This window comes from Protobothrops mucrosquamatus, unplaced genomic scaffold (genome assembly GCF_001527695.2).
Source record: "Protobothrops mucrosquamatus isolate PMUCROS unplaced genomic scaffold, P.Mucros_1.0 scaffold3665, whole genome shotgun sequence".
Lineage (NCBI taxonomy): Eukaryota > Metazoa > Chordata > Lepidosauria > Squamata > Viperidae > Protobothrops > Protobothrops mucrosquamatus.
The window spans coordinates 22,956-79,778 of record NW_015389624.1 but is presented as its reverse complement, the minus strand read 5'-3'; the positions used below and the strand labels follow the sequence as shown (position 1 = coordinate 79,778).

Here is a 56,823-nt window from a genome sequence, read left to right as displayed (position 1 = left end):
TCTCTCCCCTCCCCTCCTCTCCTCTCCCCTCCCCTCTCTCCCTCTCCTCTCCTCCCCTCCCCTCCCCTCCCTCTCCTCCCTTCTTGATTGGGGGAGGAAAAAGAAATCTGGGATCGCACAGTTATGTTTTGTAACATGACATCTTCTTCCAGTCTATGTAGAACAGTTTTTCTCAACCTTGTGAACTTTAATTCTGGGATTTCAACTCCCAGAATCCCCCAGCTCAGAAGAAGAAATAGCAGAGGGGATGTCCCAGTTGCCACTGAAGGCAAAGTGCCAAGCTGCCAAATACAAGTAGTCCTCAACTTACAACAGTTCATTTAAAGTTACAGTGGCATTGAAAAAAGTGATTTATAACAGTTTTTCACACTTAAACTGCTGCAGCATCCTCAGGGTCACAGGATCAAAATTCAGACCCTTGGCAACTGACTCATATTTATGGCGCTTGCAGAATCCCAAGGTCGTGTGATCCCCTTTTGCGACTTTCTGACAAGCAAAGTCCATGGGGAAGCCAGATTCACTTAACAACTGCAGTGATTCACTTAACAACTGTGGCAAGAGAGCTCATAAAACGGGGCAAAATTCACTTAACCAATGAGAAATTCTGGGCTGAATTGTGGTTGTAAGTCGAGAATTACTGTATCTATCGTAGAACTGGCCCAAGGTAGGCCGAAACCTCTACTTGCCTTCCATCTTTTTCTATGCATATCAGAGGAGAAACTTCAGCAAGAATCGGAAGCCCCGCCCCCAAATCTAAAACACCGCTAGTGAAGATGAGTCAAGAGCTGCCTTCCCCAACAGTTGCCCTTCCCGTGTATAGATTTCAATATAGAGAATTCTCCCCAGCTGGGGAATCCTGGGAGTGTTGAAGTTCATTCATCTGGAGGGCAATCAAGTTGAGAAGCCCTGATCAAGAGCCGGATGTGAGCAAAATCAACCCAATCAGCTCTGCCCTGATAGTCTGGGAAGGCAAAGGTAACATAAGGATTACAGATAGTGCTCGGCTAACAACTGTTCATTTAGCGGCCGTTCAAAGTCACAAATATCACTGAAAAAAAGGGAGATAACTGGTCTTCACACTTCATGACTGTCACAGCATCCCCACCGTCAGGTGATCAAAATTTGGGCGCTTAGCAACCAACATGTATTTTACAATGGTTGAAGCATCCTGGCCAGTGGTGGGATTCCAGTAGCTAATTTTTGGTTGCCCAGGCCCAGAATGGACTTCCGGAAGTGGCATCCATATGGAGAACTGGTTATTCACATATTTGAATCCCACCACTGGGTCCTGCCCAGCTGGCTTCTGACCAGGCTATGGATAAATCCGGATTCGCTTAATGACCTTGCGATTCGCTTAGCAGCCTCAGTGATTCACTTAACAACCGTAAGCACAGAATGGTAATAAAATCGGGCCTGTCTCGCTTACAAACTGCCTTGCTTAGCAACGGAAATTCTGGTCCCAACTGTGGCTGTAAGTCAAGGACTACCTATATTGAGAAGAGGATTGTAGGAAGAGAGGGGGGGATTTGGGAAAGGGGTTCAAGGCGTAAGAGGGGGGGGGAAACAATAAGACACTCATTGCAAGAGCAGGGGATGCCAAAGAAGGGAGCAGATTTGGAAGATCAAAACTCCGTTGCTTATAACAGAAACCGGGAAGGCCAGAAAACAGAACTAAGGAGCCAAACACCAGAACGGTTTGAGGAGCTCTTGTTCCAAAGAGAAAATGCTATGCTGCTGAATTGCATGCTCTTCAGCCTACTTATGAATTCAGAACATACTATAGGCAGAACAAACAAGATAGCAGCTGCCAGATGGCTGGGGGAAACGCAAGAATTTGACAAGGGAGGGGAGAAGACCTACCTTAGGTGGGGCTTGTCGGTGGTGCCATCAAATGTTCCTAGAACGATATCAGATTACACTGCAGGGTGTAGCCACAATTCTCATCACTTCTGTTTCTTGGCTGATCAGGGGCAGTTTTACCTGATGGGGAAGTCTGTAGCTGCAACATTTTTTTTTCAGAGGTGTAATTTCACACACACACACACACACACACACACAATCTCAACCTTGAGCTTGGGGTCTTGCCGTGCCTGATGTCCTCCAGACAGCAACTCCCATCACCCAGAAACCACAGCGATTGAGGAAAACGACTCTGTAACATCTCATTCATGACTTCCAAGTGAAAAAAGGGAAGTTTTATCCTGCCAGTTTCCTTTCCCCCCCTAATTGTTTCTGTTTTCCCTGCTAAAAGGGCCGGTGAGATAACGTTCAACAGAAGAATTCTTTCGAAAATAGTTCTTACAACAAATGAAAATGATGGCAAATCTAGAAATGTTGGGAATTGTCGTTCCCGACACATCCGAAAGGCGACACGTAGGGCCAGGAGCTTTGGACACACATTCTTTAATGCTTCAGAACGTATCTCGGGAGCACGGGGTTTGCCGTAGAGTGGATGTTGAGCGTTTCTTGGCAGAGCAATTGAGATCGGTGGAGGAGACCGGAGCAGACCTGCAAAGCTCTGGGACGCAGAAGGAGGATCGGCTGACCCTCGCAGAGGTCAGAAAACAAAACAAAATGAACCCGAGGCTCCGCACACCCCACCCTGCCCACAGCCATAGCTTGTCACACGACGTGATATTTTCTAACAGCAAAACAGACTTGTCTTCTACCCCAGCGGCAGTTCCTGCCTGCCACGTTTTGGCACAAGTCCCTGGAGTGGAAGAACTGGCTGGTTATGCAAGGCTGTTTACCTGTAGCCGGACAGATGCTCCTCCCCAACCTGCCTCTGGTCTCCTCCCTGCCTTATATAGTTCGAGGTGTTGAGCTGGCATCAGAACACAGAAGCCAAAGGATGACACAGTCGTGCACCATGGAAGGCAAAGGGCTGGTGGCTGAGCTGCAGAGAGCGGCTATCTGCCCGGCCTGCAGGGGTCACTTTAAGGACCCAGTGATCCTCGACTGTGACCACAGCTATTGCCGGGCTTGTATCACTCGCTACTGGGACGAGGAGACCGCAAAAGGAAATCGGGTGTTATCTTGCCCTCTGTGCAAGAAAGTCTTTGAGAGGAGGAACCTCCGCACCAATGTCAAGCTGGCTGTAGAAGTCAAGATCACTCAACACCTCAATGCCAAGACAGCCCAGGTACCCCTTGTCCCAAAGTCCAAGCGCCGCCGTGGAGGGTGGAGACCCACAACCAGCATCCAGAAAGAAAAGGTAGGTCATGGGTGAAAGGCACAGCTGCCCAGGGGAATGATAGCAAAAGGATCTCTGATCATGCACAGTGTGTACTGCATATGCACCTCTCCCCACTAGATTTGGGTTTGGTGTTTGGAAGTTGAATATACAATGTGGGGTGTTCAGGTAAGTGTGTACACCAGAATAATTTTATCTGAAAATTGTACTGAGAAACGGGCTTTTGAGATATATTTGTTAGAATGATATTTCTTTCCCATCGTCTTGCTATGATGCCCTGTTGTTATCAAAGTCATACACAATTTCTGCTTCAAGCCTTCTCCTTCATGTGGTATGAAGCCAGCCACAGAAATTTAGAGGTTTATATCCCTTTAAACAATGGGAAATTAGACACTAATTTAGTTTATGAAGCTTTTCTCAGCACCAGGACTCAACGTAGAAAGGAAAATGGGCAAAAAACCCCAAACAAACTTTTACCTGTTGTCCCGGAACTTGGAGACACCTTCCCAGCCAGATGTTCTCCAGGTATATGTGATCTCATATGCCTGGAAATGATGGAAACTGCAAATCCTATGAAGCTGGTAAGGGAGGAAAACCTCCAAAAGACATGGATGTGTTCTGCTTGTTGGATTATGTGTGAATGAGATCATAAAATTAGATTCTTGCTAGTATCATGAAGATGTCTGTTATTTCCTCTCGTGGATGCTGATGCAAAAACTGAATTTGTGCTTATGGACCTACTAAAGAAAACATACATCAAGACAATTATGCATCACCTGATGCTCTCCAGATGTGTTAGACCACAGTCCCATCGTCTGCTGAGTCAGTGTTGCCCTTTGTAATCCACACATCTGGAAAGTTTCAAGGGAAAGCCAAGGTGGGATTACCATGATAATGATGATGATGACACTTGCTTGAATATAACAAGGCAAAACATTAGTGGATGTACTCATTTGATTGATCTTACTTTTCCACCAAATTTCAAAATGGCTAACGACCAACCCAGATACAAAATAAAAAGTTGAAAAAACATAAATTAAGGCCCAAGAGAAAATCAGTTCACAAAGTAATTGACTATTTGTGGGCCTCACGTGAGGCTGGATTTGATGATACGATGGGTGGAAATCTGGGCTTGGATTTCTTTCAATTTCGGTGAATAGGAGACACGGGAAAGGCATGCAATTAGGAACAGGGGCTGGCCTTTCTCTTCTACACTGTATTTTTGCTGAAAATACTCTCCAAGCTGCTCATGAGACTGCACAGACCAGATTTTCTCCAAAGGTTGGGAAAACTGTAGCTTAACACTAGAGCTCCTGCTTTACATGCAGAAGATGTCAGGATCCCTAAGCAAAAGCCAGATTTAGAAGGAATGGAGGAAAATTATTTGGTTTCTTGGGGTTAGGATGAACTAATGGCAAAGACTATAGGTGCTATCCTGGGCTCCTCGGAAGAAAAGTAGAATAGAAACGAACTAAGCAAGTCTCTTTCTTTTAGTGAAGGGATAGGCCAGGGGTAGGCAAACCAATGTCCTCCAGAGGTAATCAACTACTTCAAAATGACTCAAATACCTCAAGTTTCCTGACCTTGTTTCAGGAAGCATGTTTCTCTGTCCACATTGTGCCTCCTGCATGTTTCATTTTTAGCATGGCTCACATTGTTTCTGCAATGTCTTCAGTAAAGTCATGAAGTGATGTGAGCTTTTCAACTGGCTAGTAATTATTCTACCACATTATTCTGCAAAATTTTTCACAAATCAGCGTTGCCATCTTACCCTGCTGGTACAGGCACAGGAACACAGTCAAAGCAAGAGGTTAGCAATGCTAGGACAACTTTAGATAGATCACCTAGAAAGAAAATATCCCAAACAAGCGGCAAAAGAAATGAGTAGAATAGGCATTTATGGAGCAGTAGTACTGAATATTGTTTAAGACAGATCTTGAACTAGAACTGCAGGCATCTGAGAAATGAGGTCTGGCTTATATTTATTCATATGATTGCAATCTGAGATGCATGCCTCAGTGGGAAAAACTTTTACAATTGTAAAAATAAGAATGAACAGAGATCAACAAGGATCGTTGTGGTTAGTGAAGATGGAAGAAACTGATTAATACACCAAAGAAGGTAAATAGAAGAGGAATGATTGCCAGAGTAAAAGGAAGAAAATATATTTAAACAATGCTAAATGGACATCTGTGTATAGATCCTCCCAGAGTCATGTTCAAGTGTTCTTTCTTCTCTTAATAATATAATATATACACAACATAATGAAGTCAATGCTGCAACCACACAGAATTAAAAGAATGATTTACTTTCTTGCACAAGGATATGTATGTGCCCCAGCAAGGATTTATGGATGTGCAAAGTCTGCTCTTAATTCATGTTCCCTGATGTAACCAGTCTATTTGCATTGGTGATGAGCTTTGTTTGCTTGCCAATCTAGGTTTCATTTACAACATCCTTTCATCTTGATTTCTACTTTGAATTTACTTTTTCCTGAAAGGGAAGCTCTGGCAACCTTCAACTTGCATCGACTGGTTTAAAAAGAAGAGGCCACCTGACAAGATAATGGCCTTCTTGATCATAAGCTGAATAAAATCAGAGCATGGCAAAGAAGACCCACTGGAAAGAGCAAGCCAACTGGCCGTCACCTTGAGTTATAATGGAAGGACCCTTGTGCTGCACGAATTGCCTTCATCTGATTCATCTTCTCCTGACTAAACCAGCCATATCTTATCTGCTCTATCCACACATCCTTCCTACCATCTTGCTTCACCTTCTCCCACATGGCTGAGGTGGAGGCTGGAGAAAGAGCTGCTTTGCAGTTCAAGGCAGACTAAGTATCAGGGAAACCTGAAGGGGAGGTAGGAGTTGCAAGCTAGGGATGGTGACCTAGCTGAAACTGAGCTGTTTTCCGAAGAGAGCGACTGGATGCTGTCATTGTCTTTCTCACTTCTTAGCCATCCCAGCTCTAGGACTGCCTTTCTGAAGGACCTCTAGGGACAAGAGTCAAGCCAGCTGTCTGGCCCCAGTTTAGCCAATGTTTTGGTCATTATTTTATTGATGCAGGTAAAGATTATTTATCGGTATTTTTTTGTATTTTTGTGATCTACTTTGTAAGAGTTTCAGTGCCGTGGGACAAGCAGCTCCAAGGCCAGTCTGTTTATTGAGCATCGGAGTCAGTTGTCCCAAGAACCAGCAGGAGCTTGCATTTTCTAGAGGAATAATGTCACCCATTGTTCTTTTGCTGAGAACAAAGTATTAAATTAGCCTTGCTTTTGAATATTCATCTTTAAAACTTGAGAACGCAGTACCTTCACATTATTAACAGCTATCCCATGCTTCAGAAACTTAGGGTGTCATAAAAAACCCATTTTATTCTACGTTGCCTAGCTAGCTATTCCGTTGGGTAAGAGGATTGCCTCATGCCTGGAAGGAGATTTGAAACCTAGCCTTTAAGTGCTACCCTCTACATCACACTTTATTCTCCGTTTCTTGATTAAATTCTTTGTTCTTTCAATCCCCAAATGGGGATCTTGAACAGGTTAACTAAGGCACATAATTTGGAGATATTTAGGGACAAGAAATCTGTTGAAGGTGTTGAGAGTTTTGAGCCTCTTATAGGATTTTATCTTGTGTGTCTGGTTATACATTGGGGTTTTCCCCTTGTTTTCCTTGTTTTTTACTATTTTAATGCTGCACACCACCCAGTGTTTTGGAGTTGTATGGCCTTCTAAATTGCTTCCTTAATTAATTCACGATATTTGAGGGAAAAAGAGAGGGAATACTTGATGTATTGATTGTACTATGTTTATATGTTTTGTTTTAGGATGTTTGATTACCCCCAGCACCACGGTGTGTCCTTAGTACTTTGTTTTAAGAATTAAAAAACCAATAAAATGTGTTTCCAAAAAATAATAATACCAGTTTTATAGTGAGGTTCTACCATGTGTGGCTAATTTCTTTAAAGGGTATATCCCCTTATCTGTAAACACTGTCCATTACCTGAGCTTGATTCAAAGGAAACTTTCTTTTTATTCCTTCCTAGATCAAGGGTGGACAACAAGTTGCCTTCCAGACACTTAACTCCAAATCTCTCCATTCTAGCAAAAATGGAAATTGTCCATTGCCTAATCCCTGTCCTTTATAAACCCTGGTTTATAAAGAGGTTCCACAACTTCCTATTGCAATTATTTTGCTACAAAATAAGTACAAACACCCCAACTGCTAATATTCATAGATGGGGGGGGGCATTTGCATATAGAAGGTTCTAGGTGACATCCCTGGAATCTCACATTGAATGAGGTCAGGTAGAAGGCCCAAATGATTAGATCAAAACCAACCAAAAAGAATGCTGTCAGTTATATAAGAGTCAATAATCTCTTCCCCTGTCGTGATCTTTTAAATTGGGTAGAGAGAGACTTATTTATAGGTTTTGTGTGGTTTGTTTGAATCTTAGCGTGTTGTTTGGATGCTATTACTGTGGTTTATAAGCCATGATTTGTGGTTTACCATGGGAAAATTGTGCTTTTAGCAAATTGCTATTCAGGAAACTATGGTGCAGCACAATATGTGAATCCTATCAAGGTGTTCCTGAGGTTAATAACATGATGGGTTTCTCTGTAGCTTCTAGAGGTGGGAAAGACAAAAAGCCGACAACGGAAAGAAATAATGTGGAAAGATAGATGTAAAAACAGGTCTGATAAAATAGCATGTGCAGAAAATTCATCTAAGATTAGCATTCCTCCTGATAATGACTAATTTCTCAATCAGGCTGTCTGTCCTAGAGATGTTCCACATATCTAATACTCATCTGCCAATGGTGTGGGGGGGGGCGCAGATGCAGTGGTTTGGGGCCATCTCTTGTCAAAGAAGGCCAAATATATTAGCTGCTTTTTTTTTTTAAAGGAATGGAATATAATTTGTACAGATGGGCTGGATTCAAGTTCAGCAGAGATTTACGGTCGGATAGGAGATTTCAGGAATGAAGGAAGACAGATGTATCAAACTCAATGGCAGAAACACAGAAATTGGAAAATGGGAATTTGGGCACACACACACACACACACACAAATATGGAAATAATAAATATAGGAAATTAGGAAAATGGCAGACTAGGCGTCCCCAACTGTAAGGTCCTGCCTCAACTAATCCTCCCAAGAAAGCAGAACTCTTGAAACAGGCATTATTGTCAAAAAGGAACTTTTATTGAGAGGCAGTGATAGCAAGAAAGTAAAGCAAGATCTTATGTTTTCCTACGCGAAACGTTACATTTGGGATTCAGTGAGCGTATTTCGAGACTATGTTATAGAAGCCTTTACCTATAAATGCCTGTTATTAGGAATGAAATCATTTGCAAAACAATGATTTATCAGAATTATAGTTGCCACCCTAGTAGCCTGTAGCCAGCCACAGGACAATCCCCATCAACCTTTTTTATTTTTATTCTTTTCCGGACAGGAAACACATTCCCAAATAAAACAACAGAGTATAGCTATCCAGCATTATTATGGGCTAAGCTTATAGGGCCCATTTGGGGATTGAAACTTTTGGGAAATATGGCTTTCCTGGAGGCTAGTATTTTACATTATATCAACATCCTTTATTATTATTATTATTATTATTATTATTATTATTATTATTATTATTATTATTATTATTACTAGGCACGCTGATGCTCCTGGCCATTACACTGAACATCCTAGTAGAGGTTCAGTACCTCAACAGTGCACCAGGTTGGACCAGTGGTGGGATTCAGCCAGTTCGCACCAGTTCAGCAGAACCCATAGCTAATTTTTTTCTTGCCTTGGCCCAGAATGGACTTCTGGAAGCGGCATCCACACAGAGAATTGGTTGTTCACATATTTGAATCCCACCACTGGGTTGGACTTATCTGTTCCAGGAGAACCAACAGGTAAAGCTGTTTGGTGCTTACATTTTCAGCAGTCCCAGCACATTCCTGCTCAAGATGGTGTCTAATTTCAATAAATCAAACTGTACAAATGCAAAGTTATCTTCCTGCCCGGGATTTTGAATAATCTGACACGATAAGCCTTAAGCACAGCATGATATAATATGTCTAATTAGAGTCTCAAAAGAGGCCAAAGATATTCTTTCCTATTTATGAAAATGTTCCTCCCTTGAAAGGAATATCAGGAAGAGATCTTTGCATGTAGTGAAGGCACTGTTGGATGTATACGTGTAGAACACCTCTATTGCCAAAGAGACAAGAGTTGATGGAACTCATGGATAGGAGTTTTTTCTTTGGATCGCCAGTGTTTATACTAACCACCTTTCAATATTAACCGCCTTGTAGTTTGTCTTTCCTCCCTTGGGATAATACCTATCACCGCATCTTATCTGTTTCCTCTGAACAGTCCAAGAGACAACATATCATATGGATTTCATTATAATTTCCTAAGCAGAGATAACAGCCAGCAGGATAAACAAGAAAACTTTTGCAATAGATGAGCTGCTATATCAAAACATGGCCCCTTGGTAACACACGCAAGATGTCCAAGTTAAACACAAGCAAGATATGAGTTTGACTTTACAGCAGGAACGGAAACAATAGTTCAGAAAGTTTATTTATTTCATATTACGCTGATACAGGGTGATCAGAAACAAATCTCATTGGCTAGGTTTGTACCATAGAGGAAGCTAGATTATCTCTAGATCTCTTCTATTTCCACCCTTAATTATGAAATAAACCTGAACTGGGAAAAAAAAAAGTCAACATCAGTGAAATTCAACCCATTTTCCCACACAATTTGGATGGTTTCATCTTGGGTTGCTATGGGACTGTGTTAAGCCTCCCATCTCTCACTGCAATGTGTAAAAGCAGCCATTCTGTGTTGTACTGAGAGGTGTGGGCAGGAGGGGGGGAGTGAAAGGATGTCACCTTGCAATACCACTTTACAATGCCTTAGTAAGGCCACACTTGGAATACTGCATCTAGTTTTGGTCACCACGATGTAAAAAAGATGCTGAGACTCTAAAAAGAGTACAGAGAAGAGCAACAAAGATGATTAGAGGTCTAGAGGCTAAAACATATAAGGAATGGTTGCTGGAATTTGGTATGTCTAGTTTAATGAAGAGAAGGATGAGGGGGGACATGATAGCAGTGTTCCAATATCTCAGGGGCTGCCACAGAAAAGAGGGCAACCCAAAGCACCTGAAGGCATGATAAGAGACAATGGATGGAAACCAATCAAGGAGAGAAGCAACCTAGAACTAAGAAGAAATTTTCTGACAGTTAGAACAATTAATCAGTGGAACAACCTGCCTCTAGAAGTTGTGAACACTCCAAGACTGGAAGTTTTTAAGAAGAGACTGACAACCATTTATCTGAAATGGTATAGGGTTTCCTGCCTAAGCAGGGGGTTGGACTAGATGACTTCCAAGGTTCCTTCCAACTCTTCTCTTCTCTTCTCTTCTCTTCTCTTCTCTTCTTTCCTCTCCTCGTCACCTAGAAAGGTGTAGTGGGAGATAGAGTAACAGCAGTTCTTGTATGTTCCTCTTATCTTCTGGTCCTGTAATCTGTCTCTCTGTCACCTGTGCCCAGGAGATGAAGAATAGAGAGTGGATTAAAGCACTCTGTCTTTCTCCCATTAGATATATGATTTCTTTATCCATCTTAACAAGAGATTGTCTTACCAAAATTGATCAAATAAATGTAAATGCTACTAAGCCCCAACCCTCCTTTTTTCTGTAAGGGCCTAAAGACTTGGCTCTGACAGTTGGCTTGGGGCCCCAGTGGGGGATCAGAGCAATGGAGGTGATTGACTGAGTAATAACAATTGGTGTGGTGTGTAGTCAGAACAATTATCCTGCCAACTGTATCCTTCTGATAGCTGTATGTTTATGTTCACCAGCTGGTGAACAGAGTTACTGCATGATGATAGGCAGGGATTCCCACCTGCCACATTGGCCAAACCTTTATGTAGAGACTCAGTTACTGGGATCACCTCTACACCTGAACACCACTGTGGGTGAAATCATGAAAGAGTCACAGTTAGATTTCTCTAATGGGATTCTTACAAACCACATCTACTATCAGCTGGGACAAATGTCCTGGAGACCTGTTCCTTCGTGCTCAGCCTAAGAGATATCTCCGAGAATTCAGGGGTGTCAAACTGGTGGCCCACGGATGTGTCACACACAGGCCACGCCCATCAGAGCTCCGCAAAGGCAGAAAACTTTGCAATACGTCACAATACGTCACATGACATGGTTGAGTTTGACACCTGTGTAGATGTTTGGGGTTCCTCAAAGGAAGAGATATTGCATGTGGACTGCAGAAGTCATTATGGCTTGTTGTTGTTGTTAGTTGCAAAGTCGTGTCTGACCCATCGCAACCCGATGGACAATGTTCCTCCAGACCTTTCTGTCCTCATTATGGCTACTAGAAGTCAATGATGAGGTGTTTGCTGCCATCTGCTTAGGCCACCTGTATTTTACAACTCAGATATAGTAGCGTTGTCTAAAGTATGCTTGGCAAGGCAGATGTTGAAATAATCAGAAGTGTTTTCAGTTGGGAAGGCAGACCTATAACTGAGGTTACGTCCATCCACCTGTCCAGCTGCCCTAGTCCAGGTAATGCTCTTTAATTCGGCCACTCTGTTTTCAGCCTAGTACCCAGAATCCATGAAGTTACTACGATGAGCAAGAACATCTTAGATAGGCACATTTAGAAAAAAAATATGGTGTAATAAGGAATGGCACATGCAGTGAGAAAAACAATTATTATGTTAGCTTACTTCCTAAGTATAGGGAGTGCTATGGCCTTAGCCACAAAGTACGCACACCCTGGTGTTTTGCACTAATTAGGCGTGCAGAATTATCACCACCTCTATAGTCTGTATTCCCTCTCATTCCCCAATCATTTTTTTTCAGCTTCCTTAACCAATGCATCATTTTTGCTAGTATAAGGAACCCAGAACTTCTTAGGTGCCTGACATACAGAATTCTTAGCAGCTGAGCTGGATGGAAATGACTTCATAGGGATGGTTGGAAGATACTGCAGAAAGAGCAAAGTGGTGAGGATGGTATGACACTATGGAGGAGGCTGAAGCTGGGCACGTGCATTGCTGAATGGAAGGATCTCAAAGGTGCCACTCGCTTGGTGACTGATCACTCAGAGGCCAAACATTAAGTAAGGTGGATCAAGGCCATGGATGACATTACTCCCTGTGTCAGCTGGACTGCAGCCAGACCCTCCCAGTTCTCAGGAACGCACAACACTTAGGATGCCAGATCAGCAGGTTGAGTCATGTAGGTCTGGGCCAAAGCTTCATGCAAGGTATGTTCCGAGACAGGTAGAAATTCAACAGGTTGAACCCTTTGCCTCCACAAACAGGCAGGGATGGTAAATGCTGCATCTCTTGAATTTCTGGATGCTGTGTAAATGTTGAAGGGAAGGATTTTCTGTTGGAGAAGAATGGAGTTATTTCTTGCAGGTGAAAGGTGTTTTCATAGGGTAGATACAAGCTTTGGAAGAAGGAGAAGAGATATTTTTGGGAACCCAAGAAGAGGGTGGAAAGGTGCTTTTTCAAAAGGCAACTGGATTTTGTTTTTCCTTGAAGACATTTAGCTTCTTATCCAAGAAGCTTCTTCAGTTCTTCAGACCTGGATGACTCAGAATCTCCATAGACAAGGAAAGTGTTAATTCCAACCTCCCCACATGCTGTGGTGCTCATCACCCACACATCCAAAACTCCAAAAAAAGCTAAAATTAACTTTTTGTTTTTAATTAACAACATACATTAAATGCCTACAAACCTCCAGCCTGGGCTTTGACAGCACAAAACCATGTTTTCTTTAGCTATGACTAATTTCACTACTAGGCTATAATTCATGGTTTACAAATCTCAGTGCCTAAGATAGCATGTTGTAATCATCCCAAACCAACCAAACAAACCACATTATGCATTTCAACAATCGGCAGGTCCGGCTTTCTTGTTTACCTTGGATTGAAAGCTACATTCAGTCTAGGGCAGGGGTCCCCAACCCCCGGTCCGTGGACCAGTAGCGGGCCACAGCATGCCAGCAATTGGGCCGCACAAACAAGCAAAGCCCCATCCGCGAGATGCAGGCAGCACACAAAACCACGCACCCTCCAGGCCGTGGATAAACCTCTCTCCACCAAACCGATCCCTGGTGCCCAAAAGGTTGGGGACCTCTGATCTAGGGCACACACTGCAGCAGGCCAACTCAAACATAAGCGCTTTGTGGTGATATGGTCCCTTTACCCAATACAGTTGGGGGCTGCATTCGCTACCAAGCCTATGAGATGCCTCCACCCTCCAGACATGCTTTAAACCCCCTTGTAAGAAAATTGAATTGATCATGGGTGGTAATAGGGGAGGAAGAATCAGGAACCTATGACCCAGTAAACCAAATTGTTTATTATAGCTACTATGCTGATCTGTAAGGAAGGGTAAATAGCAAGGTCATCCAGATGAGTTTATCCAAAGCATTCCAACATCATGCTGTAATTTACACAGAGTCTGCCTTTTAGTTTATCTTGCCTTTGCAATGTAGAGGCAGTTCTCAACTTACAGCCATTCATTTAATGACCAAAGTTACCACGGCACTGAAAAAAATAACTTATGATTGTTTTTCACACTTATGACCAATGCAGTACCATCATGGTCATGTGAACAACATGTTTGGCAAGTGGCATGTATTTATGATAGTTGCTTGTCCTGTGTGTGTGTGTGTGTGTGTGTCATGTGATCACTTTTTGCAACCTTCCGACAAGCAAAGTCAATGGGGGAGCCAGAGTCACTTAACCGTATTACTAACTTAATAGCTGCAGTGATTCACTTAACAACTGTGGCAGGAAAGGTCCTAAAATGGGGCAAAACTCACTTAACAACTGTCTCACTTAGCCACAGAAATTTTGGGCTCAGTGGTGGTTGTAAGGTCAAGCACTACCTGTAGTAAGTTAAGGGTATATGAGCTCTGGTTCTGCCTTTGCTAAGGGCTGTTCAAGAAAGGGCCAATGCTTTGGTGGAAGCCCATTATGTACCATTTCATTTTTTGCAGGCTAATAAGATTATGTTGTATCTTCAAAGTAATTTTGGTTGCATTAGGTGAGCCAGGATTGACACAACAAATTGAATTTAGGACTGCAGCCTAAAGCATTGGCCTACTTACGAACTAATTTCATCAGGAATGGCACTTTTTAAGATGGACAGAGAATCAAATTTGGCCATCTCCCTTTCCTTTCCTCTGTCTCCCCCACTTGGTGCCATGGACAACGTATTGTAGGCAACCGAGGTTTTCTTTAGAGGTTGAAAACGCAATCATGGCTAGCATAAACACGTGAACTGAGAAGCTTTCCTCCATTTCACAGTGTTACAACTTGAGATGCTTTTGTTTATATATATATATATATGAAATTATTCCTGATATTTATTTAGGAGCCATCATCTGCTTCTATGCCATTAGGGTATTCTTTACAGCTTTCTCGTCCACTTGATAACTTTTGTAAAGTATTGTTTCATATAATGGTTTCATGCTTGTGTGCCGCCCAGAGCGGTGATGGAGTCATGGCTAATAAATAAGTAATAAACTATATTGATGCATTGTTATATTAGTGCTCAGACTGGAAAGTCTGCTCTGAATGCATATGTTAACTTGACTACTTATTATTCAGTCTTGTACGCGGAGTTGTTCCTCCTCATTCGAGAACAACTGTAGATCTCTAAACACAAAAATATTGCTTTTGAAAGGTTTTTTTTTAAATTAAATAAATGAAAACTAACTATCCCCTTCTACCTCCATTACAAAAATAAATGAAAAACAGGAGGAGGAGATGAAATCTCCACCTTGGGATACAAAATTGTTACTACTTGTACTTATATAACTGAGAAGAATAAAACAATGAATAATTAATATTTGATATATTTCTCTAAAATAACATTTGCGCTAATTTGTGTGTGTGTGTGTGTGGAATTGGCTGTGTAAAACTGGGAACGGGGATCTTTTTTTATTAAAACTAAAAGTAGAACAAATCAGGACCAATAAAAGGCACTCAACAGACCTATCTGAGCTATCCAAGGTGCCTCTAAAGCAGGGGTGTCAAACTGCCGGCCGTGGGCTGGATGTATCATGGTGAAACCACGCCCACCCCATTGCCGACAATGGAAAATAAGTCACGATATGTCACGACACGTCACGTGACTTTGCGAATTTGACACCCCTGCTCTAAAGGGTGGTGAGGTTTTATGTTGTAATTTTTAATGTTGTAAGCTGCCAGGAGTCACCTAATTTTGAGTTGGGTGGCCATATAAATTTGTTTAATATATTTTATCTGCAAAACACCAGTTAAGTTTAGATTGACCTGGATTTGGGGAAAACTGTAGCTGATTCTAGGTAGGTCACTCAGCTTCCTTCATTTGTAAATCATTTCTCTGCTCTTGTTAATTTGGAAGCTATGATGACATGTCTAGAGAATTCTCCTCACAAAGGGAAGCAAACACTCCATGAATTCCCCACTACAGTGCCTTCAGAGAATCAAAAACGTGATAATAGATGAAGTCATGGTTTCATTTGATGTCGCAGCTCTTTTCACATCCATAGACCCAGAATTAGCCAAAGTATCTATTACAACATTGCTCCATGGCACACCTGACTTAACCAAATACATGAAAATTGAACACCCAGGATCAATGCAACAGAAAAACTTATCAACAAATAAAAAGTACACCTATGGGATCACCACTTTCAGGACTCATAATTGAGGTCATAATGCAATGTCTGGAATCAATAGCCCTCCCACAAATGAAACCCAAAATATGGATCAGATACGTAGATGACACTTTCATCATAATAAAAAAGACCAATTAGAGAACACCCACAAAACCATCAACAACATCTTCAAAGGAATCCAATTCACCAGGAAAGAACAATTCACTACCCTTCCTGGATATCCTGATCAGCAGAGACTATGAAGGCAAACTAGAAATACAAGTGTACCAAAAAAAAACACCCACATCAATCAAGTGCTCCACTACCAAGATAACAACGCACCCTCCCACAAGAGAAGCTGTTAAGAACTCTACTTAGATGAGCACAAACACATTGCAGCAACTCTGAACAGCAGAAAAAGGAAATAGATCATCTTTACAACATCTTTCAACAAAATGGATATCCCTGCAACTTCATCATCAATCCAATATAGCATAACCCACACAGCCGGTAAAAAGGATAACACTGCTATACATCAAAAGCATCTCAGAAACCAGCATCAGACTATTACAACTACATGGAATCAGCATAAGCACACAAACTAACTAAAGCCTTCTAAAACATACAAAGTAAACCAAAAGACCCAGCAGCTGCAGGAGAAAAAAACAGGCGTCATCTACGTATACAGTGTAAAGACTGCAACAGTCACTGTGTAGGACAAACAAGCAGAAGACTAAACAGTCAAAAGATAGGATGAAAACTTTTTAATTTCACAACATATGGACAGACTTAACCACAGTTTCAACTGGGAAACTGTAACCATCCTAGACCAAACCAAGTCCCCAAACACTAGACAATTCCTGGCAGCCTAGCACTCTGACAAATTGGCCATCGACAGTCACATAGATAAACAAATCTACCTACTGTGCAAAAGAGACAATCAACAAGCAAAAAAAGCAACAAAAAGACCAAACACCTCCCCACCAGCAATCAGCAGTCAGATGAGTATAGATTAACTCCAAGATTAACATCAGACCAACAATCAAGTAAATACCCCAATCAAGAAACTGCCAAAGAAGCCAACAGCAAACAGCCCAACCAAAGAATCGCTAAGGCCACCCCCACCAACACCGACAGACCAGGCCTCTTAGAATATAAACTGAGAGCAAACTCGATTCCTTATTAGCACTGATGATGTTACCTAGTTTGGGTAATGAAAAGTCTATAAGAAAACAATCAAGCTGAGAGAACACCAAGGACTCCTAGAGAATTATCTTGCTTAGATTGGAGAATGGATCTTTCCAGGAAGAGCTGAAGAAACGGACTCTTTCCGGCTTCCACCAGTCCCTTCCAGCTGGGATTCTCTCCAGCTTTTCCACACTAGAAAGCCTCCCAGACAGGACTAGGACACTTCTGACCTTACCCTAAACCTGAAAATTGCTTCTTAAAATTATGCACTCTCCTATGCTAAGTCCAGTGTACTCCAATTGCTGCTCTGCAAATAGTTTGGGAATTGAGTCCCCAGCCTAGCTGAGATGTTCAAAAAGGCTTTGGGTAAGAATGCCAACGATCATCTTTTATGTCAAACACGCATCTTATCTGGTAACCTAATTCCATTCAGTAGCCAACTTGCCTACTAGTGAGATGTGCTGAGTGTCAAAGCAAGAACCTTTGCTTGAGGTATTTCTGCAGTTCTTGTCATCTGTTGGTTCTCTCTGTCCTCCTTTACCAGTTTGTCTATTTACTATTAATAAGGCTACCAACTTAGTAAGCATCTGTTTGTTACATTCCTGCCTGTCCTCCTGAAGTACTTATTATTTATTTATTTATTTATTTAATAAGCAAATTTATACAGCACCCATCTCACCAAGCAACTCTGGGCAGTTTACAAATGAAAAGTGTACAGTTCCCACAATAGCCCGGTGAAAGGAGATGGGTTGAGCTTGAGTGATTGGCCTATTCATCTGGGGAGCTTCCATGGCTGAGGAGAGAGAGGTTTGATCTCTCCATCCAATACCTTCACTATTATGTCCCTCTTGGCTTTTGGGTGAGAGAGGAGACACAGCCCGGAGCGCCTCAGCTAGCTTCTGCAGTTGAGGAGGGATTAAACCTGAGTCTCCCAATCCTAGTCCAACACTTTCAATCACTCTACTATGCATGAACTTCACATTATTCTAACCTGTGCTGATGGTTTTCACCTTCCAATATGTTTGAACAGCAGTTGTTCTACATCATTTTTTTTCATCTTTGGCAAAGACAATGCAACTGGCTTGGTGGAAGGGAACTCTGGTTCAATATAGCCAGATAAGGGAAAGTTGCTGTCGAGCTGTCGGTTTGATCTCCAAGTTTGTGATCTGGTTGCAAATGTTTCATCTTCATTCGGGGGGGGGGGGGGGACATCTCCAGTGCATTGCAACCAAATTGCCAATGTCAAGGTAATAATTTAAAAGCTAACCAGCTGATGTAATGTAAAATGTATGATGTAATGTTGGGAATGACTCAGCTGGGTCTGTATCCCTTTAAGAGCCGTTGTATAAAAGGGAAAGCTTTGCTGCTGTGTTCTCTCTCTTGTTTCCTGAAGTAACTGCTGTGTGTTGGAGACTGCTGTATTAACACGTGTATGTACAGTGCTTTTTTGTAAAATAAAAAAAAAAAAGGTGCCGGAATTCACACACATCATACAATCCGCCTTGCCTACCCTACAAGGTTCCATCCAAAAAAGGTGCCGGAACTCCGTTCTGGGTGTTCTATGAGAAAAAAAGCCCTGTGTATGTATATTGTTCCTACTGTATGATATTGTAGATCAGTGGTTCTCAACCTGTGGGTCGGGACCCCATTTGGGGTCGATTGACCATTTCATGGGGGTCGCCAAGCAAGGCTGTCCGCCATTTTTTTTGTCCGCCATTTTTTTTGTCCGCCATTTTTTCCCCCTTTTCCAGCAGGTGCCTTACCTCCCTTGGGCTGGGCCAGCTGGTGGTCGGCCTGCTCCGTCTCTGCCGCTTGCCAGCTACGCCTCAGCCGGTGCAGGGGGCGGAACCACGCATGCGCGGCGCTCCCAGGCAAAGTCCTCGACTTACGACCGGTTGGGGAGTCCTCGACTTACGACCGGTTTAGTCCTCGACTTACGACCGGTTTAGTCCTCGACTTACGACCGGTTGGGGTCGCGGCATTAAAAAGGTTGAGAACCACTGTTGTAGATAGTGTAAGATAAACCATCATTTAATACAGACCGCTGTTTACTGTGTTTACTCCTGGGTTACTCAACGCAATAAGACTGTGCATGCTCTGACAGCCAAGTTTGGAGATCAAACCAACATCCCAACTACCAACCCGAGCTACGAATATTCAAACACATTTCAAAGTTGTTGTCAACCCCAAAAAAAATCTTCCTGTGAGCTCTGTATTTGGCTTTGCCTCACTTCATCAACAGGTGTGCAAAAATAATCCTCTATATGTACCTGTCTAATGCTACCTTCTTTCCCTGTCTCTTCCTAGGAAAGCTTCAGAGAATTCTGCAGCTGGTGAGTCACTCTCTCTTTTTCTTCTTTTGGGGAAAAAAAAACTTATAAAAGCAACAATCAGGCTCACTCACTCCCCCCCCCCCTCAAATTTATATAGTTGGTCCGTGATGTATGAAGGGAAAACTTAGATCTCACCAGATGGATTCATTTATTTTATTGATTTTTCACATTTGTACGGCCACTCATCTCACAAGAACATGACTCTGAGTGGTGTTCTAGAGGTAATTAAAAAAGAAAACCAGTAAATACATCAAAACAGCCGTTATTAAAAACTGTGAAAAGCACAAGACCAAGAAATAAAATTAGCCACAGACAGGAAATCATGGCAAGATCTCCTCTGTCTTCTGGGACCTCCTCTGACAAGTCTGATGGTATAGCCAGGTCTTCAGGAACTTGCAGATTCATACAATGTTAGCCTAAATTGTGGCTGTAATCATGTCGTCTACGCATGATTGTGTAGGGTTGTCTATGGTTTAAGATTTTATGGCAGTCACAGCCACAATGGAATTGTGGAACAGAACTAAAATGAAGCATCATATGTGGTTAAAAGACTGTTGTGAAATCCTTATCTTCTTGTTTAGGAATAAGAGTAGATGTGCTTCTTAAATAAAGAAATGGCCAAGAACATAGCAGAGATAAGCAAGATTTTTATATTCTAATACTTGTATACCTAGACAACACACTGTTCAATACAGAAATGGAATTTTTGAGATAATAGTAATAGTAATAGTAGTAGTAGTAATAATAATAATAATAATGTAATGAAGTTTTTTTTTAATCTTGCCATAAGGATGGCTGGATGACCCTGTGGCATTTACAAATTAATGGTGAAGAAGTAGCCACAAGGAGTTTCCACCAATATTCTTTTCTAGGCTCAAAGTGTTAAAACTAGGCTCTTGTTTCCCTCAGTTTCTGTGAATTTAAGTTTAAAATTATTTTGTATTATGCATGCTACACTTATTCATACTTCCCAAACAGTGAGCATTTTAAGCTAGTATTTCATGAATCTCTAGGACACTTTCAAAAAAAAATATCCACATTTATGCTCATAAAAAGAGTTACCCCTAGAACAAGATTTACACACCCTCCCAGAGATTTTGTGTGAGTTTTCTGAAGATACCTTTCAGTGGAGAATGCCAAACCCAGTACAGCCATTCATCCAGAGGTACAGCAGGCACCCCCATTTTGAATGCAAGTAACGTTGCTGTTTCTGAATTAGTCCATGATTTCTTATATAGTTATGGTGACTTGGCAAAATCCTCCTGCCCGAAGACTGATGGCTGGAAAGAAGCAAGGCCAGAATAGTGAAAGCAACGCAGAAAGGACAAACAAAGCTGCTTTATACCAGGTCAGACTTTTTTCTAGCTCAAGGTGCAGGACTGGGGACTGATGCATGCATTCCATAGGGTCCTGCAAAGTTGTCTGTCTGTCTGTCTGTCTGTCTATCTATCTATCTATCTATCTGTATCTACCTGCCTGCCTGCTTGCCTATCTATCTATCTATCTATCTATCTATCTATCTATCTATCTATCTATCTATCTATCTATCTATCTATCTATCTATCTATCTATCTATCTATCTATCTATCTATCTATCTATCTATCTATCTGTCTGTATCTACCTGCCTGCCTGCCTGCCTGCCTGCCTGCCTGCCTATCTGTCTGTCTGTCTGTCTGTCTATCTATCTATCTATCTATCTATCTATCTATCTATCTATCTATCTATCTATCTATCTGTCTGTCTGTCTGTCTGTCTGTCTGTCTGTCTGCCTGCCTGCCTGCCTGCCTGCCTGCCTGTCTGTCTAATCTATCTAATCTATCTAATTTATTTTCTGTCCATCTCATGGTTCAGGCGACTCTGAAAATATCATTTCCCCATCACATGGGATTTTTCTAAAAAAGAGTTTCCAGAGGCGGAATCTGGAATTGTCTGCATCCAAAGTCAATGGCCTATTACTGTCACTGGGCAGGATTCACACATTGCGCCAAGATATCATGTGGTTTGTTGGTGCTGGCTAAGCGTGAGGTGTGAGCTCAGCTATTGTGCTTTGCAAACAGTGATTTATGGTTTAACACATTGTACGTACAGCTTATTTTATAAATTATATTTAGAGCAAAACATAGTGTAAATGCAATGTGTAACCTTCTCTACAGTTGGGTGATTCTTATGCTAGGTTAGATCTGATTCATGCATCACATATATATATAAGCTATAATTTGCTTAATAATAATAATAAAGTTGGAAGGGACCTTGGAGGTCATCTAGTCCAACCCCCTGCTCAGGCACGAAACCCTATACCATTTCGGACAAATGGCTGTCCAGTCTCTTCTTAAAAACTTCCAGTGTTGGAGCGTTCACCGCTTCTGGAGGCAGGTTGTTCCACTGGTTAATATGGTTTAATGAATATTTGACACAACAAGCAAGGCATGCATTGTAGCTTACAAGTTGTAATGGCTGCATTCATACATCGTACTAAACGTAATGCGAAAATGACTGTGGGAGACAGGAGGAAGAATTGCAGCCTAGACAATGGTCTGATAAATCAAATCTGAGACCTATAAAGAAGAATATTTGTAGCTCAGGGTTGAAATGAGGGGTCTTTGGTGCTCTCTGAGCATCACAGACCCCTTAAATAAACTCTGAATCCAAAGGAAGAGTGGGGGTGGACCTTCCCTAGGTTTTAGAGAAAATAAAAGGAAGGGAAGGAAGAGGTATTTGAGATTTGCAAAAGTGATGCCCGTCCTTTGGGGTAGTTCAGACAGGAAATACCAACCATGAGTATTAACACTGCCTTTATTGTAAGGTTATAGTCACAGAAGGTTGTAACTCTCTCCTCTCTTACTTTTCTCCTGAAAAGGAGGGAAGGTCCCTTGTGAGATGCCTTCTCCATCCCCACCTTTCCTTCAAACTCAGACATTGTTTGTTGTCTAGATAGTGGTACTTTCTCCTGTCTTCCAAGGTCATTCTCACATGCCATTGTATCCAGTGATTTAAAAAAAAAATCCACATAATTGCTTAGCGATTTGTGAACCCATTCTGGAAGGGTTTTATTTTACAGTTTTGGACAACATAGTATATAAGAAGTGCTTGGTCTCCTGCCAAGCTCTTCATCTGTGTAACTCAATATTATCAACAATAATTTTGAGTCCTTAGATCATAACTCCACCAGTTCCAGGTAGCACAGCTATTTGTAAAAAATGATGTGGTTAGGAATCTCTCAACTGGGAAAAAGTGTTCTCCAGGTCTCCAGGAGAAAGATTTCACATCATCGCCCACCTAATCTGTTTTATTTAACAAGCAAAGCTAAAATCTGTAGTATCCTGCTTTAAAAAAAAAGTGCAGTTAGGAATCCTGTCTTTTGTGGAAACTGGAAACATTGATAAACAAGATTTATTTAATGCTTGCAAAGACTGCATCCTTACAAGTCATTTACTGAATTAATTGCTTAGTGAATTAAACAATGTACTGAGTTTGGACACATGGGAGCAGAACTGAATCCATAGGTTGAAATGTTGGAGGACCCATCTCTCATCTTCTAGAGATCTTCTGGGTCTATAAACTCTACCTCCACCTGCTTTGATGGTCAAATCAGACATTCTTGTCACTATCACCTATCTTCTACAGAAGGCAGGATCTTGTACCCCTCTGTCAATCTTATACAGAATAACAGAGTTGGAAGGGACCTTGGAGATGTTCTAGCCCAACCCTGGCCTATACCATTTGAGACAAATGATTGTCCAATACAGGTAGTCCTTGTTTAATGACCAAATGTAACTAGTCTAAAGAAAAGAAGAAACAGGGGAGACATGATAGCAGTGTTTCAGTATCTGAGGGGCTGCCACAAGGCAGAAGGGGTCAGGTTGTTCACCATAGCACCAGAGGAAAACAATGGTTGGAAACTGATCAAGGAGAGAAGCAACCTGGATCTAAGGAGAAACTTCCTGATAGTGAGGACAATCAACCAGTGGAACAGCTTACCCCCAGAAATCGTGGGTGCTCTATCACTGGAGATCTTTAAAAAGAGACTGGACAATCACTTGTCTGAGATGGTGTAGGTTCTCCTGCTTGAGTGGGGGGCTGGACTGGAAGACCTCCAAGGTTCTATTCTATTCTATTCTATTCTATTCTATTCTATTCTATTCTATTCTATTCTATTCTATTCTATTCTTTGCAGCTAAAATGGCGATGACAATAACTTTACAACCAATCCTTTACAGGTCTGTAAAAGATAGGAAAGCTAGCACATCACATAACATCACTAGCACAATTGTGGTTTCACTTAACTGTAGTTGCTAAATGAGGACTACCAATATGTGATAGAAATAGGGCCTCACAGTTGACAAAAAGTGGGAAAAAATGGGAAAAGTGTAACAATGAGTTTGGAACTAGAAACACCAAGCTTCTTTTTTTTTGTTTGAGGAGGTAAGACTAATCTCAAAATGAATCAAACTTTATTTTAAAAAGGAAAAGAGAGAAAGTACGCATTGCTTTTTAACCTTCAGTACTTACTCACAAAGCATTCAGTGATGAAGAAAATCAAAATATAGGACGATTGTATTTGTTCATACATAAAAGCTATTAAATCTTGGCTATTTCAACAGGACTTTGAGGAAAAATGATCTAAGAGGAATACATAGGGCATGACTCTTTGACATAAGAATATTTTATTACTTATATTATTTATTCTTATCATTTGTTATTTTAACCTTGTTTACACATGATTGGAATGTAGCCTGTCACAATCAGTGAATGATTGGAGCAGCATGTAAGCCAAGTGGCACGAATAAATAAAACTGATGAAAAAAGATTCCAAGTTGAATAAAAACACATAGTGATTGAGCTTGTATAGAGACAGTAGATACCAGAAACAATAGATTAAATAAATTTAAATAAACAGAAAAACAAAGTAAGCACAATTTTAGGTGGTTTTTTAAAACTTCTCTACAGAAATGATGATTTTGAAGAGGTATTACCTCTATGTCAATTTGTTATAGCACCTGGAAAATCTTTCTTCCTACAAATTCCAGTTTTAATGAGAGAGTGGTTTTGAATTGTCTTTCTCCCATGTCTCCATTTCAGCTCACAGCTCCTGGTTTGTCTTTTTCCTGTTAGAACATTGTTTACAATTTCCAAAAGAACAAAAACCTTCCCACATGGATAGGGAGAAATTATGGGGGAATTATTTGGCTATGTGATAAATTGGCCAGCTCTTCTGAGAAGGGTTCTGCTTGAGACATACTGTATGTAATGTGTATTTCTTTGGCTGGGGAGTGGCTGTCAATCCTGTGAACGCCAAGTGATATCACAACAGCATAATATATTGAACCATAACACTCAGCTACTAAAAAACAAAAGGAGGTTAACACTAACCGAGCTTCACCTAGATACAAATGCAGGTTAGCATGGTATGAATGTGTCATATCATCAGCTTACATGCCAAAGGGCAACCTCTCCTATGAACAGCCTCCGATTCTCCACTGAGACATTGGCACAAAACAATAAAGTGAATGTTGCTGTCTCCATTCTTTCCGATTTATACTTTATTTTTTCCCTCTCCATAGCTAATGTTTGGAACCTTCACCACCCATTTTCACCTGAATATTCAACCAGAGCTCTTCCAAGTGACTCCCTGTGGTTTCCAAAACCCACTGCATGGAAGGGATGGAGAAGTTAATGTTTCTGCCAGTCCTGAATTCTGGACACATTGAGAAAAAAAATGTCCTTTGCAGATGCCTGGAAACCTCTGGACTTCATTTCTTCATATCCTCTTCAACAGAACCTGAACAGTAGAACCAAATTTCAGGATTGAAGTTGCCTCTACTTCAGAAGAAGTTCCACCCATAACTGAACAGACCAGATTTTTGAATGGGTTCACTTAAGAGAAAAAGCCTTTACTTTAAGGCCAAGACTTGGGAGCCCTAACCAGCACTCTGGAAAAATCCCCCTCTGCCTCCTCCAAACCTCACTAGATATGGGTGACATGACAGAAAGAAGCTTGTGGGCTTTTGTTTTTAGGTTGCTGCTGAATCTAGACTGAAAATTAAGCCAGAGAGGGGAAACTGATGTCAGGCAAGGATGGGCAACCAGGGCACTGGAGCTGCAATCCTGCAAAACAGAGAAAGGTGTATAATGCAATTTCAACAAACCTGCCTGGCATCCCTGTCACAGCTACCAGGAGCAGTCCCAGTCAGCAAAAGGCTGTAAAGTATGAAATTTTCCTGTAAACTGGCAGAATACTGTGGGCAATATTTCTTTCATCTTCTCTAGCACAAGGCAGGAAGAAGCTCTTTTATAAAGTCTCCTGGGTCAAAGCTGGAGCTTCTTGAGTTAGTTGTCTACCATTTCACTCCCAGAATTCATTTCACTGGTCACTTTCCTCCATCTTCTTTTCTGATGGAACTCAGTTTCCACCTTCTGCATTCATGGAATGAAAGTGTTGGAAGGGACCTTGGAGGTTTTCTAACCCTACTCAAGGCAGGAGACCTTGTACTATCCCGGCCAAATGGCTGTCCAATCTTTTCTTGAAAACCTCCAGCCATTGTGAGCACCCACACCTCCAGGAGGCAAGCTGTTCTTTACTTTAGTACACCAAGGACACCACAGTGTGGATAAGGGGTAACCTGGTTTGTTTGTTGCTTAGCAGAACGTGCAAATCCGGCTTCAATGGCCTCGTTCCACAAACAAGAACAAATACTGAGTACTATTCACAAACCCATTCTATGCCGATCATTGAGGAGCAGCAAAAATGATAGCATTTTTGGCATGAAATCAAATGTTGCTGAAAATCACTGTACAATCATTCCTTAAACCACCAACAGGTGAAAACGTTAGGACTTGAGGGGAAAGAAATGTCACTAATGTCAACCAGTTCTTATAAAGTTGAACCGGAGCCTGCTTATGGGGAAACCTCTGGAGTGTTCTACCTTTGTTTGCCTTTTTTTAAAAAAATTAAAAATGAATTAACAAGATTTCTTGTTCCCTTACTGAATGGTACGCATGTGCACGAATAAGGAGGAGACTGCAGTACCATCACATAGTTAACACTGGATTGTTTTTATTTTATCTGTAATAAGAGTGATTTTTAATTTGTGCTTGACTGTAAATGTATCCGGGTCCTTCATTGTACTGGACTGAATGTAAAACCAAGAGCAAATCAAAAGGCTGACCGCCAAGGCAACTGGGGCATCTTTCTGCAGGAGGTGTTGGATTGGAATTTTCAATAATAATAACTTCAAGTGTAAGCTGTGGAATCAATCCTTGTGCAACATTTAAATGATTTGCCTCTTCCCCCCCCCCCCCAATATCAACTGTGAAGGACATACAATACTTGATGCAAGCCATCAAGAGCCTCTAGACCAGGGGTAGGCAACCTTGGCTCTTTTATGACTCGTGGACTTCAACTCCCAGAATTCCTGAGCCAGCCATGCTGAGGGGACAGGGAGAGGTTTCCAAGCTGAGCCATGCTGGCTCAGGAATTCTGGGAGTTGAAGTCCACGAGTCATAAAAGAGCCAAGGTTGCCTACCCCTGATCTAGACTGTGCACAATAGAAATGGGGAGAATAAATCAATCTGCAGAATAATACAAGAGGTCAGAAATCCAAAACACTGATTAGAAATGTTGCCATCTTTGTAGTGCTCCTGCTTTTCTAATAGCAACACAATTTAAGTAGTCCTTGAACGTACAACCATTTAGTGATCATCTGAAGTTAAAAACCGTGCTGAAAAAAGTGACTGACAAACAGTCTTTGCACTTAGGTTGTAGCGTCCCCACAGTCACAGGATCAAAATGTTGGTACTTGGCCACCGGTTATGATGGTTGCAGTGTCCTGGGATCCTATGAGGTGCCCTTTGTGGTTTTTCTAATTGGCTTCCAATGAGCAACGTCAACGGGGGAAGTCTGGTTTGCTTAACAACTGGGTGATCCACTTAAGGATCGCAGCAAAAAAGATAGAAAAATTTGCTTAGTGACAGAAGTTCCAGTCCCATTGTGGTTGTATGTTGAGGACTATCAATAGTAAAAATGGGAATTGGGACTAGGTTACAAAAATGGGGCTGGAAAAGGAGAAGAGTGCGTTCTCTGATTGTGCAGACACTGTTTTTTCCTTCATCGCCACCCCTGATATTTGTAGTAGCAGCTACCAAACGTTTTTCACAATTCCTTTAGGAAAGGATGCTGTAGTTCAGGGGTCTTCAAACTTGGCCCTTTTATGACTTGTGGACTTCAACTCCCAGAATTCCTCAGCCAGGCACGCTGACTGAGGAATTCTGGGAGCTGAAGTCCACAAGTCATAAAAGGGCCACGTTTGAATATCTCTGCTGTAGTTCAACACACAGGAGTTCTTCTAGAAAGCTTGATAAATCATTTTTTAACAGCTACAGAAATGAAGAAAGAAACAACGCAGGTGTTCATTTTACAGAACTACCCGTGTTTCCACGAAAATAAGACCGGGTCTTATTATTATTATTTTTTTGCTTCCAAAAAAGGCACAAGGTCTTATTTTCGGGGGGTGGGTGTCTTTTTTACTCACCTCCTGCACTGACAGCCCTGCCCAGCCAGTCCACTTCTGTAGCCAAAGGAGTAGCTTCATCCTGCAGCTGCATTCTGGCCTGCATTTCACAGTCAGGCCTTTCTGGAAGGCCTCTGCAGCCGAGTACTGAGCTATGGATTCAATCCATGGATCGGTTCTAGGCTATAGTGGCCTTTCCAGAAATGCAGGCCTGACTGAGAAATGCAGGCCTGGTTGCAGAAGACACCTCAGAAGAAGTGTGCCGGGGAGGAGAGGCCTGGCTGCAAGGTAAGTGGGGCGCGTGGGGAAGCTCCATATCCCCACCCTAGCTTGATTTTTAAGTGTGTGCCTCACCCCAAAACTAGGGCTTATTTTGGGGGTTGGGCTTATATTAGGCCCACCCCCCGAAAATCAAGCTAGGGCTTATTTTCGGGGTACGCCTTACTTTCAGGGAAACGGTATGTAAATATGGAATTGTTTCAATTCACTTGTAATTCTGCAGTTGAGCCAAGCCAGAATGCGGTTGGTGTGTCTGTGGCTTAATGCCACGAACCTAGTCATTTGTATCATATTTAAGAAATCTTCATTAAAAGAGAATATGGTTTAACAGAATGTGTGAAGCCAGTCAATATGTTTTATCTGATTTGTCATTGCCATCTTGACATGTAAACATGCAGGGGAGAGGGGGTTAAGTTAGACCTTTACAGACCAACTGTTTAACCAGCTGGATTTATGCACGTTGTGGAGTGGAGGGGTTGGTCCGCAGAAGCAAATGCTTGATATTTATGGGAGTTGTGACCTGCTAAATATGGGAAAGCACAGCAGATCGTGGCAACACTTAATCAACCTTGGCTAACCCAAGAAAGATCAGCAGGGTCAGGCCAGGTTAATACTTGGATGAGAGACCACTAGAAACCTCAGGGCTAGAGGCTAAACAGAGAAGTAAAACCACATTCAGGAAGAAAGCAATAACAAAAAACAAAAAAAAGTCCTTCCAAGCACATGCCAAGATAAAGGACATGAATACACCCATGAAGTCAACAGGAGATGAGCTCAACTTCAGGGAGCTTGACCTTAAATCACTTTCAAGTGCGGGGAAAACAAGTAGAAAATCTCCTGTAACAAATGCACCTTCTCCTCCAATTATAATGCATTGCTAAAAGCCCCTTCAGGCAAAGCCTAGATTCAAATACATCCCAGAAGTTGGGGCCTGTTCAAATACCTATTTAATTGTTCCTACATGAGCCTGGTCTCTTTGCCTCAGCATGCTGGAATGATATATTATAAGGCAGATGACAACCTGATTACATCCAGTTTCCATCCAATGTTGGCATGGAGGCTGCTTGGAGAATGCAAAGGCGTCACTTGCGCAAAACACGGACGATTTCTCTTGAAACCACAGCTTCTTCTTTTCCTCCCATTTCAAGGGGGAGGGGCTCTTGTCACTTTAAACCAGGGGTAGTCAGCCTTGGCTCTTTTATGACTCGTGGACTTCAACTCCCAGAATTCCTGAGCCAGCCATGCTGAGGGGAAAGGGAGAGGTTTCCAAGCTGAGCCATGCTGGCTCAGGAATTCTGGGTGTTGAAGTCCACGAGTCATAAAAGAGCCAAGGTTGACTAACAACAGCTCTGTTTCTAAAATATTACAGGCTGTCCTCGAGTTATGACTGTAATGGAGCGTGCCTATCACAGTTGTAAAGTCGTGACAGTCAAAAATCAGGGTCAACCCTTTGACAGATCCGATTTTACAAATTTTTGCAGCGGTCATTAAGCAAACAACATGGTTAAGCGAACCAGTGGTTCACCATGGGCTAGTTTTTGCCAAAGAATGGAAGTAAATTTCAACAAAACCATCACAAAACACGCTCACATCACCTCGGCACATTGCAAACAACTGCAAATGCAACCAGGTTGCTGAGCGCTCAGAATGCGATCCTGTGACCATGCAGGGGGGTATGTGCTGCAGTTTCGAATCTAGGGCGTAAGAACTTCTAGCGAAGTCTGTCACTAAATGACAGGTCATAAGTCGAGGACTATCTGTACTAGCGTATTTGGGAGGCAGGAATCCGGATAACCATCAAATGGCAGCAGTGAAACAGAAAGACTAGAGTTTTGTTGGTCAGAAACAAATTAGCCTAATCTAGAAAACCAATGGGTGAAAATGGTATATTCTTATATTATCTAGACAGGTAAAACCTCAGAAGTAGTTTTGTAGCTGTTAAAGCACCATTTTATTAAGAAAAGATAGGAAAATAAAAGGAATTCACCTGGAGTCGAGCAGAGCACCCTATTAAGGACATGGAAGGAAAAAAGAAGTGGCAGAAGGGCTGCTAAACCTTTTGAAGTCTAACAGGAAAGTGTTCCTCCCAGTTTTTAATTATTTCTTTTTAACCTTTGTTCCTGTATCCGACAGCCATAAATAACAGGCATACTAGTGTTCTGTGCCTGCACCTGCTCAAAGAGAACAGATTCAAACAGATTCAAAAAAAGTTTTGAATGATTCCACCCCACACACACACACCACCAATTATCTTGCGCTGCTCTATCATTCATCTTGGTTCTGCAATTTGAGCAAATGCAGGAGCCTCATCATTTATCATTTTAACTTGAGCCAAGGATTTGTGAGATACAGCAATGGGAGGGATCAGCTGGTAAATGTCTGCAAGTTCAGCTTAAAGTCATAGGAACAAGCCCGGTTTAAATAGAAAGGTGCCTAAGCAGTGAACAGAAACATAGGGACAGTCTGTTCTACCTAGCTGGATGTCCAGGTCTCATCGGCAGCCAGATTTTTTTCCATGTGTGCCTCAAAATTTGTATTTTTAATTTAGTAGGATTTACCCCTTAGAATATAGTTTTAAGCTTGTGTATCACCTATGTGAGTTGCTAATATGAGAAAAGAAATGACAAGCAAGCCTTTGTGATTTTGGTCTTGAATATGATGAGGTTGATATCCATTACACTTGGCTCCCTCGCCTCCACCTGATGGATAGCAGTGATCTGGCAGAAGAGAGGCTGGGTAGCATTGAGCTATGAATTCTCTACAGCATTTTGCGTTAAATGCCCTTGTCCTGCCATTCTGGAATGCCATATGTAAAGACATCTGCTGTTATGATGATGCTTCCCTGTGAAACACCAGAAAAAAGGAAAAGAGAAAAGAGCAACCTAAAACTGAGTGGTTTCATGGCAACATATATTGGATCGCTGCTGAAACTATATTTCGTTCAAAACAGAGTCATGGGTGATTGCATAGCTTTTGCTTTTCTACTAATGACTAATCCCAGAGTTAGATAAATCAGCCACTGTAGAATCAATTATGCAAAACAGACCTTTATACTTGAGGCAGAATTTATATTGCCTTTCAGATTCTTAAAGCGCAAAATGCACAGAGCTGTTTATAAGCAGCACCAGAGCCAAAACCAAGGTTGTCCCCAGAAACTGAAATACCTGCCAGGTTATAAAAAACACAACAGCGCAATAAAATTTTCCTTTCTTTCTTAGAAAACACATGTTTTAAGAAGGGTACAAGCAGGACATGTGGTCTCCAGTAATTAATTTTCAGGACTGTGCTCCGTCTGAGCCTAACTATATCAGTGATGGTGAACCTTTTAGAGACCGAATGCCCAAAAACTGGCCCCACCCCTGCTCTACCCCCTGCCCCGCCCCCACTCCACCCCCACCCCGCCTGCCCGCAGGGCCACTCACCGCCTCCAGGGCCCGCCGCAGATCGCCCAGGCAGCCCAGCAGCACCATGGTGGCCACGCCCTCTCCCCGCACCCCGCACCCTCAACTGTGTGCAATGAGGCATGAGGGCAGAGTCTTGTCTACACTGCCTGGCTGCCATGTCCTTGGCTGCGCTGCTCCGCGTGGGCCACACTCAGGGGCGACTCTCCTCCAGGGGGGCTGCTGGTGAGGAGGGGATCATGGGGGGAGGCAAGGCTGGGGCAATGGCACATGTGCCCACAGAGAGGGGTCTGAGTGCCAGAGGTTCGCCACCACTGAACTATATTAACTAATAGTCTCTAGAGAGGCCAACACAAGGTGTTAAGCCATACTGTGACTTTTCGGCTATAAAGGCACCAAAATACTATGAATTACTTAACAAACTCATGTTTAATACAGTTATTCCAGTAATTTATAACTTTACTCTCCACCTGCTTGTAAAATTCTCCTTTAGAACTATGCTTGCTTGGTGACCTTGCTCCCCCTTTTGGTCTATAAAAATAACAAGGTGTATCTTTTTCACTGTTGCTGCTAGAGGTGTTTGCTTTTAGGGTTTTGCACATAAAAAAATTGTGGCATGCAGTAAACTACACATTTTTTTCCTAACGCCTTGTGGGATGGGAAAAATAAACTAACTTTTTCCTGGCTGAAATGCACATATACTTAAAATAGGAACCTCTGCAGTACTGCTAGAACAGGGTAAGAGAAGAATCTTCCGCTAGATTGCTGGTGACTTCTCAGAAAAACAGGGAACTTGTAATCCTTCATACTGTGGGACCAGGTGCTGTTGAGAATCAGATTCCCCACCTTTAGAAAAAAAGTTTAAAACCTTAGTTACCAGATCAAGATACAGCACATCAGTCATTTTCCTATATTCTGAGGGACATCCATTTAAGAACTTCATACCTTATTCATTGAACGGACATTTTATTCGTCAGTATGTTTATATTCTGCTTCTCCAAGAAGCTCAAGGCAGCTTTCCCACAGTTCCAAACATTCCAAATGAACATAAATCTGACATATTAACCAGCGAAACCCATACAACTTAAGTATTCAGACCACAATTTTGGCACAGGCTCAGCACTTCCAAGATGCAAGAGCTTGACAGGATGGCATAGCTTTTCAAAACAGGGTGCCTTCCAAGCATTAGGACAACAACACCCGGCATTTCATAACAACAGGGACAGTTGTAGCAAAATCATCAAAACAATGGTTTACCCAAACAACCAGTGACTTTAGTTTGGCCATCTATGGTAACGTACTTTATTTAGATTAGAGCTATTTCAGGAATGTTTTAAACCAGGAAAAATCCTAACTCTCAATGTTTCAAGCAAAATCTTCATTGATGAAATTGAAAGTGTAAGGAGGTTTATAACTTGGGAGGGGGAAGAACTTCTTTGATGGAGTTTCTGGTCTCCTAGCGTTCATGCATACCAATTTTCCACAATATTATGCATGTCATTTCTATTATGCTATTTAATGTTAAGGCCACCATCCTCAGAAATAGGTAGGCAGCTTGTTTATCTGCCAAGCGTGACTTTTATTCAATGAACTGGAATTAAATTGCTGTATGAAAGAATGGTGCAAATCTAATATGTCACATGCAAAATTTGACAACTCTGTGGTGCACGACCTTGAGATGGTGGTGTTGCTTAAACTCAGAGCCACATTTCTTAGACAGGGATCCAGGAAGCCAAGGCTTTAGTTCAAATGTGTGAATCTATACTATACATTTTAATGCTTTAAAAAATATGAACATTTTCTAACAAGACCAACAAGAAACTGTCTAAATAACCTCCTAATCATTTTACCCAATATGTGCTTTCTTGTAAAAATATTTTATAGCATCTTATAAGCAATTCTTGTGTTTGCTGGGCCAGTCCACTGAACTCTTCCATCCAATGTCCTGTTTTGCAACATGTTAGCTTTGAAATATGGCAGTCAAAGAGGCATAATCCATTTTGTCAGCTGATTATGAGCAAACAAATACATATCTTACTTCTTTGGTGGGAAAAAAGACAATAATACTATACAATCTTATAAAACCTGCCCAGATTTGTACATCTGTAGTTTACTCAAAAGTTTGTATTGTAGAGGGGGGGGGGGAAAGCAAAGGGCACCTAATGAAGTCCATAAGCTCAATCAACCACAATGTTTACTAAATTGTGCCATGCAACTTGCCTAAAAATTAGCGGCTAAGTATGAGGTTTATCACAAAACGCCAGGAGGTCCAGCCTTCTTCTGTTATTTTGCAATCCAACTTTCATCTAGCGAGAACACAAAATACAACAGGCATCTCTGAAACCCACACTTTCCTGCATAGAGTTCTCCCTAAGAAAGAATCCACTTCGGCAAATAAGTGATGAGAAATGAACGGGGCTAAACCTCACTAAGGGGCAGGAGTTGTATCCCTTGGTTTCATATTTTAAAGGTTTCCGCTGAGAATGACCATGCGCCTTCAGCTTTAACCTCTGAAAAAAAAGTTCTTCAGTCATCGCGGCTGTTGAGAAACATACCTGCTCTAAGGCTCACTAAACTGAGCTTAAGGCCTGCTTACCTGTCCAAAAGGTTACACTGCTGTGAGCATTTCTGGTGGGATGTAATTTTTTTTTAATCAGCAGGGGTGCCAAAATAAGCACACGGAGGAAAAGAGAAAGATTTTGAGAGTGTACAGTTGTCTCTCCTCCCGCAGAAAACCACAGGTAGCCAGAGTAATCAAACGTTCACGCAACGCAAGAAAAGGTCCCGTTCCTCAGGCTCCTGCTGAGTCCCGTGTGGTTTTAGCAAAGGTCTTATTTAATGTGAACTTTTGCCCAGGCAATAAAATGTGCAGGGATTGTGCAAGGTGATCGTGGGGATTTTATCAGTCATAAAGACTGGGCCCAGCTTCCTTTTTTCTTTTTGAGTCCATACGTACATCAGCCCCTGCCTTGGCATACAACATTCACCTCTTTTACATCTTCCAAGTTCCTCTCACTCAGCCCCAAATCAGTTAAGACTCACAAGGTCTCCAACCATCTCCCACGTCCTTTGCACCCTCTCCATTCCTTTCATTCCCAACTACTAAGAATTCTTACGGATGTTTATAAGAAAATTTAAAAAAAAACAACAACCGAAAACATCGCAGGGGAAACGTGTCCTTTTAAGAAGATACCTGAAAAGAAGTGAAGATTGTCGTGTATCACTGATGAGGTGGAACCTCCCCTCTCCCAGGAGCTAGGAGCCTAAGAGGGTGGAGGGATCTGATGATCGCACCTTTAAGGCAGCTTTATGTCAGAAGGAGGGATTTTGCGTGAGTGGGTCTGCAAGTGGAGCCGATAGTGATGCAGGCTCGGCGCACAAGAAGAACCCAAGCAAGGATTAAGCAGGGGGATTGTAGGTTTCTTACACAGGGCTAAAAAAAGACCAAGGGGGAAAGGAGCTTGCAATAAAGGAAGAAACCAGAGATACCGAGGGAGACAAGGGGAAGGAGAAAGGATCTTGGTTGAGGCTCTATCCCCGCTCTTCTCAAAGCAGACCCACTCCCCGTCGTATTCATCACCGATAACAAATATTTAATTAAGATGCAAGGGGGGGAAAAAAATCAGCCACAGTACCCAAGAAGGTCCTGCCAATACATTCCTCATTGGGCAGGGTGAGGATGGGTGGCACCAAACAGACTCACCAGCCACAGATGGATAGAGACAACAGTAGCAGCACTGACACAAAGACAGGCATGGAGCTGGGTGTGCGTGCCCTCCCCTCCCCTCCCTCCCTCCCTCCCTCCCCCTTACCCACAGTCAAGGCAGCACCAGCACAAGACAGCTGAGAACGGGATGGATAGGCCTTCCCTTCTTTTCATCCTTCGCCTCAGTTGGGGCAGTGTCAGTCCTTTTTGGGGGGGAGAGCGGAGGAGCTCCTTCTCTGCCCCCTGGCCCAGTATGGTTCAGTGCTGCATCGCCCCTGCGTGGTTTTGGTCAGGTAGCTCCAGCTTCTTGGAGTTGTTCTCCTTGGGACCAGCGGCATCTCCCGCTTTGGACTGTGCCTTCCCCCGCTGACCTTTCTTGTGGCCTCGGATGCAATGGGCGTTGCCGCAGCCTTCGTCGTCGTCGTCTTCACTTTCTGTGGAGCTCTCGTCAAAAGCCCGGGGCTTCTCATAGATGCAGCAGCCTGTGTTGAGAAAAGGGAAGAAGTGGAGAGGAATGGCAAGGAGGGAAGGTTAAAAAGGACTCGGAGGCAATACACATTGAGGACGTAAAAAAAAAAAAAGACGGAACAAAACAAAACGAAAAAGAACAGAACAAAGGGAGAATAAAGAGACATGAGAAGATTGTGAACGAGGAGGAAAGCGAGCGTTGATATGGCACGGGACGGTGTTTAATAAAATGCAAAATGAGCGAAATATATGGAAATATTGGATGCATGAAGATAAGGAATTGAAGGTAGACAGTGAAGAAGGAAGGAAGGGAGGAAGGAAGGAAGGAAGGAAGGATGGAAGGAAGGAAGGAAGGAAGGAAGGAAGGAAGGAAGGAAGGAAGGAAGGAAGGAAGGAAGGAAGGAAAGGAGGAAAACACGAGAGAGATAAGCACAGAAATACAATAATTCACTAGATTATGGAACAGAAATTGTAAACTGACATTGTCAACTGCATATAGGGAAAATCAATATAAAATGTTCTATAGATGGCATTTAACACCAGCGAGATTGGCTAAAATGTACAAAAATATGAGTCCAGAATGCTGGAAATGCAAAAATAAGGAGGGAACATTCTATCATATGTGGTGGCTGTGCCCTAAAGCAAAGATCTATTGGGAACGGATAAGGAACTGGATACAGGAGATAACAAAGGTGCAAATTGAACTCAAACCTGAACTATTTCTTTTGGGTATAATAAATTTAAAGATGGAAAAACAACTCCAATACATCATTGTACACATATTAACAGCAGCCCGCATAGTATATGCCCAGTGTTGGAAAGGTGAAAACATACCTACAAATGATATGATTATATATAAAATACTAGAATGCGCGGAAATGAACAAACTTACGCTAGAACTAAAAGACAAGGCGGCAACAGAATTCTACGAGATATGGAACAAATGTTATGATTGGCTAGAACAGAGAAACAAAAAGATATGACTAATGTAAATAATTGTAAATAATATGAGATGTACAACACAGTAATGTTAAGGGAAAAATGTATTTTTATTTTTGTTGTATAGTGAAAAAGGAATAAATAAAATTTTTTAAAAAAGGAAGAGGAGACAAAAGAATAGTCACTTGTTCACAATTTTCACTTTTGGAAAATGAAAGGACTATGCAGACCTTTTCAAACTCAGAACATTTCTCTCTATCCCATAGGAATCTATAGGGATCAGATCACGATAGCCAGGAGCAAATAATTCACTTTCCTGATACATCTGGGTGCCAGGATAGTAGAGATACGGCAAATTCTTAGCCTCTTTATACCCAACCCACCAAGGAAAAGTAAAGACTCTACATGATGTTTGAATTATGTAGCAATTCTTCTTGCTGCTCATTTATTTGGCCAGGGAACCGCAGGGAGTAATTAGTAATAGGACAAATAGTATCTCTCCAGTTGATTCAGTTTTTGTTATAGTAATATCTCTATTCTGCGATCATCTCAAGATGCCTTCTCATCAATTTCCTATAAGTACTGCTAAGTACCTATGGTTGAGGCAATTAGTATCCTCTCCAGGCTACAATGTCCTAAGCAATCCGGTGTCCCCAAAGCTTATCATTTCCATTTGAAGTTTAAGATTATATTCTAAATATTATCAAGAAACAACCATGGAACATGTCCATTATGGCAAGTGGCTCCCCAACAGAGGACCAATGGAGTATGTATGCGCCAGCATACATGATGACACAGGACTCCTCCACCTACTTTTCCAGGAATGTTTCCCCTATTTCCACTAGTTTGTCAGTATACTGTGGAGTTTGATCTCATTACCTATGCTTACGTTCTGATGCTGTATGCTAGAAGATGACCAGTCTAAAGAAGAATCATATGGCCTTTAAGAACACTTGGGAGTAACCCTAAAGCCAACAAACTACATGTACACATCTCCGGAGAAAGGGATGGATTAAAACAGTGGTGGCGAACCTATGGCACAGGTGCCAGAGGCGGCACTCAGAGCCCTCTCTGTGGGCACGCATGCCGTCGCCCCAGTCCTAGGCCTTCAGCTAGGTTTTATAAAACCTTTTCGCTTTAGGCCTCCGCCGCCATGTGCAAAAAAAAAAAAAAAAGAGGTTCAATCAGTCAATTTCAACTTCTCGCAGAAAAAAAAAATCTTGCAAAGTTGGAATTGATTGATTGAACTTTTTAGTCCCACCCAGTCTGCCGTTACCACTGTGGCCACACCCACCCAATTGGCCATGCCCAGCCAATGGGCCACACCCAGTCAATGGGCCACACCCACCTGGCACTCGACGATGCATAAGTGGGTTTTGGGTTGCAGTTTGGGCACTCAGTCTCTAAAAGGTTCGCCATCACTGGATTAAAACAATGTAAAAAAAAAATGAGTTACCCTCAATTAGTGCATCCTGGACGATGCACTCACATCAGGAGAAATACAAGTAAGAAGGAAGTATTTTAAGAAACAACGGTAGAGAAGGGCAGTGCTCACATTTGGAAGATCTCCGTCCCAAGTGTTCGTTGTCCACCGTGTCACTTGACCATTCCACCTTCTTGGATGGCTTTCGTTTTCTTAATTTGATAGTGAGGCTACGATTTTCCTGGGAAGAAGACCGAAGAGAAGAGGGTTTGATTTATAGATAATCAAGGAATTTCATATTCAATATAAAACAGCTTGATTTTCAATTCTGGGAAATACTTTCCACATAGCTGGACCTGAGGAAAAACCTCTTTATTTTTGCCAGTAAAGACAACTCCAGACAGTTCGGAGGGCAACTTCAAAGTTTAATTGCTGCCGCTTTTTTTTTGATCAAATCCCACCTATACCACAATATCTTATGCCATTATCTTGCCCGTGGAGACAAAACAAAGAAGCCTTTCATTATACATGGAGACAATTACATTTTATATTTTAATAGGTTCTGAGGCAGAAATATGAGCTGTCCATAGGTATTGATAGAGAATCCAAGGCTTAATTGAATTCTATATAAGAGCTCTTAGGTTTTATGAAGAGCACTAATAGAAGAACATTTAAACGGGCAGCACTGCTGCAACACAATATTATATTATATAATATTAATATTATATCCACTAATAATCACATCAGGGTGTCTAGCATGTTTCTTCCTAACACAAAGTATCTTAAAATAGAGAAAATTTAAATGGTATACTTGATATGACACACATATTCGTCAATAATCTACAAAATCATCCACGATTTTGAAAAAGGTGCCCTCCTATGTTTTTGAGCTTCCTAGGGTCAATGGTACATTCATAGGCAGCCGTCGACTTACAACCAGAATGGAATCTGCCCATCATAGTCGTAAGTCAGCTTGGTCATGTGATTCTTATATGGCCAACCTGATTGCCCTGGTCATTAAGCAAACCAATGGTTCGCTATGGGCAGAGTTTTGCCAAAAAAAAAAAAAAAGAGGCAGTGTTGGTTTTCAGCGAAACCATTGTCACGTGACTGCGGGACACTGCAAATGACTGTAAATAAGCCCAAAGTAGGTCTGTCGTAACTTTATTCAATAAATGACCGGCTGTAAGTCAAGGACCTTCTGCAACTGAAACAATATTGTAGGTGGCCTAGTTGATCATGAGCCAAATTCTCTCAGCCCCTTGTAATATCCAAGGTACAAGTAAAATTCAAATAAATAATGTCTGTGAAGACAGTTGATAATTGTAAAAAAAAAATACAATAGGTGCATCCCAAAAATAATTTAGATTGCACTAGCAACATTACTACAGGTCTAGCTTCTGATCCATATGTCTATACACACACCCTTTTGGGAGATTCGGTTCATAAGGAGTTCAGCTGAATCTCTGGATTAGGTTTATAATGGAATTTGTTCCTGTGAACAACACTTTGATCAAACTGAATCAGAGAACTTCAAATCAATCCGATTCATTTTCAATGCCTTTAGCTCAAATGCTGTCTTGGCTTTTGAAGCATTCAAAGCAGCCTTCCATCTTTCCAAGGTTGGTAAAATAAGGACCCAGATGGTTGGGGGGGGGCGAAATGCTGACACTGTAAACCGCTTTGAGGGCTGTAAAGCACTCTGAAGCGATATATAAGTCTAAGTCAGCGGTTCTCAACCTATGGGTCGCGACCCCATTTGGGGTCGATCGACCATTTCACGGGGGTCGCCAAGCAAGGCTGTCCGCCATTTTTTTCCCCTTTTCCGGCGGGTGCCTTACCTCCCTTGAGAGGGGCCAGCTGGTGGTCGGCCTGCTCTGTCTCTGCCGCTTGCCAGCTACGCCTCGGCCGGCGCAGGGGGCGGAACCACGCATGCGCGGCGCTCCCGGGCAGGGAAAGTCCTCGACTTACAACCGGTTGGGTAGTCCTCGACTTACGACCGGTTTAGTCCTCGACTTACGACCGGTTTAGTCCTCGACTTACGACCGGTTTAGTCCTCGACTTACGACCGGTTGGGGGGGTCGCGGCATTAAAAAGGTTGAGAACCACTGGGTCTAAGTGCTCTTGCTATTTCTCAACTTCGGTCACTTTTAAGACCTGTGGACTTCCTCTCCCAGAATTCCTCTCTTCACTTGGGTCAAATGATCATGGGTGTGATAAAACGGCCAAATTCCAGGCGACCGTATTCTGGGACAGAAGTCTCCTGTTTCCAAATCTACGCCATTACGCGGACCCAATTAAAAGGTCCCAACTGGGTCGGGTTCAGTTCACACGTGGGCCTATAATGTCGACCAGGCCTCGATTCCCACTGCAGCAAGGTGTTACGGCAGCCTCCGCTTCCTCCCCACCCTGGAAGACTTCTGCCCTCCAGATGTTCTTCCGTCTCGGAGAGAAGACCTTCCGCTCAGCGAACCGGTACCTGACATGCCAGCTCGCGCCGCAGCCGCGCGGCCCTTCTCGCCACCGCCGAAGTCCCCCCCCCCCGCTTCGGGGTTGCCACGGCAACCGCAGGCGCCGAGGTTCCGCGGGCGGGGCTCCTCCCTCTCCGTCGTCATCATGGTTGCCATGCCGCCGGCTGCAAAACCCCCCCCCCCCCCCCCCCCCCCCCCCCCCCCCCCCCCCCCCCCCCCCCCCCCCCCCCCCCCCCCCCCCCCCCGCCCACCTACCCCGGCCCTCTCCTCACCGGCTCAGTCACCTCCGTCTCGGTGACGGTCGTGGTCGCTCCCACTTTAGAAGTGGACTCGGCCATGCTGCGGCGATGCGGGAACCCGTCTGCGGCGGAGCTGCTTGCGGGAGGGAAGAATATCCGCGGAGCCCCGCTCTCAAGGGCTCGACGGAGCCCTCCCCAGCCTCAGCTCACCTGCCGGCGCCTGTTCAGCCGCAGCGCCCACCCTCCCGCTGCAGTCGCCGTCTCTACCTCACAAGCAGGGGCGGCGGTCGATTTCCAACCCCACTTCCTACTTCCGGTGCATGTGCGTTGCCTTAAGTGATCCCCGTGGAGAGTCCAGACTCACTTCCGGCGTGCCCAAAAGTAAAGCGGGCCGCCTAAGCGCGTTAGAGACCGCGGCGTGGGGGGGGGGGGGGGGGAGGGTTTCCTCTGCTCTTGTGATTAGGGTTGCCAGGTCTGCTTCCAAAAAATAGCGGACAAGGGGGGGGGGGTTAAGTAGTAAAAAAAAGTAACTGTACAGCTTTAGATTACGTACCATTTCATCATAAAGCTTTTGAATAAAAAAAAATGTCCAGTATTTTGTGAAAAAAAATAGTGAACATAATGTGAAAAAAGTGGACTGTCCACTCAAATAGTGGACACGATGGTGGGGCTTGATTCTGAAGTGATGACGATCCCCGGCGTGGGAACAATCCTAGTTTTGGACTCGATGAAAAGACGGACTTTTGTTTACGGCAGCCCCGGAGAAAGACCAGGGAAACTCGATTGTAAAAAAAAATAAATCGATTTTTGTAATAGAAATGTTAAAGTCTGGACTATCTTACCCGATTCAGCTGTCGCAGCTCTTAACTTTCACAGCTTTCATTCTAACTTAACTCCCGTGGACCTCACTTCACGTTTTAAGAAGTCCCTAAGGGGACGTGCGTTAAGTGCATTGGCGTGCCTGTGGTCCCTGTCAAGAGTTTGATTTTCTTATTTTCTTTGTTTGAATTTGTAATTTTTGTTTGATGAATAAATAAATTAAAACAGCCGACTTCTATTAGGGGGCGTTGTCAGGAATTTCATGTTGATGATAAAGAATCTTGTAGCCTTTTAAATGTCTGTTCCAGCCTTAGAAATGCTGACTCACCAAATCCTACTTCATGTTTATTAAAGGGTTAAAATGTTAAAGAAGACTTCACAATGAAACAGACCATTATAGCTATGTAATTCTAGCTTAAACTAAAAGTATCAAAGAACTTCAAATTGTCACATTATTGCCTGACGTTTACCTGACATAATTGGAACAAAAATGCAAGGTCAGTTAATTTCATTGTCAGTTTATGCAAACAAAAGCTGCTCCCCCCCCCAAACACTGGCTTCTGAAGGGTTGCTGTCTATAAAGATGCTTTAGGACTAAGATGCTAGCCTCTGATCAGATCTACTTTGCATCAGAGTAAATTTTCAAATGGTCTTCTAAGGAACACCTCTTTCTAGGGACAATCTCTGCATACAGCATCAGGAATCTGTGTTGCCTAGAATGGTACAAAGCAAACCATGGATCTCAAAATGCAGGCAATCCTTGATAGAAGCTCTTTTTCTTTCTGTAACTTGGCTGTGTGGAGTATCACCAGATATTTATATAACATTTATATCTATCCTGGAATATGTGACAACCTTCTTCTGATGGCATCGTTGTCATTTTCAATATTTTAATATTGCAAGCCAGTAGTTTATAGGCAAATTCCGGACTTGGAATTCAAACTGCTATCTGACAAATCAACTCTTATGAATCTGAAAGGGTTTTTTTCTACTGTTAATAGCTGATCACTCATTTCCTGCAATATTTGAGATCTGTATTTGAGATGATTTCCAACTACGCCCTAGCTAACTAGTCCAAGCTTTAAACAAGCAGAACTATAATGCCTTTTTCAAGATCCTATTAGGAAACTGCTTTATCAGTTTGGTAAGTGTAGTCCAGATATTTGGAAGAAGTCAGAGACAGCAACTGCGCTGCATTCACACCAGTGCATGAGTTGAGCCAAAAAGATGGTGCCTACCTCTCCAAATTATGCAACACCATCAAAGAGCATGCTTCTGTCCTCCCTCCCAATTAGAGAAGTGTGATATAAGCCCACACCTTGGAGAGGAATTGGAATTAAAATAACCCAATGACTTTTCAATATACAAGCCAATTCCCAGTGTTGTTTTGTATTGAATGCTATCAAGAAAATCAAATTTTGGAAACCCAAGGGGAAAGATTGATAGAAAAGAGCACTGAGGTACTAAGGACCCACAATGATTTAACAGGGCTGTGTATCAAAGTGTACTGGTATCCAGCTGGAATGGACTTTGGTAACCCTTTTGAAATCTTCAAGATGCTTTGATGTTGTTACCTACTGGCCAGTAGGAGTCACTATGTAACAAGTTTGGTTGTTACTCGGATTATTCAGGTTAGGCAGCCTCATGCTATGTTCTATGTTCAACTGTTTAACGGAATTTGAACCTTCATAAAACTTTCTAATGTGAAGGCATATAAGAAAAGGAAGGCATAATTATATAGCTTTTATAAGCCTACCTTTCCTGCAGGCTACTGGCAGCCAGGCCAAGATAACTTAAAAGTTAATTGTACAGTAATACAGTAGTCAACAAGTGAATGGCCTATGAGTTCAAACCCCATTAAAAGATTGGACACTGAATATCTAGTATGGAGGATGCAGAATTGCCTGGAAAGTCCCAATAAAGGCAAAAGTGATTGAATAGTGTCTCCTATTCATCTATAGTTAGTTCAATATCTAAAAACTACACAAGTAGCCCCATCTCCTTTAAGGGGAGGCGGTTTTGAGACTCACATTAACAAAAATCAGAACATTTGCATAGCTCCTTCATGATGTCTGATGAAAGACTACACATTATTTATTCCTGTCATGCTCATTTAGTTGCTACTAAAGTCTCACATCAATTTCCTAAAGAGCCACAAAGCAGAATTAGATCATTTTGCAAAATATAGGATTATGATGAGGTCATACAATTGCATTGCTAAGCAACCACCCCACACAGAATCCTCTTCATTCCATTTTGAAACAGAATTCAGACCTGCATGACGAAAGCCGTAACATATCCAAAGGAAAGTGCAAGATCAATCTTGTCCCTTGTCCTGTGAAAAACTCAGAAGCTTATAGAAGCAGGAGGAACCAGTAAAATTCAATAAAAACATGAATTTATAGGGAAATAAATACACATAACAGCAGCAATAAAGAGAAGCTTGCAACTCAACCCATGTTATGAATACTGTACTTTCACTGATCAAAACAACTGAGATAAAGGAGATTTGAAATTCTGGAAGGCCACTTGTCAGGTCCTGTTTTTGCTGTTTCCATTTTCATTTGAACTGTGCAATCAGTCACCATCTGTCATCAATCATCCAATTTAAACGAGATGCTTCTAAAGCATCTAAGAACGGTACAGTCTCTTCATAAAAATACAGAAATGATTCTCTGTCACGAGTGGAGTTTTAAGTACTGTCTCCCACGTATTTTGGCAAACACGATTAAGAATCTTCTTTCTCCTGAAACCTAGAATTTAAAGAACAAACAGCATAAATACTCTGAGATGTATTATAGTTCCACGCAACTGCTGACAACGGATTAAAAACATATGCTTCATTCATTAATGACTCATCGTAATCATTTTACACACAGCAATTAATATTATAACATCTGTACAACTATCCCACTTGTTTTATACATAATTTATATAGCCTGACAAGGTAGATTATTTCAGAACTTCAAAAGCAGAATAGGCAAGAGAATGAAGACTCATCTGAGACCTATTCTGCAGAAAAATCTGGAGCCGTCATCAAATGGTATCTCCAATACTTATCTTCGAAAAGAACTCAGATGAGTACTGGAGATTGAACAAGAGTGTTAGTTATGATCGGTCACTGTACTTGTATGCCGTCTTCCTATGGTGATCTTGCAATCTGGGTGCTTGATGCTCAGCTCAAATTATGAAGTCACAGCATCCCATGGTCATGGGATCATCATTTGCAACCTTCTTTACTGGCTTCCTACAAGCAAAGTCAACGGAGCAGCCAGCAGGAGGTTGCAAATGGCAACCTCTTGAAGCCCTTGCTATACAACCTTCAGTGATTCACTTAATGACAGCAACCAGGAGCACTGGAATTCCCATCATTAAGAGTCATGGTCACTTGACTCTGCACTTTACAGCTGCTTTACTGTCGTTAAGTGAGGACTACGTGTGCTAAAATGAATGGTAAATTAAGTCTTTAAAGTTCCTCCTGGAACTCAGATATATTTTCATCATGGGGTATCATCAGGTGTGAGTCTCCCAAAGGTTGCCTTTAGAACCACATTCACAGCGTCTACTGGTAGACCAGAAAACAGTGTGTCATATTCTTGGGGGAATTTGTACAGATTTAGATCATCCCTGAATAAAATAGTAAAATATATAAATCCTAAATAGTTTATGGTCTTAAGGGCTAATCCTAACATTTAATGTTGAGTCTTGTAACAAGCAAACAATATAGCTGGGACAAAACAAATGTGACTTAATTTAAAACATCTAGTCATAAGTCAAGGGAGGCAATATACAAGCTCTTACTTGCATTGGATGCAGGTGTAGAAAACCGTCTGCCCTTCATCTGCAGATCTCATCTGCCTAGTATGGTAGGCCATGCCCTCATGCCCACACCGAGAACATTTTCTGTCAATCTGAAAAGGTTGAAAATGAACAAAATAAGAGTTCGGTAAACCTTTTGACGCTGGTATGGCAGAATCCCTAAGGTGCAACTGAGAAACTGAGGCAATAAATACAGGCTGCAGAGTCTTTCAAGGTACCCTTATACAAGCTTGTATCTCGTGTAATCTCCTACACACAATTTTTAAAAATCTAAGAATGGACTTGGTCTTTCCTCAAGGGTAAAACATGACCCCTCTGCAAAGGAATTCATTTCTGCTCTCATGTTCATTTTCCTTCTCTGCAGCTGTTCCAGATTGATTATTTCTTAAATTGTTTCCAGAAAATATAATACAGTCAAAGCCTATTTTAAATGTTTGATGGGGCACAGTGGGGTCTGCTATTTCCCATGTCAGCACAGGGTGACCCAGACAGCATCTGCAAGGGTGACATAATTGTGCAAATAAGGCAAACAGTCGTAAATTATGTAATTTTCATCATTTGCATATTGACACCATCGTGCCTATGATGCCTAATGGAACCAATAACTAGTCTTCTCATTCACTCACCAGTGGACCCTTAACTTCTTTTCCTTTCTCTGCACTCAAAGAAGAGGAATCTATTTTGTTGAATGTGACAGATGTATGGATGACTCTCTTTTCAAACTCTATGCAAAGAAGAAAATGTATGAAGAATGATTAAAATGCTCCTTAACTCAAGCTTATCAATTTCTTTTCTTTCTTTCTTTTTTTTTGTGCTTTTAAGTCAATGTTGATTCCTGGCAACTGCCTAGATCAGGGGTCTTCAAACTTGACCCTTTTATGACTTGTGGACCAACTCCCAGAATTCCTCAGCCAGGCATGCTGGCAGAGGAATTCTGGGAGTTGAAGTCCACAAGTCATAAAAGGGCCAAGTTTGAAGATCCCCGGCCTAGACAAATCTCTGTAATATTACTGGCAAGATTTCAGAAGTGTGTTGCCTTTGTCTTCTTCTTCCTAGAGCTGAGAAAAAGGGACTGGACCAAGGTCACCAAGCTGACATCATACCTAAAGGTAGGACTAGAACTCAGTCTTCCAATTTCTAGCCTGGTGCCTTAACCTCTATACCAAACTGGTTTTATATTTCATCTAATGTTCCTTATATTCTCACAATTTGGAGTGGAACACATGATCACTAAAGCTGTGTTATTTCCAACAGATAAAAATCTAGCGTGTCAGGAAGAGGATTAAATTACAACTTTTTCCTGACAACTACTTTTCTAAATCAAGGGTATTGCTTTTTGTATCATTTTTTTTTCAAAGATTGTGTTTTTTATGAAATGATATATTCTAGTTATAAGTGAGACACTGTAATCTCTTCTGCTGTTTTGAAAAATTAAGCACATTAAGGATAAACACTCTCTTTCCATATTTAAACATGAAATGCATAATTTCCAATTTAAATAGATGTTCATTACAGTAATAGACACCCCATCCGCCAATGGTGCATTAAACTGAGACTTCATTCATTGCTTCAAGTGCAGAAATAAATGGTGGAAGTATTAAATGAATGAACTCAGATGGGAAAGATAGAAAATTACCAATTTCTTTTAATAAAAGAACACTGAAAAGTATGCTTAGAATTTGTTATCTATGAATTTGAATACTCCTGGAAAAATATACACCTACAAAACACGACTTACCTTGCACATCAATGTTGAAAGAGCAACAGGGGCATATCACCTTATCCTGGATACCTGGCAGGGGCAGGACAGTACCACACTCAGGACAAAAATCAAGTTCTGACTCAAAGTAGGAACCTCCTTGTTCCATAATTAGAAAATAAACTGAGGCTGTATGGGAAAGAATACATACACTTCATCGTAAAAATCAAAAAGTGATCCCAGAATAATTACTCATACCCTATCTTAAGAATACACACTTTTGAGGGCCACTTGAGATGTCTGATCTTCTTTTGCTGGTTGGCAAGCTGATGTTTTTTCATCTTATATGGAAAGGCCACTTCCCCTAATCAATCATTCATTATCTCAAATGTTATCAGCTCTAATATTAAAATTATTAATTTTGGGCCTGGTACTTTGTCAAATAAATAGGGACAGATTTCTTTCCATATAACTTTAAACCCAGAAAGAGGGGAGAAAAAACCTGGAGTAAATAGTGGAAGAATTAGTGTGTGCAGCTATATTTATATACAATGCAAATGTATGAAATGAAAATATAATCTTCCCAAGCTCTGTTTAGTTAATACGAACTAGTTTTAACATGGATCCATCTTACTTTTCCAAAACAGTTAATACTGTACTGTATATTTTGATATATAATTTAATGCAGAAACAAAATATAAATGTTCCCAAATAATAGATCACCATTGGCCATAATGACCAGGGCTGATACAAGCTGAAATTTAACCACAATTCCAGAGCCATAGATTTCCTTCTCTACTCCCTATACTGAACTTGCCCAAATGCTGCTTAACTCGTGCCCAGAAAAGTAAAAACGCTCTAGAATCTAGCTCGCCTCTTGATGAAGTTTCTTATCAATGTGACGAAACGGGTCTGTCTTGGTATGTCGCCATCCCACTAAAAAGAAGCAGATGGTCTACTTCTGCAGAACAGTAATTGCATCTACTTCGATTTTCTCCTATCTGGAAGCTCTTCTGTGTGCTAGATTGACGATCTGCCTCATTCTAGACAGCCCTTTGCACCGGCTGAGAATAATGGGGGTTGGAATCGAATTTCCTCCAAATCGGGGGTAAGAGACACTTGAAGAAATGTGAATGCCTCTCACTAAGGTCGCTTTGAGCTGAGAAAATCGAGCAATTTAAGTTTTCATGCAATTTCTACCAATCTTAAGTATCCCCCCGCCCCCCAGTGTAATGTAACAGTTTAGCGGAGGAGCTCGTGAGTGCACCTTAAAGTCCAAACGCTCGAATCATAACCATAGTCGATATATTCGATATAATCGATAATAAAAATCATAATAATACCGTTGCCCTCCGTCCATTTATCAGCTGTCGTCGGCTTCTAAATGTAACTCCACGTGCAAACTCAGCAAGAATGCTCAATTGGTTTCCCGGAGAGACAAGCTCGAGAGCGCAGAGCGGCCACTCTTCAAGAGCAGTAGAAAGAAAAAGTATAAGCGCTAGACTGTCCACACAACAATCCTCTTCTTCTCGTGATGAGTTTTCTAGCCCATTTTTTTTTTCTGATTGGGGCTGTATTCACGTATAATAAGCCTGCAAGGTTTGTTTCCAGCCAATTATCTGAAAACGCTTGCCCAAAAACCCATGCAGGGACTTGCCCAAGCAGTCTCTGAGAACCAGACACGATTGAACGGGGCAAAAAATAAATAAAATGGAGATAAAGGATCAGATTGGAGCCCATAATGCAGGGAGTACCCTATCCTACATTTTTCACAGTTGTATTGCGCACCATTTATTGTAAAGAGAATTTATACTGTGAAACTTTCCAAAAGTTGTTATTGGTCAGAAAGTATGCGCAATGGCATAATTCGAGATTCGGGAAAGCAACCTTTGCATCTTTTTCAAAAATATCTTCAGAACTGGAGATCCCCATAGAAAGGAACAGAACAATATAATGCAGATTTAATGGATATTTATTTATATTTCGTATTTCTTAACCACCTATCTTCCCCAGAGTCCCATGCAAATTCCACGCAAAATTCAAAATATTGTGGGAATTACATTAATTTTGAGTATGTCTACTACAAATAATACATTAAAGAGGCTCTTTATCAATATCCAAAGGCTAGTTATGTGTATTCTTTCTGTTGTTTGGATTTAATTTTTTAAAAATGTAAAAGAAGAGTATGGATCTGAAAAAGTGAAATGAAAACCTCCCCACAGCTGTTTGAAAAACTCACTACAGTACTTGAGTTGCAGATGTGTTCTGCATTTGCACTCTAGCGTGTTTTGACACACTTTTTCCAAAGGACTGCACAACCTTGTTTTATTTATTTTCATGCATAAACACATACATATTTTTTTACTTACCGTATATCTCATCTTTTTACTAATCAAACATTGTTAAAGGTAGGGTTTATTAAACTAGGTGCGTTTCCAGCAATCACCTGACTATTTCATTCTTTTTCAGCATTCAGTTTAAAGCACTACCAGCAACAACAGCATGAATCACTGAAATCATTATCTTGGAGAGGATATTCCACATGAAGAAGTTCTGTCTCCAGCACACACTGACTACATATTTAATGCAAAGGGTCAAAGAAATAGCTAAGGAGTTGAATGGACCTACGCAGAAATGTGGCTCTTGATATATTCTAGTTCAGCTCCCATGCTGTTTATAGAGTTTTAAAGATCAAAAGTAGCAAATTAGTTAAAATAGGTAACCATTTATGTGTACACACTATAGGCCAGGGGTGTCAAACTGCCGGCCCGCAGGCCGAATGCATCATGGTGAAACCGCGCCCACCCCATTGCTGGCAATGGGAAAAAAAGACATGTCATGTGATGTGGCGAGTTTGACACCCCTGGTATAGACCATTAGAATGCATATTTGTGAAAATACAGATTAACTAAGATCTGGGATGAGTAAATTACCTATTTTTAAACTCTTGAAATGCTTTTAAATTAAATACCATTTAAATACTATAGTTAAATGTCATTTTCCCAACACTGTATAATTTGTTGGATTATTCCAAAGGTGATATACATGAGCAATAAAAATAAAGAACACCGTCCCTGCAATTATAAACATCATCATCATTGTAATTATCATGAATCATGTTGTTTTTCTGAAAGAAATGGCAGCTACTAGCTTTATTTTTTCATCATTAGTCTTTGCAGCATGTTTGGAGTAACAAAGAATGAGCATTTGTTAAAAGTATTGATTTTGCTCTGTTGAATAAGGTTGATAAATGACCTTCATTAGACATTGACCTTCACTATTGATATTCTTTATTGTTGATCTTCATTATTCTTCGGATGGCTTTATGTACCTCTTTGTTCCTCAGAGTGTAGATCAGTGGATTAAGCATGGTGGTGACAAAGGTATAGAAGAGGGAAATCATCTTGCCTTCATCACCAGAGTACTTGGACGGAGGTCGGAGATAACTACAAATAGCTGAGCCATAGAAGAGTGACACCACCATCAAGTGGGAGACACAGGTGTTGAAGGCCTTCCGCTTCCCTTCAGCTGAGCGGATCCTCAGTACAGCAGCCACAATGTAGCTGTAAGAGATTGCGATGAGACCCAGAGGTGGTAGAAGGAACATCAGACTTGAGGCAAAGAGCTCTGCCTCATTAACAGAGGTGTCCACACAGGCCAATTTGATCAAGGCTGGTACCTCACAGAAAAAGTGATCTATCTGGTTCTGCCCACAACGTGGAAGACTAAGGGTCATGAGTGTCTGTACTACTGAATTGCTGAAGCCACTTCCCCATGAGATAGCAGCCATTGTGAAACACAGAGAATGGCTCATAATGGTAGTATAGCGCAGTGGATGACAGATGGCGGCATAGCGGTCATAGGCCATGACAGCCAACAAAACACACTCCGTGGAGCCCAGACCAAGAGAGATGAATAACTCACCCACGCAGGCACCATAAGTGATAGTCTTGCTTTTTCTCCAGAGGTTCACCAGCATGTGGGGCCCAAGACAGGTGGTACAAGAGAGATCAAGGAAGGAAAGGTTGTTGAGAAAGAAATACATGGGGGTATGGAGATGGGGATCTAATCTTGATACCACAATGATGGTTGTGTTGCCTAACAGCGTCATCAAATAGCAAGTTAGGATAAGAACAAAGAGCAACATCTCCAAGTGTGGCCGGTCACTCACTCCCAGTAAGATGAATTCTCCTTGGTAGCTTTGGTTTCCTTTCTCCCATGATGAGTCTCTGGACATCCTCTAAAAAAGAATTCAGGGAAATAAAAAGAGCAGCAGAAGAAATGGAAATAGATTATGGATGCTGACTTGAATGAAAGTAATTTAAATGAAATATTAAGGTTTATTGAGGATCACCCAATGATTTGCACATTTGGATTGAGTTCCGACTTTGGCTCTGATTAATCCAGGAATATTTTTGATGTTGCCTTCCATCAAAAATATTCCTGGACTTTCAGTAGTTCTAGCAACCCCGCCCCCTCCCATTTTTTTTAGTTCTTATTCAGAGCTGATCTTGCTTGCCCCATCATTACCCCAGACCCTTATAGTTTCAGGAGGGCAGAAGTACAAGTCCTCATTCCACACTAAAGCTGTTAAGATGACTTTTGCTAAAAAAAAAATTGTTCCACATTAATAGTAGTATTTAATTCTGCTGTTTCAACCGGGGCAGTTCAATCACTTGTTGTGCTTATTGTCTTACCCAAATATCTCTACCAATAAAGAGAATATTTGTAGCTGAGGTTGAACTGTGGAGTCCTTTCTGTTCTCTGAGCTCAGTTGTTTTCTTGCAGATGTTTCATTACTCAACTAGAAACATCTTTCATTACTTAGTTGGGTAATGAACTTTCTGCAAGAAAACAACCAAGCTCAGAGAGCACCAAGGACTCCACAAATATCTCTGTTACAATTAGACGGGCATCCTCAGTTGGATCTTGCTCTTTGCCCATTGGCCTCCATTTTATATAACATTGCTGGGTGGGCCTCTGATGAAAGAATTGGTGCGGTGGGATCAGTAATGTAGTAGAATGTTGAAATGCTGACTGTTGCTTTTTCCCCTTTAACTGAATGAAATTGACAAGAGTTCTGTTTCCATTTCTAGCCCCAGTGATCAAAAGAGGGGAGTCCTCAAAAGACATCCCCCCCCTCCCCATAGAGAAAGAAGTTGGTCCTGATTTCTGGGGAAACCAGGAATTGAAGGTTATGCATCATTATGGATGAAACCAAGGAAGAGCTGAAATTCAGAAAAGCATTTGTTAAAAAACGGTTCAATCTCCAGCTAGTTTACTCACAGGGGACAAGCAGCTGAAGGCTGCCGTGGAGAAAAGTCTTCTGATGGCTGGGAATTCACTTCCAAAATTTCTCACAATGAGAAGAAAATGTTGTTCTTTCACTTCTTTAATGGAGGTAGCCAAAGAGCGTAGATGAATAAATTTCCCTTTATTGTACAATTATCTCCCCAGTCCTCTCTGAACATCAGAACAAATCCATAGAAAGTTATCAAGGTGAAGTTCCATCCACTCCATCTTTTCCAGATTGAGAATAGTCAGCAGCCAGGGAAGCTTCAGAAAGATGGAAAAATGTGTAACAGAAAGCAACAACCCCCTTCACTGCCACAACCAGGACAGAAAGCTCAAAAATAGCAAGAGAAATTTGAGAGAAACTGTCAACTACCCTGAAAGTAATATAGAAACACATCTGGGAAGGCAGAGCTTGAGATAATGCAAATCAGATGTTGACATCATAATCTGTACGGTCTTAAAAATGCTCTTAAGGATATAATAGATTTTACATTAGACTCTGACAAAATTTCTCATTAGGGGTTCTTAAAAACTTAGTGGCTGTGGTTTAAGAGGATTTGGTGTTTAATGCACTGCAAATTAACAAAGCAAAGCAAACATTTCTATTTGTAGGAATAAAGGGTACTTTTCTTTATGAAGAAAAGGGGCTGCCATAAAGAAGAGGGAGTCAAGTTATTTTCCAAGGCGCCTGAAGGCAGGACAAGAAGCAACAGGTGGAAACTAATCAAGGAGAGAAGCAACCTAGAACTAAGAAGAAACTTCCTGACAGTTAGAACAATTAACCAGTGGAACAACCTGCCTCCAGAAGCGGTGAATGCTCCAACACTGGAAGTTTTTAAGAAGAGGCTGGACAGCCGTTTGTCTGAAATGGTATAGGGTTTCCTGCCTGAGCAGGGGGTTGGACTAGATGACCTCCAAGGTCCCTTCCAACTTTATCATTATTATTATTATTATTATTATTATTATTATTATTATTATTATTATTATTATTATTATTATTATTATTATTATTAAGTCCCTCATGGATCTGCGTGGTGACTGATATTTTTAATTTGTTCATAAATTATTTTGATGAGTAAGCAGTGTCTGGTTTTCAGGAAAAAACAGAACAGAAGAACAATTATTATTGTTTAATAACAATTGTTATTAAACAGTTCAGAATGGTAAAATCCTAAAATGGTTATGAAGAGATCAAGAAGGATCTCTTTAAATTGGATGAACAGAGTTCAATTTAAGTTAGTGTGAAGTTATCACATTAGGCGTCTACTTCTCCCAATTTTACATACATTTTGTTAGGGTATAAACTGCCTGCAACTAAGTAGGAAGCAAAACGTGGGTCATAATGGATAACACACTGAAATCAACAGTATGGCATTTGTGAAAAAAGACAATTCTGTGCTAGGAATTGCTGTCAACTGTATTGGAAATAAATATATTAACATTGTAAGCCCTGAAGCAAATCCTTGGTTCATTTACATCTGGTTGTTCAATTTTTTTAAAAGGATACTATAGATCTGGAAAAACATGCAGAGGAGGGTAATGAAAATAATCGGGGGTGCAGAAAAAATACCTTCCTTGTGAGGCTAGAAAACTGAGATACTTTAGTTTGTAAAAAAAGACAGTTTGAGGGCATATTAAATAAAATCATACATTACGTAGAGGAAATAGATAGGAGTTTTTCCTCCCACTCTCAAAACACTTAGGATCCCTCCCCCAGATCATGCAGAACAGTCTCAATCTGGAGTTTAGTCCCACAAAGTATAGGCTAACTAATTTGTATAGCTTAAAAAGGAGATTGGATAAATGCAGGGATGACATATCTCTCAATAGCTATTTATCCTGAAACTCATGATTACCTCTGATTTGGGTGCAGCATCCTTCCAAATACCAGTTGCAGGAAAATAATTATGAGAGAGGGGTACATTCTCAGCTTCTGCTTGTGAGTACCCCAGAGGCATCTGGCAGGACACTGCAAGAAATCAAAAGTTGGAGTGAGATGGGCTTTCAATTGTTCCAGCAAAACTGTTCTTAGATGTTCCTTTCTCTTAGTCTCCTTGCTCTTCCTTGTTCTGAGAAAACGAGAAGCTTTCCAAGGTTTCGTGTCAGTGGGAGTTGAATCTTGCAATACTTCTACATTGCCGGTAAGACAATGTCCTTTGCAATAAAACATTCCAAACATTAACCTCTTATAAAAACCCATGTCCAGGATGAAAGTCTTGAAACTAATCAAGGAGAGAAGCAACCTAGAACTAAGGAGAAACTTCCTGACAGTTAGAACAATTAACCAGTGGAACAACCTGCCTCCAGAAGTGGTGAATGCTCCAACACAGCCATATGGACAGCCATTTGTCTGAAATGGTATAGGGTTTCCTGCCTAAGCAGGAGGTTGGATTAGATGGTACCTTCCAACTTTATTATTATTATTATTATTATTGAGGAGGATGGTTTACTTGGCCTCATGGAATATTGTCCGCGAAGGAGAGGCCTTGATGAGAGTAAACGATTCACAGTATACATTTTGGACTGATTCTAAAGAGCTCCAGAAACAACAGAAGAGCAGAAGAGATTCGGCTGAAGGCAAAAGCTACACAACAGTTGAAGCCAAATATTTTTCACATACAAGTTGATGAAGACTCAGTGAGGGGAAGATCAAAACCAATGGGTTAAAACTACATAAATCTAGTTTCAGGGAAAGAAACTGGCAAAGAAGAGCCAGGCTGAAGAGGACAAGAGGACAATAGCTGAACAAAGAGGGGCCCAGACAGTTGTGGGATAAAGACATGGAAGGAAGAAGGGATTAAAATAAAAATGGAAGATTGTTTGTGAGGTTCCTGATGGCCAATTCCAAAGGCTATGTTGATAAACCATTCTGCAGCTGTGCAGATGTTTTTGCAATAAGCAAAAAGATGGAAAAAGTAGAAAAACGTAGAAAAATTACAAATGAAGATATTGACATCGGGTTCCCCAGATATTCTTGCAATTACATAACAGCAGAGTGGGAAGAAGCACAAAAGGAGAGAACGTATCAACCCAATTGGTCAAGAGAGAAACAAAAGACATGGATTGATGCAAATTTAGCTTATTTAGAACATGGACCCAGGCTTTATGAGATCAATTTTCTGGCCTTATGGTTGTAATAAAAATGTGCTAGGAATTACAATTAATGAAAGAATAAAGAAAAAAGATGATGCCAAACATGTAACACACAGGAAAGTAGGAAGAAAATAAGAGCAGAAAAGAACTACAATGGTAGAAAGATGGTGGCNATTTGACAAAAATATAATCAATAAAAGTGTTTGGGTGCATGGTATGTCTATGTATTGCTCGCAACCCTTCACCTAGCATCTTGTGCTGCAAGGACTGCACATGGACATCTTCCATCAGGAAATTCCTGCAAATAGAAAATACAATTATCTCATTCATTTGAGATTTATTCCACTCTGTACTGAGCCAAACCTTTGCAGATTTGTTTCTCCCATCCCCACATCTTTACCCCGTCACTTCTTTGATGCAATCTATCCTCCAAGGATGAGATTTTGCAAATGGTTTCAAAAACCTTCTAGGCTAGGGCTTTGCTGACCTCTGGAGGGTAATGTCCAGTAAGCCACTAATTATTCTGTCTTGAGCCTGTGACAACAATAAAGCAATTGGGCAACACAACTATCATTATGGTATCAAGAGTAGATTGCAGTATTAAGACTGGATCCAGGGCTCCATACCCCCACGTATTTCTTCCTCAGAAATCTTTCCTTCTTTGACCTCTGCTTCACTACCACCAAATGCTGATGAGGTTCTGGAGAGAAAAAAAGACCATCAATTATGGTGCCTATGTGGCTGAGTTGTACATCTGTCTTGCTTTGGCTCCACGGAGTATATTTTGTTGCCTGTCATGGCCTATAACTGCTATGCTGCAGTGTGTCATCCCTTGCAGAATGACTGTTGTCTTCTGGGTGAATGGCTTCAGCAACTCTGTCATACAGTCCAATAAGAAGAATTTATTTTGTGAGGTTCCTGCCTTTCTAAAAATGGCCTGTGTTGATACTTCACTTAATGAAGCTATGTTTCCTACTAGTGTGATGTTCCTTCTAGCACTAGTCAGTTTTATCATAGACTCTAATGCAGGCATGTCAGACACATGGCCTGCAGGCCACATCCGGCCCGCGCAGGCCACACCTACCCAGCCCCGCAAAAGAAATCCTGATATGTCACGATACGGCCCGTGATGTTATTGGGTTGGACACCTCTGCTCTAATGGCATAATAATAATAATAATAATAATAATAATAATAATAATAATAATAATAATAATAATAATAATAATAATAATAATAATAATAATAATAATAATAA

The 56,823-nt window shown here is 41.5% G+C and overlaps 3 protein-coding genes, 1 long non-coding RNA gene and 1 pseudogene across 4 annotated transcripts; 2 read left to right on the top strand and 3 right to left on the bottom strand.

The window, feature by feature from the left end:
- The first annotated feature begins 19,385 nt into the window (after positions 1 to 19,385).
- Positions 19,386 to 25,850, top strand: LOC107298030. Its single transcript, XR_001549145.1, has 3 exons — positions 19,386 to 19,407; positions 20,646 to 20,755; positions 24,970 to 25,850. It is a non-coding gene; the product is annotated as an uncharacterized LOC107298030 (long non-coding RNA).
- A 9,689-nt stretch (positions 25,851 to 35,539) lies between these two features.
- Positions 35,540 to 40,960, bottom strand: PPP1R11 (protein phosphatase 1 regulatory inhibitor subunit 11). Its single transcript, XM_015827389.1, has 3 exons — positions 40,875 to 40,960; positions 38,264 to 38,372; positions 35,540 to 35,783 (listed from the first exon to the last, which is right to left on the bottom strand). The coding sequence occupies exons 1-3, from the start codon at positions 40,938 to 40,940 to the stop codon at positions 35,560 to 35,562; spliced, it is 399 nt and encodes a 132-aa protein (XP_015682875.1). The 5' UTR covers positions 40,941 to 40,960; the 3' UTR covers positions 35,540 to 35,559.
- Positions 40,961 to 44,116: 3,156 nt separating this feature from the next.
- ZNRD1 (zinc ribbon domain containing 1) lies at positions 44,117 to 48,608 on the bottom strand. Its single transcript, XM_015827390.1, has 5 exons — positions 48,522 to 48,608; positions 47,218 to 47,367; positions 46,106 to 46,203; positions 45,462 to 45,571; positions 44,117 to 44,413 (listed from the first exon to the last, which is right to left on the bottom strand). Exons 2-5 carry the CDS (start codon positions 47,345 to 47,347, stop codon positions 44,389 to 44,391), a joined length of 363 nt encoding a protein of 120 aa, XP_015682876.1. The 5' UTR covers positions 47,348 to 47,367; positions 48,522 to 48,608; the 3' UTR covers positions 44,117 to 44,388.
- A 1,847-nt stretch (positions 48,609 to 50,455) lies between these two features.
- Positions 50,456 to 51,415, bottom strand: LOC107298027 (putative olfactory receptor 2B8). Its single transcript, XM_015827388.1, has one exon. It carries the CDS (start codon positions 51,413 to 51,415, stop codon positions 50,456 to 50,458), a length of 960 nt encoding a protein of 319 aa, XP_015682874.1.
- Positions 51,416 to 54,914: 3,499 nt separating this feature from the next.
- Positions 54,915 to 56,823, top strand: part of LOC107298026 — a 17,884-nt pseudogene continuing 15,975 nt past the window's right edge.

Excerpts from the sequence above, each read along its gene's own strand:
- PPP1R11 (XM_015827389.1), bottom strand. The coding sequence starts at position 40,940 with ATGGCCGAGTCCACTTCTAAAGTGGGAGCGACCACGACCGTCACCGAG. Across the intron at positions 38,373-40,874 it reads AGACGGAGGTGACTGAGCCG|GAAAATCGTAGCCTCACTAT; the intron begins GTGAGGAGAGGG and ends TCTTCTTCCCAG. Across the intron at positions 35,784-38,263 it reads GGGACGGAGATCTTCCAAAT|GCTGCTGCATCTATGAGAAG; the intron begins GTGAGCACTGCC and ends TTCTCAACACAG.
- ZNRD1 (XM_015827390.1), bottom strand. The coding sequence starts at position 47,347 with ATGGAACAAGGAGGTTCCTACTTTGAGTCAGAACTTGATTTTTGTCCT. Across the intron at positions 46,204-47,217 it reads TTTCAACATTGATGTGCAAG|AGTTTGAAAAGAGAGTCATC; the intron begins GTAAGTCGTGTT and ends TTCTTTGCATAG. Across the intron at positions 44,414-45,461 it reads TACACCTGCATCCAATGCAA|GTTTCAGGAGAAAGAAGATT; the intron begins GTAAGAGCTTGT and ends TTTAAATTCTAG.
- LOC107298027 (XM_015827388.1), bottom strand. The coding sequence starts at position 51,415 with ATGTCCAGAGACTCATCATGGGAGAAAGGAAACCAAAGCTACCAAGGA.